Source organism: Chroicocephalus ridibundus, unplaced genomic scaffold (genome assembly GCF_963924245.1).
Source record: "Chroicocephalus ridibundus unplaced genomic scaffold, bChrRid1.1 SCAFFOLD_98, whole genome shotgun sequence".
NCBI classification, from domain to species: Eukaryota; Metazoa; Chordata; class Aves; order Charadriiformes; family Laridae; genus Chroicocephalus; species Chroicocephalus ridibundus.
The window spans coordinates 173,599-243,702 of record NW_026961319.1 but is presented as its reverse complement, the minus strand read 5'-3'; the positions used below and the strand labels follow the sequence as shown (position 1 = coordinate 243,702).

The following is a 70,104-nucleotide window of genomic DNA, read 5'->3' as shown; positions in this document are numbered from 1 at the left end:
ACGCATTGACCATGTCCCTCCGAGCCCGCCTGTACAGGTGGGTTTAGCTATCCAGTAGCCATCCATGCAGGCATTAGCCATCCTAGCTTGGGCATGAGAGTGTTCTGTGGGACAATGCTGGAAACCTTGCTGACTTCCAGGTCAAAGATAACTACGTCTCTCCTTGCACCTAACAGTCATGGCCTTTCTTCACATAAAGCAAGTCGGATGGCCAGGCAGAGTCTCCCCTGGCTAAATCCTGTCACCTTCTCTTTCGGCCATGAAAGAATTGTGACCTGAGGGGACCTGCTCTGGAGCACAGCCTTTCACTCCCCTGCTCATCCATGGGGCATTTCTGAAAGGTGCATGCAATATTTGGGTGCCGCCAGTCATCAGGGAGTGCCCCCACTTTCAAGGATGATGGAAGGGGCCTCTCTGTGACATCGGCCTGCTCTCTCAGCTCCCTGGGATGCCACCCATCCTGTCCTAGAGACTGGTGAGGATGGTGCTTGCTCAAGTGACTCCTGACTTGATGCCCATCCACCGCTGGTTGTTCTCCTCCAGGGTCCTGCCTCAAGTCACAGAGGCCTGGGAGACCTTGCAGGGAAAGATCGAGGCAAAGAGGACATAGACAATCGCAGATCTATCCACACCTGCTGCCATGAATCTCAGCAGTGGCCACATGCTATCTTTGTTTCTTCTTTAACTTTCAGCAATTACATCAGCAGGTTCCCCTGGAGCCCCAGGGACACCTGGAGGGAGCCCCGAGGGGGCAGAGAAAGGGCTGCCTTGGGCTGGTCCTCTGCTGCTGAGCTGGGCTGGGCTCCTGGCATGGAGGGAGCTGATGGCAAGCGGGCAGCGCTGCAGAGAGACAGCTCTGCCCAGGAGCAGCTCCTCTGCCAAGCGCAGCAGGGCTGAGGGCACTGCCTGCAGGCAGCGAGGGCAGAGGAGGGAGGCAGAGAGGGTGTAAAGGCAGTCTGGGGTGGGAGGAGAGAGGAGAGCTCAGCTGGAGAAAAATCTTCCCAGCCCTGAACAGGGTAAGTCTCTGGCTGCAGGGCAATGCAGCTGCGGTTCCTGGAATGATCTCCTGAAGCTGGCACATCCCACAGCCTCTGGGATCTATCAGGAGGTCTCTCAGAGGTTCTCCAACATAGAGAAAAAGGACTTGCTTTGGAGCAGGGCTTCCCCATGGCTCTGTCAAAGGGACAGGGCACATCAGCTGCCTTCACCCGGGGATGGCTGCAGAGTGTGAAGGTGGGTGTGCAGCCAGGGGTCTGTCCTTCAGAGCAGGGTCCCTGCACCCAAGGGTGCTTTGTGCTGTGGCAGGGACTTATCTCCTGTCAGGATGAGCCCTCGGTTTCCCTGAGGAGCTGCCAGCAGCAGTGCGGGGAGAAGGTGTGGGTGGAAGAGGCAGCTCCTGGCAGGAGAGTGTCCTGCTGTCAAGGGGGTGCTGCGTGGGTCAGGGCTGCTCTCAGCTGCACTTCACCCCCAGGACATTTCTGAGGGCACTTTTCAAGGGGAAGCTCAAGGCAGGAATTATGTTACAGATAAGGAGCTTTCCTGTATTTGCATTTTATTTTTGTTTCCTAGTGAGAGAGTGGGGAGGTACAAAAACTGATAAACATTTAGGGAGTTCTGAAGTTGGAAGAAGTCAGTGAGACTCCTGAGCTGTAGCTTTGAGTGGTCAGTAGGTCTGCCAGGAACCTCCTGGAGTGCCTTCAGCCACTCCTCTGCCCATGGGCAGCACCAGCATCAGCTCTGCTGGACCCATCGGGGTTGTTCTGACCTGCCCTTTTCCACCTGCAAACAGGAACATGAACCCAGGAAGTGCCCGGCAAACAGGCAGGTTTCTGTGGGGCCAAGGGGAGTGCACAGGGGTTGGGATGGGGTCTGTGAGAGCTGACAGGGAAAAGACATGGGACAGGGAAACACCTCCCAGGAGGAGAATCTCCCGGCAGCAGGGATATGATCAGGGAATGAGAGGAAAGAGAAACCAGAAATGCTGTGGGAGGAAGGATTCAGAAAACTCCGTATGATCCCCTCCAATGCAGACCCCTTCCCCGGAGCAAGCCCCCTCACCTCCTCTCCCACCCAGCAAAGCCTCAGCCCTCAGGGCTCTGTGGTTCAAGGCATGAAGCACCTGTGAAGCCAGAGCTCCAGCAGAGCCCTGGGGCAGCTCTCCAGACACATGCCCATTTCCCTCTGCAGAACACAGGGACTGAGAGCAGCTGACAGGCACAGTTGTTGTCTGGGATGTGGCGTGAACATCTGGGTGAGGGTAACGCTGTCCTGAGTGCCCGGCTGTCTCTGCCCTGGCCTCTCTCAGCCAGACCATCACTGCGTTTTCCCTTGTTTCTCCACCTGTTTGTGATATTGTGATTGTCGTCTTGTTCTCTCAGCCAGGCTCTCTGGGGATGGGAGTTGCAGCAGCCGAGTCAGGCACCGGTCTAGTGATTTCTCCCATGAAAGTGTTTCCCTGGGAATGAAGTGTCCAAGCTCTCCTCTAACGCGTGGGGCTGTGGGCAAAGTAGTCTATGTGGCTGGGGAATGAGCTGACTCTCCCTTTCTGACATACCATCACTAGGACACTTGGGTATCTCCTTGGGGTGTCCTTCCAAGCACTGAGCTGCCCTCCAGGATGCCAGTCTGTCCTGGAGCATCCTGCTGTTACCTGAATGCCCTGTGGAGAAGCGCAGAGACGCTACGACCAAGGAAACGCTGCTGGGTTTGTGAAAGGAGCCATGTGTGTCCTTGGCGAGAAGTGGGGTGCTGAGACCTTGAGAAAGGGTGAGACACTGAGCTCTCGGCAGTGGGTTTCTCTGCTCTCAGCAGTGCCTGGTGTCTTTCCATGTCAACACGCGAGTGCGATTCCCCTCTGTCTCAGAAAGGCACAAGCAGAGGGCAGCTGGGAACAAGACAGAGGGACAGACCAGCTCCCCTCTCTCTGCACTAACCCTCAGACAATCCCCTTGCCTGGCAGGACTCCCTTTGCTGTCCCTGAATGCAGCAGAAATGGTGAGGGTTTCTGAAATGCAAGAGAATCTCCAGCTGAGATGGGAGAGAGCTGTAGAAGAACCTCTCTCCAACACTCTTGCAACTGTGGTTTCATGGCAATGGGAGTGCAGAGACGGACAAGCCCTTTTTCCATGAGGAGAGGTTTATCTGACAAATTGGAACACCAGGACTGGCCACCCCATTCCCACGAATCTGCTGCTGCAGAGCAGGGCTGACTCCTGGGCAGCCAGCGGGCAGAGGTCCCGCTCCTCCTGGCACAGTCGGCCAGAAACAGTCTGAGCTCAGGCCACAGAGCTGAATGATCTCATGGAAATGGAAAAGTGGCAGAGAGTGTGAAGTATGAGAAATGGTGTTGATTTTGCTCAGAAAAGTTGCCCCTAAATTCTCACTGTTCTTTCCTCCTTGTTCAGTGCTCCACACCCAGAGGCAGCACATGTCCAACAGCAGCTCCATCAGCCAGTTCCTCCTCCTGGCATTCGCAGGCACACGGGAGCTGCAGCTCTTGCACTTCGGGCTCTTCCTGGGCATCTACCTGGCTGCCCTCCTGGCCAATGGCCTCATCATCACCACCATCGCCTGTGACCACCGCCTCCACACCCCCATGTACTTCTTCCTCCTCAGTCTCTCGGTTCTTGACCTGGGCTCCCTGTCCACCACTGTCCCCAAAGCCATGGCCAATTCCCTCTGGGACAACAGGGCCATCTCCTACTGGGGATGTGTAGCACAGGTCTTTTTTTTCTTTTTCTGTGCTGCAGCAGAGTTTTATCTTCTCACCGTCATGTCCTACGACCGCTACGTTGCCATCTGCAAACCCCTGCACTACGGGACCCTGATGGGCAGCAGAGCTTGTGTCCACATGGCAGCAGCTGCCTGGGGCAGTGGGTTTCTCACTACTCTCCTGCACACGGCCAGTACATTTTCCCTGCCCCTCTGCCAGGGCAATGCTGTGGACCAGTTCTTCTGTGAGATCCCCCAGATCCTCAAGCTCTCCTGCTCAGGCTCCTTCCTCAGGAAAGCTGGGCTTCTAATATTAAGTTGTTTTTTAGCTTTTAGTTGTTTTGTATTCATCATGCTGTCCTATGTGCAGATCTTCAGGGCCGTGCTGAGGATCCCCTCTCAGCAGGGACGGCACAAAGCCTTTTCCACGTGCCTCCCTCACCTGGCCGTGGTCTCCCTGTTTGTCAGCACTGGCATCTTTGCCTACCTGAAGCCCCCCTCCATCTCCTCCCCAGTTCTCGATCTGGTGGTGGCAGTGCTGTACTCAGTGGTGCCTCCAGCAGTGAACCCCCTCATCTACAGCATGAGGAACGAAGAGCTCAAGGGCGCCCTGAGGAAACTATTTGAATACAATCTTCTTTAGATTAATAAGGTGTCCACTGTCCCAATGGAGCTCCCACTGCATCTCAGGAAAAAGCAGGACTAATTTTCCTTCAAATGTTTCTTTACTTTCTCTTTGTGGGTTTATTTTGTTGTTATTGGGGTTTTTTTGTTCGTTTGATTGTTTTTATATGTTTTGGGTTTTTTTATTCTAGAACTTTGTTATAATTCTTGGCTTCCTACTTCTTTTTTCCTTGACCCAAAGCCCTCATTTAGATATGGATCCAGGCTCTCTTTTTAGATAAGCTCAATAAAGATATCTGGAAAAATTATTAGTCTCAGCTCCCATCTCTTCACTACCCTCTGGAGCTGGGTGAGCAGCCCCAGCATGCAGGAGGGGTTCAGGAGGCAAATGTCCATCTGCCCCATGGAGGATCAGCCCCAGAGACCCTTGGGGCTGCCCCTGGCTGCCTCGCTGGGCACTCTGTCTGTGCCGCCTGCGAGTCGGGGCTGCTGCTTCCCTGGAGCCATGGCCTGGAGCCATGTCCTCCAGGACACCCCCCACCACCACCCTCAAGGCTTGTGCGTGCCTCAGTTTCCCCTGAGGGCATGCTGGGCAGTCTATGGGTGCCCTGAGGCCCCCTCGCCCCCGCCAGTGTCACCTCAGCCACCCAGAATGCCCCCTAAACACCCCCCAATGTGCTCTCAGCCCCCCATACACCCTCACCAATGTCCCCTTAGCCCCCCATGTCCCCTTGAAATCACTCTGGGGCCCCTCAGTCCCCGCAAGGCCCCAAAATGTCTCCTCAGCTTCCCCATGCCCCTTCAGCCCCCGCCACTACCCACAGCACCCCCAGCCCCCCACGAACGCTCATGCAAACCCCCGTGCAAAGTCCCCTTGCGTGACATCTACCTCCACTCCCCCAGCCCCTAAACCCCACCTCAGCCCCCTCCCCACACCCCAATCTTCCACCCCCCACAAGCCCTCGTGCCAACGCTCACATACCATCACCCACCCCCTCCCACACCCCCCAAATTCCACCTCAAATCCCACCCCCAACCCCCCCCAACCCCTATAAGCCCTTGTGCCAGCACTCGTGTGAGCCCCCTCCCCTACCCCCCAACACCCCCAGCTCCCGCTGAACCCTGGTGCAAGGCCTCGTGCGAATCCTCCTGCAAAACCCCCTCACGGGCCACCGTCCATCCCACTCCCCCCACCCCCACGCCCTAAGTCCCCCCTCAACCCCCTCCCCAGCCCCTACAAACCCTCCTGCGAATCTTTGGGCGAGCCCCCGCGTGCCTCACCCCCAGCTCCCACACCCCTCCCCCACCCCCAAAGCCACCCCACCCCAATCCCCTCTAAACCCACCCTCCAACCCCCCAGGCAGAGACACAGGGGATGATGCGGGGCCAATGCCCAGGATAACCCATAGGAATCACTCCCAGGGGCATTCCCTGTGCTGGAAGCGCCTCTAGCCGAGGGAAACGTTGGCAAATGTTTTGAGGAGGGGAAGAAAACAAATGGAGAACGCGGGCCTGTTCCAAAGCTTTCCCTTTGCCCCTCTCTGAAGTCCTCACTCATTGGCATTTGGTCTTTCTCCCGGGCAGGGCATCCTGCTCCCAGGACTCGGGACCTCCGCTGTGGTCCAAGGGCGATTCCAGGGTGAACGGCGGTGCAGTCTCCCGGCGCCCAGGTCCTGCTGCAGGCTCCTTTTCAGAGGTGCTCTGGGAAACGTCCTCTGGTTTTCCGAGAGCGTCTCCTCCTTGGCAGGCCCTCGGCACCCCCCTGGCCCCTACCAACCCTTGTGTGAATCCTGTCCAGGTACGGGCAGCGATTGGCACCGCTGAGAGCAGCAGCCACCCTCCCTGCCGGGGCACCCGGGGTGGCAGGTCTCAGGGGGTGGGAGCAGGACTGAGACCCAGCTGCAGGGCAGGGCTTGTGCGAGCCCCCCTCACGCACACACCCTGCCCCGCCCTGCCCATCCCCATCCCCCGCCCCCTTCCAACCCACCAAACAAAAGGAACTCAAAGAAGTCTCCAGGTTAATGAGCAGGTTCTTATGGGGAACAGTAATTGCCCAGGCATTCACTGGCCAGGCAAAGAAACAAGATGCCGGCAGCCTGGAGGATCTTGACACACCTTCTTAGCAGAGCTGCCTGGTGGGCCAGGAAGGGTGATGCTCACCTAGACCTGGTCCTGGCCAACAAGGAAGGGCTGGTCAGGGATGTGATAACAAGTGTCAGCCTTGCTGGAGTGACCAGGAAATAGCAGGCTCCCAAATGCCAAAGAAGAGTGAGGAAGGCCAGCAGAGGAAGACGCATGGGTGGCTCCAGAGGAGACTTTTGATGTACTGGGGGGACTGATCCAAGCGGTGCCATGGCAAGCAGCTTTGAAGGGTGAAGGAGCTGGGGAAATCCTATAGGCGTTGCAGCACAGCCTCCTCCAAGCACAAGAATGATGTCTTGGAATGCCCATGAAGGGAAACACTCATCTCAGGAGGCTGCTGGTATAAAGTGACTGGGCGGCAGGGCACAAAGGCAGCACACAGGAGGTGCAAGAGGGGAAACTGCAGAGGAGGCGTTTGGAAACCTGTCCCCAGGATGGGGGGAGGATGGCAAAGCCAAAGCTCCCAGAGGCTTGAGAGTTGCAGGGATGGGGAGAGGAAGCAAAATGAGCTGGTAGAGGCTCAGAGGATCATGCGAAATGAGTCACACTCTGCCTGGAGGCCTGTAACAAGCGGACATTGCAGAGGTTTGCATCTTGACTGTGTGCCTCAGCCTAGGAGATGGGCATTCCCCCTGCTGGGGGTGGCTGTGCCAGCCCATCCACATGGGTCTAGAGGGTGCAGACTCTTTCTGAAGACATTCCTGTAATGCAAAAAACGTTTGGATTAATGCAGTACTGGCTCTTCAAAATCAGGAATTTAATTCACTTGACCTCCTTGCTTGGACATCCCAGGCTCTGTGGAGGGTGGGTGAGGAGGCAACGAGTTGCCGGAGCTTTAAGGACCCGGTGTCTTCTCATGGGGCTGAGAGGAAGAGACAGAAGCCATAGCTGAGCAGACAAGGGTCTCTGTTCTGCTGCGGTGTGAAAGCCCCACCAAGGCCCTTGGCCATCCCCACCACAGCTCCACTGTCCTGTGCCTGCTTCCTTGCTTCCAACACCAAGCTGGGGTTTTCTTAGGATTTGCCAGTGCCTCTGAGTCCCCCACAACCCATCCCATTTCATCCAAAGCCTGCTAATGCTCATTTATTACACAAGATTTCCAAGCCCTAGAGTTCCTGGAATCCTCTATGGAGCTCCACATCCCAGCACCAAACAGCACATCCTCCTCCTCCTTCTTCTGCCTCAGAATCAAAACTCAACTTAGCTCACTTTTGCATGACACCCCCTGGTATTTCCTTGCTTCTTTCTGCCTTGAAGTCCCTCACTGCTGCACCTACACTGCTCTCTCCCTGTGCAAGCAAGGTCAGCTCATTGGGCACAGCTACCCCAAGCCGTGGGCATTCCCCCTTGGCCAGGCTGAGGCATGCACACAAGCTGGAAACATCCCTTCTCTTCCCTGGTTTGCACAGGACGGGCCTTCCTCCCTGCCGCCTTCCTGGGACAATCCTCTTCCTCAACCTCCAACCACAGACATCAGCCCTTTTCCATTGCTGGTTTTAGACACGGTTTTAAGGATTCGCTAAAGCCATCGGCTATCCCCTCGTTTCTCACTGACATCCCCCAGTTCTCTCTCCCACACGGCCAATCACTGCTGCTCGGAGCCACTCAGTCTTCGGAAGAGGCCTTGAGCACTTTGGATCTTCTAGGTGCTTTTTTACGATGTTCCTCACATTCTCCAGCACTCGTGGTGAGCTTTCCGGGACATAACAGGGCCTTTTTGACCATCTCTTAGGGAATGGTTGTCTTTTTATGACCATCTGCGCAGAAAGAGGAGCAACAGAAAAGCACCAAGTATATCCAAACGGATGCCAAGTGAAGTGTCAGGAAGAACCAGGTGAGCTCCGCCCTGCCTGTGGCATCCTGGCGAGGAGTCTGTCCTGAGAAGGGGATCCAGCCTCTGCCACTCTCCAGAGAGGGCAGCAGTGTCCATGCCAGCTGGGGACACAAAGGATGACCTTTGCAAGACCAGCCTTCATCTGAAACACTTCAGATCCCTGTGGACTGGGTGTCATGCTCTATATTGCAAATTCTCATGCCACTGGCATTGCCCAGATGTGGACTGCTCCAGTGCAGACATTTCTGTTTTGGCAGAGGAATGCTTCTCTTGCTGTAGTGGTAACTGATATTGTTAGGGAACTCACACAAACACTTGAAGGACAATGGAAGGATTACCACCTTGGTGGCCCTCCCGTGGGCTAGTTCCTGTTGACCCTTGTCTCACTGTCACTGGGCAGGGTGTGGTGTAAAAGGTGCTGAGCAGAGCAGGATAATCACTTCTCCTGGCTGTGCTCCTGCTCATACAGCCCCAGACGCTGTTGGACGCCCTTGCCCCTGGCTTGTGTTTTGCCTAATGAAACTCAAGGAGCCCCAGGGCCATTTCCACAGAGCTGCTGCCCAGCCATGCAGCCCCTGGCCTCTGTCCCTGCAGCCTGTCATTGCCCCGCTCAGGCCTCAGCTCTTTTGAGAAGATATGTGAAAGTGTTGCTCTTTGCTTTCTCCAGTCATGATGGCCTTCCAAAACGGATCAGAGCAGCCCTGCTCTGACATCAGCCTGGTCTCTCAACATCCTTGGCTTCATCCCGTCAGGTCCAATGGACTACCAAGGTTTGACCAATCACTGCTGGATTTCACGTGGTGTTCTTCACCTTCTGGTGAAGACTGAGGCCAAGAGTACCTCACACCCAGCCAGGCCTACATTTAGCAGATTCAAGAGTGGCCACACAATATCTTTGTTTCTTCTTTAACTGTTCCTGAAGGAGGAACAGCTCATCCTTGTGCCCTTGAACTCCTTCGCACGTGTTCTAGCTCTGCGTGAGCTCTGCCTTTCTAAATCCAACTGTATTTCTGAATTCCTCCTTTTTATTTTAATCCCTCCATCCACCTCTTGCATGTTGCCTTTTTTCTAGGGAGCTTCCCCATCATTTTCCTGTTTCCCCATGTCCGGGCTGCAGCATCTCAGCTGTGGCACATCTGGGCTGAGATTAGATTTGTCAAAGGGAAACCTGCTTCCAAGGCCCCAAGACCTCAAGTGTGCAAAGGCTTTGCTTCAGAGCTGAGTGGATGGGAGATAGGCGTGCGAAGAAGAAAGGAGGTCCTCTCAAAGAAATCAAACCCTGCTTTCTGAAGGGCCAGAGATAAACAGAGCTGGGCTGTGCAGTGTGAGCAGGAGAGGGCTTTGCTGTCTGTTGTGTCTCTGCAGCCCTGAGGGCCTGTGCTGGAGGTGAAGCTGATCTCAGGAAGGAAGAGATGATGATAACAATGTCCTTGAGCGTGGACATCCTGTGATTCAGGCCCACCGTGAAATTCATTGGCCTGAGCCATGGCTGTATCATCAAGGGGATGGTTAAACCTATAGGGGAGAGAAGAACCAGCAGAGTCTGAGAGTGAAGGAACACGTGTGGAGACCCTGGTGTGATGTGCTGGGTTTTCATGCCCTGCCCGGCATCTACCGTAAAGAGAAGGGACAGCCCTTGCGTCAGTGCAGTGGTGGGATTCAGTCAGTGGCCCAAAGGCAGTGCCCCTGTCTGAGATGCCCTGGGGGATGCCTGTCCCACAGCTAGTCTGGATGGGGACGGGGTTCCTGTACAGGACCTGTGCTGTCCATGTCAGCTGCGTGCAGTTGTGCTGCAGAGCCCTGGCACCTCCCAGAGCACCACAGGCCTGAATGTGTCAGTTAAATGAAGATTCAGCTGCCCTGAGTTAGGTTAGGCAATGAGGGGATGCACATGAGACTGCTGCTAGAATGGGAGAGACTCAGCTGTCCCTGAGCCACATGACTCCATTTGGTGAGCTGAGTCCCTCTATGGGCTGTCCTGGACATAAGGAAGAGTTACAGGTTCCCATGTCCTACGTGTGGGCACCTTCTGTCATTGAGGTTGGCCACAGGAATTTCCCACTAGTCTCCAAGACGTCCCCAGATGCTGCTCTGTGTCTATGAACATTAGAGCTTGCAGTGACCAGCATGCATCTTGGTCACCTCATATGTCCCCAGGTGACTCTGTCTGAACATCTGACTCCTGTCATCCATCTGCACTCATTAGCAAGGGAGCTGAGACAAGGAGCTCACATGCAGGATCCTATTTTGGGCACATGTGAACTGATGCAAAAGGAATCCCACCTCCTGGGGGTTTGTGGTGTGCCTGGGATGGAGCTAAATCCTTTTTTAGCCCAAGGACTACAAGCCCAGGATGAGGGGCCTCCATTGACTCAGCTGAATCCCTTTTCTTCAGACAGGTGAAGAAGATTCCTCCCTGGCATTGTCTGGGTGTCCTGTGTAATTAAGAAGAAAAAAAAGGAAAAAAAAAGAAGAAGAGAAAAAAAGTTGTTCTTGGACCTCAATCTGTCTCTGATTGAGAAATGCATCAGCTGGAAAGAAGTGTCTGTCCCCAGCTGAGGGAGGGGACATCAGTGCTGACTTCATCCTGTTTCCCAGCAGGTTCCCCTGGAGCCCCAGGGACACCTGGAGGGAGCCCCGAGGGGGCAGAGAAAGGGCTGCCTCGGGCTGGTCCTCTGCTGCTGAGCTGGGCTGGGCTCCTGGCATGGAGGGAGCTGATGGCAAGCGGGCAGCGCTGCAGAGAGACAGCTCTGCCCAGGAGCAGCTCCTCTGCCAAGCGCAGCAGGGCTGAGGGCACTGCCTGCAGGCACCCGAGAGGAGAGGAGAGGAGGGAGGCAGAGAGAGATTAAAGGTAGACTGGAGGGGGAGGATGCTGAGAGTTAATGGGGGAGAAATCTTCACAAAGGAAAGCAGCTGCGGTTCCTGGAATGATCTCCTGAAGCTGGCACATCCCACAGCCTCTGGGATCTCTCAGGAGGATTCTCCCAACTTCTCTACTGTGGAGGAGGAGGACATTCTCCAGATCAGGGCTTCCTTGCTGCGCCATCAGAGGCACAGGGCATGACAGCTGCCTTCTCCCTGGAAAAGGTAAAGAGTGGTGAAAGTGGGTGTGCAGCCAGGGGTGCCCAGGGCTGTCCTTCAGAGCCGGGTCCCTGCACCCCAGGGGGCTTTGTGCCGGGGCAGGGACTCTGCCACCTGCCAGGGTCAGCTCTCAGCCTGCCCAGGAAGCTCTACATGGAGCTTCTGTGTGGAGAGGCTCTAGTTGGAAGGAACGATCACTGTCAGACCAGGGTCCTACTGCATTCAAGAGAGTGCCATATGGATCAGGGCGGCTGACAGCTCCAGATCACTCCCAGGACATCAGCAGAGGCAGCATTTCAACAGAAAGGTCAAAGCAAGGGCTACCTGAAAGATGAAGACCTTTCCAGGGTCTGTGCTCTCAGGTTGTTCTAGAGGAGAAAGGGAAAGCAGCTGTCAAGTTTCAGTAAGTCACTGAGACTGCAGAACCATTACACTGAGGGATCAGCAGATCTGCCAGAAAGCTCACAAAGCGCCTTCACCCCCTCCTCTCCCTACACACAGCACCAGCAGCACCTTTGCTTCCAGCATCAGGCTTTCTCTCATCTCCTCCTGAGGAGCCACAAAGAGGGAGATGGCCCTGGGCAGTGCCCTGCTGCCAGGAGGGGTCTGCAGGGCAGAGCTGAGCCCCCAGCGGGTGGGATGGGCTGTGGGAGCAGGGAGAGGGAGGAGACCTGGGCAGAGAGAAGCAGCTCCTGGCAGGGGCAGCTCCAGGCAGCAGAGAGCCACTCCACCCGGCTGCATCCCTCTCTGCTCGGCTGCACAGGGACAGAGAAACCAGACGGGAGAAACCGACTTTGAAAATGGACCCTCCCACACTCACAAAAGGCCATTTTCTTCTTAAAGGATGTTGTTCATAAGACCATTCTCCAATGGAGAAAAGGTAAGCAGAGGATGCCTGTGTGGTGACCAGCAGGTCACTCGTGTGGACAAAAGGGCAGAGTGCCCTTTTTTCCATTTTTATTTTTTTTTAGTGTTCAGGCTAAAGCCAATGAAAAGAGAAGGATGTCTGCCTCTCCAGCAGCACAAACCTGATCTCAGAAAAGGAGCTCAATTACAAAGGAAGAGAAGTCATTATGGGGGGATTTTTTGGGAAACAGCACAGGATAGGCTCAAAGAAGTCTGTCATGACTTCTCAATATCTTCTCTTTCAACAGTCTGTCATGCCTAGAGTGAACAAATGTCCAACAGCAGCTCCATCAGCCAGTTCCTCCTCCTGGCATTCGCAGACACACGGGAGCTGCAGCTCTTGCACTTCGGGCTCTTCCTGGGCATCTACCTGGCTGCCCTCCTGGCCAACGGCCTCATCATCACCACCATCGCCTGTGACCACCGCCTCCACACCCCCATGTACTTCTTCCTCCTCAACGTCTCGGTTCTTGACCTGGGCTCCATCTCCATCACTCTCCCCAAAGCCATGGTCAATTCCCTCTGGGACAACAGGGTCATCTCCTACTGGGGATGTGTAGCACAGGTCTTTTTTTTTATTTTTTTGTGCTACATCAGAGTTTTCTCTTCTCACTGTCATGTCCTATGACCGCTATGTGGTCATCTGCAAACCCCTGCACTACTGGACCCTGATGGGCAGCAGAGATTGTGTCCACATGGCAGCAGCTGCCTGGGGCAGTGGGTTTCTCAATGCTCTGCTGCACACTGTCTATACGTTTTCCCTACCCCTCTGCCAGGGCAATGCTGTGGACCAGTTCTTCTGTGAAATCCCCCAGATCCTCAAGCTCTCCTGCTCAGACTCAGACTACCTCAGAGAAGGTGGGCTTCTTGTGGTTAGTGTCTGTTTAGGCTTTGGTTGTTTTGTTTTCATGGTGCTGTCCTATGTGCAGATCTTCAGGGCCGTGCTGAGGATCCCCTCTGAGCAGGGACGGCACAAAGCCTTCTCCACGTGCCTCCCTCACCTGGCCGTGGTCTCCCTGCTTCTCAGCACTGCAGCATTTGCCTACCTGAAACCCCGCTCCATCTCTTCCCCAGTCCTAGATCTGGTGGTGGCAGTGCTGTACTCAGTGGTGCCTCCAGCAGTGAACCCCCTCATCTACAGCATGAGGAACAAGGAGCTCAAGGACGCCCTGTGGAAATTGACGACCAGAAGCAGTAAACTGTCCTGTTTTGGAAATCACTCCTAATGTCCCTCGTTACAGGGCAACCCCATCTTCTGTAATTTTTCTTGGGTTTTGTTTGAGTTTGTGATTGTGTCATTGTTTTTCTTTGTATAATGCTGTCCACAAAGAATTCTCATCATTTTTGCACTTGCTAATTATGCATCTGTCTTAATTTGTGAATCCCACAGACGTTGTAGAAGAGGACCTGTGCTCTCTGTGTATTTAAGCAAAATAAAGAACCTTCTAGTGACTTGTTTGCCCAAGATCCTTCCTCTGGAACTCACTCTGGAGCTGCAGGGCTATGCCTGTGAGCAGAGGTGGAGGGGAAAGTGTCTCAGCACAGCAGCACTGTCAGGGAGCACCAGCCGCCTTCTTTTCAGACTTATTCTCTGTTTCCACACTCTCCTGCTGAGCGCTGGCGCTGCTGTAAGGACCGAGTGCTCTGGCAGCTCATACTCCTGCTGTGTGCTGTCCCCTCAGGCAGGGACAGGCACCGGGTGCTTCTCTGGCAGAGCTGGCCTCCCCAACAGCTCCTCCCTCACACCATGGCATTGCCTCAGGGCAGTGCCTGAAGGCTCAGGCCTTCTTCCAAAGTTGCTGTCAAGAAAATGCCCAGGAAAGTGCCCTGCAAGGGAAAACACCTGTGTGCAGCTTAACTGTGTGAGTGTGCAGGCTGGGGACAAGCGGCAGCTTCCTCACTCAGCCAGGGCTCCTGGGAAAGACATGAAGGGCCAGCAGAGCAGGTTCTTCTCTGTCCCTGTGTGTGCTGGACACCAGGGGTAAGATGCCCCAGGGCAATCCTCACACACCTCTCCAGTAACAACCACCATTTCTAGCACTGGCCTCTCGTCCCAGCTTGGGGAGGTTGGTTGTCCCTCCAAAGTTGTTCATGTTTGTATCGTAGGAATGAGATGTAAGCATGCACATCATGTGCGTGTGGGGAGATGAACCTGAGAGAGCACAAACACCATCAGCTATTCCTGGGGGTTCCTTGAAGGCCTGTGGGACAGACACATCTGGAGGTCACTTCATTTGGAGAGTAACGTCCCCAGGGAAACCCCCTGAATGCAGCACTGGGATGGGCTTCCTTGACCCCAGGTCCCTGTGTCCATTCCTCACGCTGTGGGGCATCTCAGAGAGGTGCCGAGCAGGGAGACACAGCGCGGGGCTGAGGGGCTGCCAGCCTCTGGGAGTGGCAACAGGAGGCCAGGGAGTCTGCTGCAGGGCCTCTGCCCGTGCCAGGGAAGGACTCGTGTCTCTGAACAGCCCTGCCAGAGCCCTGACAGTGCTGGGTGTGCCTCCAGGAACAGCCTGTGTGCTACCTCACCCTCCCCTCTCTTCATGGCCTGTCCCTTTGATTACACGGTGTGACAGAAGCACCTCTGTGGGGCATCTCCCCTGTGCAGTCAGAAAGGGTTCTGCAGGCGTGAGCGGCATTGCCCTCCAGAAGATGGCATTTCTCACCTCTCACAAAGCACAGAGCACGTCTAGGCAGTAGGAATGCAGCCAGAGGCACACACCCCTCCACGTTTCACCTCTCTCAATGTCGATCACAATATTTTTTAAGCACCAGACAGAGAAACAAATGGTCTCACTCAGAGTTGTCCTCCCATCTCTTCCTCCTCTCTTCCTCACGACCTGCCCCGTGACTGTGGTTGGGAACACCCTCCTCATCATGGGCATGCTCCTGGAAAACTGTGAAACCTGCTCCAGCGGCACCACCCTGACTGTCCCCTGACTGGGGACAGCACAATCTCTGCTCGCAGCAATATTTGTGCTACTTCCCGCACCTTTGGCATGTACGGAGTGTTTCCTGCTGGTGGCCACATCCTACGATGAGTACTGGGCTGTATGCCACCCCCTGCTCTCGGCAAGGCTCGGGAACTGGAAGGGCTGTCTCCATAAGAGGGCTGCACCTTGGCTAGGGGGATTTCTGTCATCTACAGGTGTCATTTTGTTCTTTTTCCAGATACATTTTGTGTCCCTGATGTCCCGGACCACTTCTTCTGTTGTTTTGCCCCAATGCTGGAATGCCCCTGCAGTGAAAGCATGACACTCATGGCCTTTGATTTCATAACCTTCTTTTTAGACCCAGTCTTTTCCTTCCTATTAGTGCTGGCGTCCCATGTGTGCATCAGAAGTTCCACCCTGGGAAAGCTCTCCTGCCCAGGTGAAGACTTTCTCCAGCTGCTCCTCTCACCGTGCTTGGGTGGGAAGCGGTCTGAACAATAATGTTAAAATGTCATCTCTGGTACAAAGTCCTCCTGGCAGCCAATTACTAATGGCGTCCCTCATTGACTAACCCTTGACCACCACTGTGGAATGTTTGTATCATCTCTCTCTACAGTGCGAGAAATTCACTTTCAGCTCATTTGTGGATGATGCCAAGTTGTGGGGAGCCCTTGAGGAATCTCACCCAGTTAGCACTGTTGGTAGCAGGAGAGTTGGGAAGGATGACTGGTGGGTTATGCATGGCTGGCCATCAGGTGCCCACCAAGCCATGGGAGGTCCTCACTCCTCCTCCTCAGCATGAATAACTGAGAAAAGACAGTGAAAATACCCATGAGTAAAGATAAAGGTAACTTAACAGAGGGGGAGAGTGTTTGTGGAGAAAAGGATAAAAGAAAAATAAAGTGAAAAGCAAAGGCCACAGGCAGAAGCAAAGCAAAACCAGATGAGATTGTTTCCTCTAGTTCCTGTCAGCAGACAATATCAGCTACCTCCTGGGAGGCAACGATCCTATACATGTAGCAGTCTCTTTGGAAAACAAATGTCTTAATAATGAATGTCACCCCCTTCCCTCTCTTTTCTCTCAGTTTTTCTTGCTGAGCATGATGTCATATGGCAAGGAATATCCCTTTGGTCAGTTCAGGTAAGCTGTCCCATCTGTGGTCCATCCCAACCACTTGCCCACCCCGAGTGTACTACCTTTAGAGGGGGTTGGAGAGACAGCCTTCACGCGGTGCGAACACTGCTCAGCAATAGCCAAAACATTGGTGCGGAATCAACACTGTTCCAGGCACGAGTAGAATGCACAGCAGGGTATGGGCTGCTATGGGGAAAGTTCACTCCATCCCCGCCAGACCCAGTAGCTGTGGGTCTCTGTAGGACAACCTGCGGTGAAGATGGCAAAGGGCACTGGCAAGGCTGGAAGTCACCAAGAGAACGCAAGTCTTTGTCCCCTGGGGCACAGCAATGGTCTCTGCCACCAAGGCCTGTGGGGAGACTTGTTGTCCTAAGGCACTGGGGGGGCCTCCTCATGGCCTCCTTGCACACCCCCAGCAAGGCTGGGCACTGTCCCACAGGTGTCCTTCACTCAGCAACACACCCCCCACCTCCCACTGCCCCAGGAAGAGCCCTGAGCCATGCGGGAGGGACGGGATCTGCCTTGCCAGGGCATGGAAGAGGTGACAGCAGCATTCTCTGATTGATATGGATCCAGGGTCTCTCCTAAGGAGATCTGGGCTGGTGGCAGAAGCTGTCCCTTGAGGTCTGACACAGGATGGCCAACCTTGCTCCTCACCTCCCCAACCCCACCATGGCTCTCATCGGCCACCTGGGACTTGCATCCCTTTTCCTTCCATCACACTTCTCCACCGCAGTCTGCAGCTGGATGTTCCAGCTCCTTTGCACCAGCTCCCACCTGCTTTCCTCAGAGACCTGCTGCACACAGGCAAACAGGGAAGTTTTTATTTTTGAACCAACAAAATAAAACTGATAAGGTTCACCATTAAAATAAACCACTCCTCAAGTGTGTGCCAATTACAATCTGCCACCAATGAGGTTCACCTTCCACAAGCCATAACCATGCAAGAAATATTTTAGAGAGATGAAAAATTATCAAATCAGCAAAACTAAAGAATGTGCAGAATGAGACAGACTGTTGAGAGACAGGCAAGCTTTTAACTCCATGAATCCCAAAGTATCAACTGGACTGTTGAGAGGTGTCTGAATGATGAAAGAGGAAGGGGAAGGGAAATCTAGAGAGCTGTTGCAAGTGCTTCTGTGCAGATGCGCTGCTGGAAAGGTGACTGCAGACAGGGTCAGTTTAGTTGGGAGAGGTGGGAATACGTGAAAGATGAGGGAGATTAAATGCACAGCCTGATCCAGAGAGTACTGACACTGCAAACAGAGTGGAAGGTCAATAGCTCTCCTCTTGATATTCATGCACACCCTGAAAACTCATTTTGATCTTGTGGGAAAACACTGATAGTTTTTAAAGTTTTCAATGTTTTCAGCTGATGATGTCATGCTCATAATTTTTAACATTTGTTTCTCAGGTTTTCAAGCAGACCTCCACTGTCTGCCCATCAGTATCCGGTGGTACTTCCCGAGGATCCAGCGTCTCTCAGGTGCGTGCCTGGGACTGGCCTCTGCCAGCTTCAGCCCTGAAGTGGCCAGGCAGGTGGACTGAATGAACACTGAAGGCTCCTTCCAATTTAAATATTCTCCTTCCTCTCCTCTCCTCTCCTCTCCTCTCCTCTCCTCTCCTCTCCTCTCCTCTCTTTTCCCCAGTTGTCAGGGAGTTTCTTTGATCACTGGAGAGGGGTAGAGGTAGGAAAAGCTAACATGCTTGGGCTGTTTCTTGTGAGGTCACCTCATGACAGCAAGGTGATTGGTCAGGAGAAGGCAGACATCATGAGGTCATCAAGGACATCAGATGGGAAGGCTGCAGACAGATGACTGGGGCCCTGGTGAGGCCCTGCTCTGGGCTGAAGCCACCAGCACATGCCATGGGAACCTATGGGTTGTGGCATGAGAAATGTGACAGAGAACAGCGTGAGAAGGGACCAGCAGTATGGGCAGCTGCCTGTGTCCGTATCACAGGGTCCGTATCGCCTGGGTCTCACAGGCGGCTGCAGATGTGAGAAGTGGCCAAACTGCACAGAGGGGAAGCACTGGGGATCTCCTGGGCAGTCAAGTCTTGCAAGGGAAGTGCCTAGGGAGGCCATCAGTGATGCCGCTGAAGTCCCAGAGGACCTAGGCAATGGTATCCAAACTATCAAATTGTGTACAAATGGGTAAAACCTGAGACTATTAGGCAAAAAGTAATTGGTGTGGGTTACGAATTGGGGAGGAGACTGGGGCAGGGAAAGGGAGGGATCAAGGTCGATCGTGAAGAAGAAGCCTATGGAAGATGTGGAGGAGGGGGATTCAAGGTGCCAGCTGCCCATGGGGAGGTGGCTGGTCAGTGCTGGTCTGGCCAAACCCCACGCCTCATCACCGTGGTCAGTCCTGCAGTACTGGTTTCAGTTGGGGTAGAGTTAATTATCTGCCTAGTAACTTGTATGGGGCTGTGTTTTAGACTTGTGATGAAAACAGTGTTGGTAACACACCAATGTTTCAGTCATTGCTGAGCCGTGCTTGCACAGCACCAAGGCCTTTTCTGCTCCTCACCCCACCAGCGACTAGGCTGGGGGTGCACAAGGAGTTGAGAGGGGACACAGCCAGGGCAGCTGAGCCCAACTGACCAAAGGGATATTCCATACGACAGGGCATCGCGCTCAGCAAGAAAATCTGTGGGAAGAAGGAGGAAAGGAGTAGCGTTCGGAGTCATGGGATTTGTCTTCCCAAGTCATCGTTATGCGTGATGGAGCCCTGCTTTCCTGGAAAGTGCTAAATATCTGCCTGCCAATGGGAAACAGGGGATGAATTCCTTATTTTCCTTTGCTTGCACACACAGCATTTGCTTTCCCTGTCAAACTGTCTTTATCTCAACCCATGAGTTGTCTCACTTTTACCTTTCTGATCCTCTCCCTCATTGTACCGTGAGCGGGCGACTGTGTGGTGCTTAGCTGCTGACCGGGGTTAAACCACGACATTTACTCAACTCTGCTCCTGGCTATTTGCTGTGTGAGTGGGCTCACTCTTGTTTGTGTGGTTTTGGCATGAATGTATGTACATGCTTTGCTGGGGTGGGATGGGAAGGAGGAGAAGGAGGACACGGGGCAATGGAGAGACCCAGGGCCGGGAATGTAGGGACCACTCATGCAACCTTCACATCAGATCAGCCACAGAGTGGGAAAAGGATGGGGCCAGTTGTGTTGCTCATGGTCGTGTAAGTGCTGCTGTTGGTGGGTCGCTGTAAAGGTGCTGGTGCCCTTTGGAGTTGGTCTGTGTCGGGTTGCCTGTGTCCATCTTGTTTCCTTGCAGATACCTGGACTTAATGCTTTCCCTTTGGGTGACTCCACTTTGGGCGATGGCTCGCTTTGTGAGGCTCCAGTCACTGACCACCCCAGGTGCACACAGTCCGTGCCTATCTCGCAGGCTCTCCAGGCACCTCCAGATCCTTCTCCTGGAGTACGTCCTCTGCCCTGTCGCACGCTGGGACACTGCACTGTGACAGTATCTCAGTGACCATTCACCATCTCCACCGTCAATAGGCAACAACAGATGAGTCCTAAGTCCAACCCTTCTTCCCTAACACCTTCCAATATGACAACGAGCTTTTTACTCGGGCCCTTTTGGGGTGAAACATCGGGGCCTGTTCCTGATATCAGCTTTGGAAGAACAGCCAAAACTTGAGGAACTGCACAGGGAAGATGTCACACTATTAGAGAGACGTTACAGAACTGGCAGCTCTCAAATTGTGTTAGAAAAACATTTATACAGGTTTCAGGCGATAGAGAGAGATGGGTTCATGTCTCAGGAGAGTGAGCTAAATACAAACAATTATTTAAAAACGTAATAACCATAAACAACACTACAGGAAATGCTAGAAAGAAAAAACAATAAACAGAGTACAGGCCTGCACTGGGATACCGTAGATGTCATTTGTGGACAGTGATGGAAAATTTATCAATATTGACAAACATCGAATAAATGACTTTCCTAATGGACTCCTTGAGCTCCTGGTTCCTCATGCTGTAGATGAGGGGGTTCACTGCTGGAGGAACCACTGAGTACAGCACTGCCACCACCAGATCGAGAACTGGGGAGGAGATGGAGGGGGGCTTCAGGTGAGAAAATAAGCCAGTGCTGATAAAGATGGAGACCACGGCCAGGTGAGGGAGGCACATGGAGAAGGCTTTGTGCCGTCCCTGCTCAGAGGGGATCCTCAGCACGGCCCTGAAGATCTGCACATAGGACAGCACGATGAAAATAAAACATCCAAAAACTAACAAAGCACTTAATATAAGAAGGCCAAGTTCCCTCAGGTAGGAGTGTGAGCAGGAGAGCTTGAGGATCTGGGGGATCTCACAGAAGAACTGGTCCACAGCATTGCCCTGGCAGAGGGGCAGGGAAAATGTACTGGCCGTGTGCAGGAGAGCAGTGAGAAACCCACTGCCCCAGGCAGCTGCTGCCATGTGGACACAAGCTCTGCTGCCCATCAGGGTCCCGTAGTGCAGGGGTTTGCAGATGGCAACGTAGCGGTCATAGGACATGACAGTGAGAAGGGCACACTCTGCGGCAAGGAAGAAGACAAACAGAAAAAGCTGGGCAGCACATCCTGTGTAGGAGAGGGCCCTGTTGTCCCACAGGGAATTGGCCATGGCTTTGGGGACAGTGATGGAGATGAAGCCGAGGTCGAGGAAGGCGAGGTTGAGGAGGAAGAAGTACATGGGGGTGTGGAGGCGGTGGTCACAGGCGATGGCGGTGATGATGAGGCCGTTGGCCAGGAGGGCAGCCAGGTAGATGCCCAGGAAGAGCCCGAAGTGCAAGAGCTGCAGCTCCCGTGTGTCTGCGAATGCCAGGAGGAGGAACTGGCTGATGGAGCTGCCGTTGGACATTTGTTCCGCTCTGGGCATGGGGGACTGTTGAAAGAGGGAAAGACCTTGGCAAGTTAAGGCAGACTTCTTTGACCCCATCTCATTCTGTTTCCAAAAAGATCTCCGCAAAAGGACTTCTCTTCCTTTGGAATAATTTCATTCAGCTCCTTTTTGTGAGATCAAGTTTGTGCTGCTGAGGGCACTTTCTTTGCAGGGGCAGAAGTCCTTCTCTTTCCCATTGCCTTTAGCCTGAACACTGCTGAGCCCTGAGGGACAAAAGGACTCTCTGTGCCCCAGTGCAGAGTCAGGAGAGCTGCTCTGCACACCAGTGACCTGCTGGGCACCACCCAGCTGTCCTGTGCTTACACCTCTCTTTCTTGGACAATGGTCTCCCTGACAATGTACTTGAAGATGAAAATGGCCTTTTGTGGGTGTTAAAGTGTCCATTTTTAAAGTCGGTTTCTCCCATCTGCTTTCTCTTTCCCTGTGCAGCCGAGCAGAGAGGGATGCAGCCGGGTGGAGTGGCTCTCTGCTGCCTGGAGCTGCCCCTGCCAGGAGCTGCTGCTCTGTGCCCACGTCTCCTCCCTCTCCCTGCTCCCACAGCCCATCCCACCCGCTGGGGGCTCAGCTCTGCCCTGCAGACCCCTCCTGGCAGCAGGGCACTGCCCAGGGCCATCTCCCTCTTTGTGGCTCCTCAGGAGGAGATGAGAGAAAGCCTGATGCTGGAAGCAAAGGTGCTGCTGGTGCTGTGTGTAGGGAGAGGAGGGGGTGAAGGCGCTTTGTGAGCTTTCTGGCAGATCTGCTGATCCCTCAGTGTAATGGTTCTGCAGTCTCAGTGACTTACTGAAACTTGACAGCTGCTTTCCCTTTCTCCTCTAGAGTAACCTGAGAGCACAGACCCTGGAAAGGTCTTCATCTTTCAGGTAGCCCTTGCTTTGACCTTTCTGTTGAAATGCTGCCTCTGCTGATGTCCTGGGAGTGATCTGGAGCTGTCAGCCGCCCTGATCCATATGGCACTCTCTTGAACGCAGTAGGACCCTGGTCTGACAGTGATCGTTCCTTCCAACTAGAGCCTCTCCACACAGAAGCTCCATGTAGAGCTTCCTGGGCAGGCTGAGAGCTGACCCTGGCAGGTGGCAGAGTCCCTGCCCCGGCACAAAGGCCCCTGGAGTGCAGGGACCCGGCTCTGAAGTACAGCCCTGGGCACCCCTGCCTGCACAGCCACTTTCACGACTCTTTACCTTTTCCAGGGAGAAGGCAGCCGTCATGCCCTGTGCCTCTGATGGTGCAGCAAGGAAGCCCTGATCTGGAGAATGTCCTCCTCCTCCACAGTAGAGAAGTTGGGAGAGTCCTCCTGAGAGATCCCAGAGGCTGTGGGATGTGCCAGCTTCAGGAGATCATTCCAGGAACCGCAGCTGCTTTCCTTTGTGAAGATTTCTCCCCCCATTAACTCTCAGCACCCTCCCTCTCCAGTCTACCTTTAATCTCTCTCTGCCTCCCTCCTCTCCTCTCCTCTCGGGTGCCTGCAGGCAGTGCCCTCAGCCCTGCTGCGCTTGGCAGAGGAGCTCCTCCTGGGCAGAGCTGTCTCTCTGCAGCGCTGCCCGCTTGCCATCAGCTCCCTCCATGCCAGGAGCCCAGCCCAGCTCAGCAGCAGAGGACCAGCCCAAGGCAGCCCTTTCTCTGCCCCCTCGGGGCTCCCTCCAGGTGTCCCTGGGGCTCCAGGGGAACCTGCTGGGAAACAGGATGAAGTCAGCACTGATGTCCCCTCCCTCAGCTGGGGACAGACACTTCTTTTCAGCAGCTGCATTTCTCAATCAGAGGCAGACTGAGGTCCAAGAACAACTTTTTTTGTCTTTTTCTTTTCTTCCCTTTTTTTTTTTTTTCTTAATTAGACAGGACACCCAGACAATGCCAGGGAGGAATCTTCTTCACCTGTTCTGAAGAAAAGGGATTCAGCTGAGTCAATGGAGGCCCCTCATCCTGGGCTTGTAGTCCTTGGGCTAAAAAAGGATTTAGCTCCATCCCAGGCACACCACAAACCCCCAGGAGGTGGGATTCCTTTTGCATCAGTTCACATGTGCCCAAAATAGGATCCTGCATGTGAGCTCCTTGTCTCAGCTCCCTTGCTAATGAGTGCAGATGGATGACAGGAGTCAGATGTTCAGACAGAGTCACCTGGGGACATATGAGGTGACCAAGATGCATGCTGGTCACTGCAAGCTCTAATGTTCATAGACATAGAGCAGCATCTGGGGACGTCTTGGAGACTAGTGGGAAATTCCTGTGGCAACTTCAATGACAGAAGATGCGCACACGTAGGACATGGGAACCTGTAACTCTTCCTTATGTCCAGGACAGCCCATAGAGGGATTCAGCTGATCAAATGGAGTCATGTGGCACAGGGACAGCTGAGTCTTTCTGATCTCCATCAGCTGTATTTTCCACATGTCTCCCATACCCTTCATTGCCTAACCTAACTCAGGGCAGCTGAATCTTCATTTAACTGACACATTCAGGCCTGTGGTGCTCTGGGAGGTGCCAGGGCTCTCCAGCACAACTGCACGCAGCTGACATGGACAGCACAGGTCCTGTACAGGAACCCCGTCCCCATCCAGACTAGCTGTGGGACAGGCATCCCCCAGGGCATCTCAGACAGGGGCGCTGCCTTTGGGCCACTGACTGAATCCCACCACTGCAGTGACGCAAGGGCTGTCCCTTCTCTTTACGGTAGATGCCGGGCAGGGCATGAATACCAAGCACATCACACCAGGGTCTCCACACGTGTTCCTTCACTCTCAGACTCTGCTGGTTCTTCTCTCCCCTATAGGTTTAACCATCCCCTTGATGATACAGCCATGGCTCAGGCCAATGAATTTCACGGTGGGCCTGAATCACAGGATGTCCACGCTCAAGGACATTGTCAACATCATCTCTTCCTTCCTGAGATCAGCTTCACCTCCAGCACAGGCCCTCAGGGCTGCAGAGACACAACAGACAGCAAAGCCCTCTCCTGCTCACACTGCACAGCCCAGCTCTGTTTATCGCTGGCCCTTTGGAAAGCAGGGTTGAATTTTTCTTTGAGAGGACCTCATTTCTTCTTCACACGACTATCTGCCATCCACTCCAGCATGTCTCTGCTCTGAAGCAGAGCCTTTGCACAGCTGAGGTCTTGAGGTCTTGGAAGAAGGTTTTCCCCCTGCAATTTTGCTCTCAGCCCAAATGTGCCACAGCTGAGGTGCTGCAGCCCAGCCATGCCCCCCTGATGCCTTCAGCCTGGGGCCTAGAGAGGAGGAGCTGGAGCTGTGTGGGCAACCTCTTCCTTCCACTTGGAGGGAAAAACAGCTGAGGGGTGTTGGGACAGCTCACATGCCTGGGCTGCTGTCTTGGGTGGGTACAGGATGATCAGGAGTCCAGGAAGGTCAGGAGGGATGTGTCCTCTGTGTGAAGGAGCTGCTGAGATGTGTGGAGCTCCTCTATGGAATGAATTAGTCTGGTGAGCCCTGGTGAGGGAGTGTCGGACAAGAGACTGTAAAGGGTAACATTGTGGTGGGAGACAAAGAACCTATTAAAGTCCCCTTGTAGACTGTAATTGTCCTGGCATTCAGTGGAAAGGGACCACAGCAGCATGCAAACAGTCCTGGAGGGTCCTGGAAGGTCTTGGTCAAGGCACAGCTGCCAGGTTGGTCTGCAATGGTGATACCCATCTGCATCTTGTACTCTCAAAGAAGGAAGAGCTGGACATGGAGGTGAAAACCAGTGTCAACCTTGGCTGTCGTGACCATGAAATAGTGGGGTCTCACCTGGGAAACAGTGGAGTCTGCCTATAGGGAAACTCCATAGGAAAAGGAAGCATATGAGAGGCTGAGGAAGGATTAAAACAAAAGAGGAATTTAGAAATAAGGGAGGTTTTAGAAAAGCCAGAGCTCCCCTGGACTTCAAGGGCACAAGGACACGGAGTTCCTTCTTGAGGAACAGTTAAGGAGGTAAATGTAAATTATCGACCACCACAGAAGTGTGTCACCAGTGTTGAGTAGAGAGGAAGGATCACTTCCCACGACCTGCTGGCACCGCTCTTCCTAACGCAGCCCAGGAGGCTGTGGGCCTGCTTTGCTGCAAGGGCACACTGCTGGCTCTCGGTCAGCTGCTGCTCTACCAGAAGACCAAAGGTACTGCTCTGCCAAAGTGTTGAGAAGCTCTCACTCACTCAGCCCCCAACCTGTACTGGTGCAGGGGACTATTTCTCCCTGTGTCCAGGGCTTGCGTTTCCCTTTGCTGAACTTCGTGAGGCTTCTTCTCTGCCCAGTTTTGGGCATGCCAAGGATTTTCAGAGTCTGCCTGAATCACAGGGTGTCGACACCATGGACATTTTCAACTAGTGGAAATGTATTTTCTTCTGGAAACCAGTGCTAGCCTTGGGTGTCATGACCATGAAATAGTGGGGTCTCACCTCCCAATGGGAAGGGGAATAGAGGAATTCAGGTGACAGACCTCAGAGGAGCAGACTTTGGCCTAGTCTTGTGACTTTTTTGTGGGGAGCCCGTGTGAGCAGCACAGAAGGGCAGCAGAGGGTCTGCAGTACAGTGGTCTGCAAGGACAGTGTCTTTCACGTACCAGAGTGTGGTCATACCCATCCTCAGGACAACAAGCAGAGCTATCAGAAGAAGAGCTGGGGGAAACAAGACACTCATGGAGAAGCTCCATAGAAAAAAGGAAGCATGAAGAGGTGGCTGCAAGGATGAAAACAAAGGAGGAATTGAGAAACATGGTTGGTTTTAGAAAAGCCAAAGCTCCCGTAGAGTTGACACTTGCGAGGGACTTGAAGGGCACAACAATGAGCAGGTACTCCTTCACGAACTGTTAAACAGTAAACAAAGACAATGTGCGGTCACGGCTGAATTTGCAAAGAGTAGGTGTAGGTAGGTACGAGGTAGTCTTGCCCTGCATCTTCATCAGCAAGGTCTCCCAGTTCCATGTGCCTGAGAGGCAGAACCCCACACGAAATCCAGCAGTGGCTGCAGATCAAGTCAGGGTCTACATAGGTAAGGTCAACCTTTGGTAGTCCATTGGAGCAGACGGGATGAATCCAAGGATGTTGAGAGACCAGGCTGATGTCAGAGCAGGGCTGCTCTGATCCATTTTGGATCATTTTGCGTGGCTGGGCAGCAGCTCTGTGGAAATGGCCCTGGGGCTCCTTGAGTTTTATCAGGCCAAACAAGAGCCAGCAGCAAAGGCGGCCAACAGCATCTGAGGCCGTATGAGCAGGAGCACAGCCAGAAGAAGTGATTATCCTGCTCTGCTCAGCACCTTTTACACCACACCCTGCCCAGTGACAGTGAGACAAGGGCAAACAGGAACCAGCTCACTGGAGGGCCACCAAGGTGGTAACCCTGCCATTGTCCTTCAAGTGTTTGTGTGATTTCCCTAACAGCAGCAGCATGTACCACAACAAAGAAACACTAAAGCAACAACATCATTGATCGGCCTAAATATAAATACCTGCCCTGGAGCAGTCTACATCTGTGGTAGCCCCTCTGGGCAATGACAGTGGAATCAAAGAATCACAGCATCACAGAACAGTAGGGGTTGGAAGGTTTGAAGAGCTAAGACCTGTTCAGATGATGTTTAGACTTCTGTGACACTGACTGTGAACACATTCATGAGAGGCCTTTACGCTATTTACAACCAGTAACCTGAAGCCCTACGGCTACCTCTAAGTGAAGGTAGTCGGGTAGAAAACACTGAGGGAAATGAGCAAGACAAATTGTAGCAGGGCTGAGTAGAGAGGAAGGATCACCTCCATCGACCTGCTGGCAGTGCTCTTCCTACTGCAGCCCAGAAAGACATTGGCCACCTTTGATGCCAAGGTGAAAAGCCTGGAGAAGAGAAGGCTTTGGGGAGACCTAATATCAGCCTTCCCACATCTTCTTGGCTGTCGCCATGTAAATGCATCCAGGCTCTTCACTATTGTGGGTGATGGGAGGATGAGGGCCAATGGCATCAGCTGAAACAAATGGGCAAACCTTTCTCCCTGTCAAGACAGGCAAACACTGGAGAAGATTTCCCAGAGAGCTTGTGTCATCTCCACCGTTGGAGCTTTTCAAGCCCAAAATGGAGGAAGCCCTGAGCAACCTGGTCTGACCCGACAGCTGGCCCTGCTGTGAGCAGGAGAGTGGACTAGAGATCTCCTCACCTTCCTTCCCGCGCGTGAATGATTCTGAATTTCAATCCACCATCTTTCTTTCATGACGGGAGGGAAATCAGTCAGGTTCCTGGTGACCTCAGAAGTCAACCAGAAAATCCCGTCAGATGATCTCGGACTTTCTTGTCCCACTCCAGGCATAGTTACTCAGGTGCAGGGCTGCAAACAGCCCTGATCCTTTCCATTGCTTCACCATTTCTTTTTCCCTCTTTTCCCACTCACAAGTTCTTCCCCTTGACCATCCTTGTACCCTCCCATACAAAAAGCCCACCTCTATTTACCCTTTCCTCCATGGTCCTCGTTTGGCTTCCTTTGTACTTCCATTTGGCGTTTCTGAGCTTTTCACCATGGGAATTTGTACCTTGGTGAGCAATGGCATTGATCAAGTGCCTACCTTTTATATCACAGGACACAGTAGTGTCCTGCGATTCCTCATGCTGCTATCTTGTCAGAGGCACCACGTGTCAGGGAGAGCCATCTGCACGCACACATGAACGACTGGCCCAATGGAGCTTCATTCCTGAGGGACCCTGAAAAACTCTGGGATTCAGCAAATAGAAAGCTCACATAGTTTTACAAGGAGAAGTGGCCAGGCCTTTCCTGGGGGCAGGATTACCCCACAGATGAGGGCATGCTGTGACCTGACTGGCCGAGGACTGACCCCGAGGAGAAGGGCCTGGGCATTACGAGGGATGCAACTTTAGCCAGTGGCACATGCGGACCGTGAATTGGACTAGCTGCACACAGGGCTGCATTAGGGGGCACACGGCCACCCAGACAAGGCATTTATCAGCCCCCTTGACCCAGCACTGGTGTGGCCACGTCTGGACTCGTGTGTCTGTGTGTGGGGCTCTCTGTTCTGAAGGAAGGAGGAGGAAGTGGAGAAGCTCCAAAGGTCATTGGCCAGGGTGGGGTTTGGGGCCTGTGAGGAGAAGCTGAGGGAGCTGGGCTTCTGTACCTTTTGAAGTGGAGGCCCAGGGCTCTCTAGCAGTAGCCTGCACCTGCTTGAAGGGTGGCTTCAGAGATGGTGGAGCTTTTCCTGGTAGGGGAAAGAGAAGGAAACCTCAACAAAGTGCAGCTTGGAAGGTTCGGACTGCATGTGAGGAAAAAGAAATCTCACTCAAATGGTTGCACTGTGGTGCAAGAGGTCACCCAGGGGGAGTCTGGATCAGCCCATGGCTTTGTGTTTCAAGGAACAGCCGGTGAGAGTGGAGAGACATCAGTACAGATATGGAAATGCCGGGGTGAGAGCGATGTGGGAAAGCATCATGGGTGTCTGCAGCCTGCAAGGAAAGAGGTGCAGGCATGGGACAGTGATGGTCAGCCTGCAGCAGAGATGGCCCAGTGCTCTGGCAAGGCTAAAAAGCCCAACAGCACCAAGGTCTTTCTCCCCTTGGCTATGGCAGTTGCCTCTGCCACCGAGGCCCACCAGAAGAAACTTTATTTTGAGGCTCTGGACTTGGTTTCTTCTTCACCATCACATGGGGAGCCTTTAGGTGTTGCACAGTTTCCCTACACTTGGCCTTGCTCACCCTCACACCCCACTGCCCCCAGGAAGAGCCCTGAGCCACACCTGAGGGGCAGGATCTGCCTTCCCAGGGCCTGAGGGTCAGGTTTGGCCTTGCTGCTTCATCAAACAAAGGAACAGTTTTCTCTTCATTGCAGCCACCTGCGCTGTGCCTTTGCCTTCCTGCAATCACATCCTCCAGCTATCTCCTCTAACGAGTCCATGGGGAGACTTTGTCAGCAGTGGCTCTCAGTGGGGCCCATTAATGCTTCCATGTACTTTGAGTTTTGCTTCTGACTTCTTGAGCAGTTTTTCAATCTTCTCTCAGTATCTGAGGTTCAAGGACTCAGAGCTAAATCCACCACGGGGCTCATTAAAGTACAGAAAGCCCTAACGAGCTATTTCTCTTCCTTCAATTTCCTTCAAGTCTTCAATACTGCTACAACTAATTGGAGATTTTTTCATAGTGTAGTTAAGAAGGAAGATTTCAAAGTGAACCTAATAATTTTTTTATTACTATTACTATTTTAAATTTATTTTTCAGTTTAGAGAAGGGATGATGGAAGTCTTCTGCAATTGATATTGATCCAGAGGGTCTCCTCAGGAGGTCTGGATGGCTAGGAAAAGCAGTCCCTTGAGGTGACACTGTATGGACATCCTTGCTCCTCACCCCCACAACCCCACCATCTCTCTCATTGGCCAGCTGGGATTTACATCACTTGTCCTTCCATCAGACTTCTCCACTGATCTCTGCAGCTGGATGTTACAGCTCCATTGCACCAGCTCCCACCCGATCTCCCTAGAGACCCGGCTGCACCCAGGCACAGAAGGATTTTTCCTCTTTGCAAGCAAAGAAAAGTAAAGAATAATCATGTTTGATAAACACTAAAACAGCCTCTGCAGCCATATGCCAAGTACAGGCTGCCTCTAATGAGGTTGCTTTTCTACGAGGGATAATCTTATGAGAAACAGGTACAAACAGATAGGTATAAAGAGTTGGCCACAGGAGACAATTAGACTGAAGGACAAGGAAACTTTTAACTACGTGAAGCTCGAAGCAGCAGCTGGATGGGTGACAGGAACCTGAATGAACAAAGAGTAAGAGAAGGAGAAAACAGGAGTATAACTGAAAAGGCCTTTGTCTAGACAGTCTGCACCAGAAAAGATGACTTTAGAAGTGGTCATTGTATCAGGACAGGTGACAACGTATGAAAGATTAGAGAAATTAAGTACATCGTATGACAGGCAGAATAGTGGTAATGAAGTTACAGGGGAAGATTGAGATTTCTGTGGAATATCCTTTTTGACATGTCATGGGCTTGGTAGAGGTCTCTCGTGAGAGAGGACAAGCCAATGTTGCACCCAACTCTGAAAGAAACCAAAAGGGCAACCCCGGGAACTACAGGCTGTACCAGCTCAGTTTGGTGAGGAGCAAACCATCGATATCTCTTGGGTGATATTTCTGGGCACCTAAGAGAGAAGACCATGTCCAAAAGCAGCAAGCCTGGACTTTCAAGGAGCGAGTAACGTCGTTTGTGCATGAGGGGAGAAGAGTGGATGTCGTTCACTTCAACTTCAGCAAGATTTTTGACATGATCTCTGCCGCGATTGAGAGACGGGACGCTGCTTGATGCAAGCAAAATGTCAGTTTATTAGACGCATCGGAAAGCCTTTTATACAGCTACTTAACAGTTACATAAATTCTATCATTTCTGATTGGCTTAGCTCTAAATGTTTCATTACAATAATCCCTCCTACTTGCGGTTTCGCTACATGCTAGAAGCTACAGTTTTGCTATGTGCTAGAAGCTACAGTTATAACTTGTTGCTTACGCCCCACTTCCTCAAGGTTATTTGTCCCAGATCTGCAAGGCCAGCTGTTCCCTGACTCCTCAGAGTTATTTGTCTCAGGTCTGCAAGGTCGGCATGCCCGCGAGTTTCTTGCATACTTGTACTTTTCCGCTGGCAGACCCGACAGATCTCTCTTGTACTCAAGTGAGGACAGTACAGTCTGGAAGGGCAGACAAACGGATGGTAAAACACCAGTTGGATGATGAGGCTGGGAGAGCAATGGTGAAGGGCTCATACCCTACCTGGAGGCCACTGGGACATACTGGGGGACTATGGGGCAGCACAGGAAGCTCTCCTGGGCCCTGTTCAGTTTAGCACCTGTATCCATGACCCAAAGGAGGTAACTCCCACCATGTTAAACAAGAACAAAGGCTGCATTCTGCACCTGGGATGAAATAATGCTGGACACAATACAGACTGGCAGAGGAGTGGCTAGAAAGCAGCCCTGCAGAGAGGGATCTGGGGGCGCTGGTCGACAGCAGGCTCGATGGGAGTCAGCAGTGTGCCCTGGCAGCCACGGGGGCAAACTGCATCCTGGGGTGCGTCACACACGGTATAAGCAGCTGGTGGTTATCCCACTGTATTCAGCGCTGATGCGACCTCTACCTTGAGCTCTGTGTGCAGTTCTGGGCCCCACAATGTAAGAAGGCTGTGAAGGAACCCAAATGTGTCCAGAGGAGGGCAACAAAGCTGGGGAAAGGGCTGGAAGGCATGTCCTGTGAGGAGCGGCTGAGGACTCTGGGTTTGTTCAGTTTAGAGAAAAGAAGGCTGAGGGGCGACCTCATTGCTCTCTACAGGGTCCTGAGGAGGGGAAGTAGAGAGGGAGGTGCTGAGCTCTTCTTCCTCATACCCAGAGATAGGACACACGGGACGCTTTGCCAAGAGAGGTTTAGACTGGACAGAAGGCAGCAATTCTTTCCCAAAAGGGTGGTCAAACACTGGAACAGTCTTCCTAGAGAGGCGGTCGACGCCTTGTGTTTAAGAGGCCCATCGGTGTTTAAAAGGTGTTTGGAGAATGCCCTAAATAACATGATTTTTCTTTTGGTCAGCCCTGAAGTGCTCAGGTATTTGGACTAAATGATCATTGTAGGTCCCTTCCAACTGAACGATTCTATTCTATTTTATTCTATTCCATTCCATTCCATTCCATTCCATTCCATTCCATCATATATACACCTGTAGAGGGTGGATCCCTCTAGAATCTGGGCTCGGACACTCAGCCCCTGGATACCAGCCTACCCAGTTGCAGCCTCCTGGACATACGAGTCCCTGAGGCCACAGCTCCATTCCAGATGCTGGTACAGACCACCCCAGTCACACTCACACACACGCACATGAACTCTTAAGTCCAGTCACTCCAGTCTCTCCGGTTCTGGCACTAATGGCATACAGGCTGTCTGACCTCCTGGTCCTGCTCCGACTGCTGCACTCACATCACCGTGCTCACGCGTTCACACAGAAGATTCACTCACATGGAAAAGAGTTAGAAGTTTAATGAGAAGACAGGACAGATTGCACTGGTCGTGTCCTCCCCTAAACTTCCCATAATAAGTGGGACAAGGTGTTCATTCCTCAGGAGCCTGTAATTTGGGTTCCCATCTGCCACTGTGCCTTTGTGCTCTTCTTGGTTTCTGGAGATGTGTTCCAGGTGGTTCTCCTGTGATGGGTCTGGGAGCAGCTGGGGCAGGGTATTAACTGAGTTCCTCCTCCTGCCATTGTTAGTGCCTTCTTTGTGTGTGCAGATGAGCTAACCTAACACAATCCAACCAGAACATACATCTCATGAGGCATCTGTATTTGGAGATGACATACATATGCAATGGTATGGTTTAACATCTGATAGCAGATCATGGGAATTGCTCTCCAGAAATGCATCGTGATAAGGCGAAAAGCTTTATTGTTGCACGGGCAATGGCTTCATTCCGGGCCAGTATCAGGGTCTTGTTTCTAAGACTGTAGATGAACGGATTTAAGAATGGGTACAGGACAGTGTTTAGCAAAGCTACCATACCAGAGAGAGAAATAGCTGTAGCCTTTGATCCAGCCCTGAGAAACCCTCTAGGATGAACTCAGTAACTGCCGTTGCATTTTCTGGTCCCGTGATAAATTTCAGTTCAGCCAGCTGAGACAGGAACACGGCAAAAAACCCAAGTGTGGTAATACCACAGTCTGGATGAAAAGTTCTGTCCTTTTCTGCTTTTTCTCCTTTCCCTCAGTCTCCCTATATAACGCAGAGAGTACGGCTCACACCTTGGCTTCTGTGTTTCACATTTCTGTTAGAGGCCTCAGAGAAGTTGTTGTCTTCTTTCTACCTTTTTCAAACACTCACAAAGGATTCTTTCTCCAGAACAGAAGAGATTAAAGAGGCTGTTAGCTATTTCACCCCATTCCTGGGAAATTCCAACTTCACTCAGAGCTTTCGCAAACATCTGTCACGCCTATGTGCCAAACTCATCTCTTCTATTGCACAAGTGCTAAACCATCCAATCCAATCAAATCAAAGCTGCATGTTGAAAGCTATTCCTTCTACTTTTCAGTACTTGCCTTTTTGGACTAGGAATCCCTGAGAATCTGTTGATTTCAAAATAAGTAAAATCAAGTATCTCTCTTGTGATCCCCTGCTTTCTTCCACAGCTTATTGCTCTCTGTTGCTTCAGGAAAGAGCAAGGGGGTGGAATAGGGACCAAATATAACTTATCTTCTTATTCTTCTGCATAATGACTGAAATTTATTATGGTTCCACACAGTCTGTCACACGGTCTCATGTGACATCTGTCTGCACCGAAATGCAGTCGGTTCCAAACAGCTGCTCATTGCTATTACTATCAAATGGCCTGGCATAAATGCAGAGCAAGAGAAGAGTGGCTGGAAGAGATTTGTGACCTTTCTTTTGCATGCCATTATAGGTTAGGAGCACCCAGACTCCAGCATTTTCTCCCGTCTCCACTGACAACAGAGGGAGCCTTGGGAAAACAAGTTCTCACAGGCACCTGCAGCGAAGTAGATGAAACTCACAGTTCAAGTCCCAGATCTCTCATTTATTAAGTTACAATTTTTTAAACTAAAATACACACCTACCAGAAGGAAGCACAAGCAAAATACGTGTAATAAAGACTGATGTTTTTCCCTTCGTCTTTACATTTGTTCATAGACATAGAAAGGAGCAGAGCAGATGACTCCAAAGTAGGCTGATTCAAAATGCAAGGGGAGGAGAAGGAGGGGAGGATGTGGTGGGTTTGAAGCAGTGAAACAAAGCTTCTCCACAGACTGTGTTGTCCCCTCAGGCTCCGTCCCGGGGCAGAATGGACAGCACTCTCACAAGGAGTAAAACGGGAAGTGCAGTATAGGAGAGTGCTCCATGTTTGTGTGGACATTTGAGCTCGGGGGTCGGGCTGGTCTTAGATCCCAAATGTCTGGCTTGTTCTGTGCCTCTAGTCCGGCATGGGGGAATCTCTGCACTGGGTTCACCTGGAAAACTTTCTGAGTTTAAACCACTGGCTGTATTTGAGCAAAAAATCAAGCTCAGTCACCTGCAGCAGGATGAACATAGTGAATGAGAGGTGACAGTCTCAGTTTCCTTTTTCTGGGTCAGTTCAAACACTCAGTGGGTTTGTCTTCTTACTCTGTTGGGTGACACCTAAATTATCTGCAATTCTTCTTCTCCTGAAAGCACGTTCTTAAGGGAACCTGCAAATTTGCAGACAGCTTACAACAAAGCAGCTTCTCCTCAGGCCCTGCATCATCAAACACGCAGCTAGCGTATGCGTATCCCACCTAAAGGATTCTATGATTCTACGATCACTTTGGAAGCATCTCTTCTACAGACCCACAGAGCCACTGCAATGGTCTCCTTCCAATTTCCCTTTAAGCCTTCTCTTGACTAGGATGCCTACAGCACCGTAATGGGTATATTACTCGTAATACTGAAATTAAGGCACTCAGTTAAGTTCCTGGTGTTTGTAGTCGTGGAAAACTCCTCTTGAGTCTGAAGGAAAACAGAATCAGCAACAAAGTGGTTTGGCAACCAAACAGGAAAAGAGAGCAAAGGGGACAAAGGCACTGTGTACGTGTAAACAGGTTTCTAGTCAGCAGGCTGCTCTGATGGAGCCCTGCACGAGCCTGTGCCCTCTTCTCATTAGAGCCTATTTCCAGCTCCCTTCTGTGCGGGTGCATTCTCTGTCCATAGTGGACATGTGTGAATGGCAGTGAGCTTCAAGCTGGAACCACGGGTGAGTAGGTGGTCGGTGGCCAGCCCAGCCCACACCACAACAGTAGGCTACGGGGTCTGTGTTCAGCAACTGGAGCAGGGCTGCAAACATCCTGCACTCCCATGCCTGGGCACCTGCCATGGGGAGATCATGAGGATCACGGCCCAGGTGCTGCATAGAATTAGTGCCTAAGGCAGACCTGGGTCTCCTCCTAGAGAGACTGATGGGCTGCAGAAGGCTGACTGGCTCCCTCCCGCCCACTGGCAGCACAAGACTCACAGGGTCCTGCTGACCACAGGCCTCAATGCTGCAAGAGCTGAGGAACTCATGGAGGACCAGTGTGGGGCAACTGGGCAAAACAGGCTCTAAGTCCTTGTCAGGCCTGGCTCTCCAGACTGTACCTGCACAGGCTGATCAGGATATACTTCTTCAGCTGCTGCCACCATTGGGTGGGCACCAGTGAGAACCCACAGCTTCCTTCAGTCAGGGAAGCAGTCTCTGAAAGCAAGTGGTGCTGTAGAGGAAGAAGGTGGCCGAGGTTCCTGGGAGTCCCTTTCAGAACCCAAGTGTGAAAGGAAAAATGCTCTTGGTTTTGACAGAAAAGTCCATCTGGAGTCAAAGTGTGGCTCAGATCTTAACTAGAGCCAAGGGTGAGGGTGAATTGGAAGAGGATGATCTTTAAGGTCCCTTCCAACCCCAACCATTCTGTGATTCTGTGATTCCGTGATTAAAATAAACCACTCCTCAAGTGTGTGCCAAGTACAATCTGCCACCAGTGAGGTTCCCCTTCCACAAGGCACAACCATGCAAGAAATCTTTTGCACAGAAAGTAAATTAAAAAGTAACCACAATTAAAGAGTGTGCTATAGACAGAATTAGACACATTCCTGGAATACAGACAAGCTTTGAACTCCCTGAAGCTCAAAGCATCTTCTGGACTGTTGAGGTGTGTCTAAGTGATGAAAGAGGAAGGGCAGGGGAAATCTAGAGAGCAATCGCATGTGCTTCTGTTCAGATGTGCTGCTGGAAAGGTGACTGCAGACATGGTCTATTTATTAAAGAGATGTGGAAATACGTGAAAGATGAGGGAGATCAAATGCACAGCCTGATCGAGAGAGTACTGACGATGCAAACAGAGTGGAAGGTCAATAGCTCTCCTCTTCCTATTAATGCACACCCTGAAAACTCCTCATTTTGATCTCATGGGAAAACACTGACATGATATCTAAATTATTTAGGTTACTTTGTGTTAGTTGACGAGATTGCGCTCATAGACGCGCCAAAATTTCCCAGTTCTTTAGGCAGAGCTCCGCTGTCTGACCACCAGTGTCCAGCGGGGCCTACAGAGGACGCAGTGTCTCTGAAGCACATGCCTGGGACTGGCCGCTGTCACAGAGGACCTGCTGGAGAGCGGTGCCCCCAGGACGCTGCAGCTGCGGCCTGGGCAGAGGGTCCCAGGGCACCAACACTGGCACCACACGCCCGTGTCCCTCTAACTGCATCCCACCTCAATTTTATCATCAATTACCTTTGCAAACAAACACAGTACAAAATATCCCCCAGAGATCAGTATATTAGAACAAGGCAAATCCAAGCAAGGAGGATAACACCAACAAAAGTGTTTGAAGCTTCAAGTTGCAAGAGGACATCATCCAAAGGACAAACAGAGGCTGGGTGGAGAACGGATTGAGAGCAGCCAAGAAAAGAAGCGGTTGCCCAGAGAAGTTTTGGAGGCCCCATCCCTGGCGGTGTTCAAGACCAGGTTGGATGGGGCTTTGAGCAGATGAAGTGCAACACCTACAAACGCCCATTTCTCATGGAGGATGCTGCCGAGAGCACCACCGGTTATTATTTGGTCACTGTCCTGCCAGAACGGAGCCATCTCCTTCCCTCTAATGCTACCAGGGGGGAAGGCAGTCAAGAAGAGAAGGGAGAGAATCCAGAAGCCCAAAAAGCTGCTGCGAAAATGAGGAATTTTTGACCCCTAGTATCCCAGGGGTGACTGTGGAAGAAAAGTGTTCAGAGAAACCTTTGTCCTGTGTCTCTGGGTTCATCTCCATGTCTCCCCAGGGCTTCCACCCCAGAGATGCTCCTGCTTCCTCCTCGGCCAAACAGGATCTGTCCTGGAGGTTTGGGAGCTCTGCCTGAAAACAGCTGCCCATATTGAGGCGCCTGAAATCGTAAGGAAGAGGAGGTGAGGAAGGCAAGTTGGGAACAGATACAGCAAGATCAGCAGAGACTTAGGAAGAGGGGAGATGTGAGGAGCTGCACTAAATAAGTTACGTCTTTCCCAGCAAAGCATGACTAGCTCTCCTCTAACAACTTCCATGGTCCCTTCCCAGCACCACCGGCATCACCGTGCTGCCCCGAGAGTCCTTTTGTGCCCCATTGGGCAAGAAAGTTTGTCCTTCTTCTCTCAAAACCTGACCAAACTGGTGAGGTTCACTCCAGTGAGCTGCAAGATCTGTGGCCACCGAGCAAGAACTGCGTTGGAATGTTGTGTAGAACACGGGAGGCCGGCAACACTCTTTATGACGTAAGCACAGCCAGTGCTTCACTGGGCATTTTGTTGTGCTTCTGGCCAACACAGGTGTATCCTCTGGCCATAACAACCATGCTGTTGACTTCAGCAGAATTGGCCAAGCGATAGGGAGAAGGTAAATGTCAACTGCGAGGGCCTGCACAGCCCAGGTGCTGCACCAACCTCCTACTGACTCCCCAGCTGAGGTTCCCTCATCCTCCATTTTTCCCAGCGTTAGATCTTATTCTGACTGCTGGGCCACAACTCATGACTGAATGTGGATTTTAGTGCTATCCTTTATCAGACAAAACCCAAAGTCCCTGGCTGCTCTGCCTGAAAGACAGAAACAAACTGCTCAAGATAAAAGTCATTCCGCTGAGACAGTCCTTTAGCGTTCTTTGCCATCTCCATCCTTGCACAACCCCAACTATTGCCTTAGAATTTCCAGGCTCCCCAAAATCTCCCAGAGTTAGAGAATTTCTCCACGCATGAGGAATGCCCCATCCCGAGGGCTGATGGTCCCCTGGGCCTGACGCACGAGGCAGCAGCAACCCCTCAGGACAGGGCCCGGCCTGTGGGAAAGCACAACATCAATGAACCCCAAGCTTTGGAGATATTTAGTCCCCAAACCAGCTGCAGCACATTGCTCTGTGCGGCGAGCTGCCATGACTACCCTCAGTGAACATCTTTTGGCTGTGAGCTCCCCAGACCCATCTCTAACAGCGAGATGTTCGTTTGGATGGACTCTTAATCTCCCTTCCCTCCCACAGGCAACGAGACACCAATTATTTCCACTCGAGCGAGTGGTTCCTGTTCGGCAGCTTTGGATTATCCCTGACCTGTGCACAAGCCCTGATATCCATCATCAAATTGAAAGTTAACCATGGCTCGGTAGGTAATCAAGCTTTACGTACTGGCTCTGTTGCTAAGGATGATTGTAGATAGTCGCTGAGTAGTTGCTAAGGAGAGGATCAAGGGGAATTGTTTGAAGGAATATCTGCAGCCTCATTCTTTGGTCTACCTGGCACACTAAGACCTGAAATGAACATCTAATCAAGATGTTTCTACAAACAATGCCAATTTGGCAGTGAAAACCCAAGTCCAGGCATCCTTTGGGGATTCACAACCGTTGCAGAGCCGCAGGCTGGTGGCCCTGCTGTCCCTGTCACAGGACTCCAACTGACAGCAGTTACAAAGGCCCTTTGGGAAGACTGCGCTGGGTGTCACCTTCTCTGAAGAGGACCTGCTGCGTCCCTCTGGCTGGCATTAGCAGCAGAGCCCTCTGGTTCTCCAGCCCACACTTTGCCCCCTTGGACGCAGGAGGGACCGGCTTTCAGCTGCTGCTTTAACAGCTGCCTTTGCTGTGCTCCTTTTCTGTCTCCCTTCCTACCGCATCTGTCAGGATGTGCTTCTTCTCATTCCAGACTGAGCCCAAAGCCTCAGAGTACACTGCCACCCCCACGTACCCATCCTAGGATATGTTGAAGAAATAACAATTAGCAAATAGGAACTCTACCCATAGCGAGTATCTGGCCAGGCTATAAAGCTGTAAGAGCTCATCCTACCGTCCCGAAGGCATAGACCAGCTGATACTTTGATCCCATATCTACCTCCTGTATGATCTGTCCTGAAGGTCAAATCATCGTTACCTTTGGAAGAGGATGGAGGTTGAGGAGAAGTGGGCAGTAAACGATCAATGGTTGGGAAAAAGCAGCCAAGCAAGTGGCAAAGGAAGGAGCTGAGTTGTCCCAAGGCCAGCTCAGCCCAAGGAGCTTCAGGATGCCAAGCCCTGGCCAGGTGAGCTCACAAGCAGCAGGCGGGTGCTGCATCACTGCCCCTTTGTGATAGGGGCCACCCCCGCACGCATGGGGACGCACTGCGGCCCCGCAGCCGCCACAGCCCGGGCACCTCCTGGGGCCACCAGCCAGCAGCTGTTGGGCTGCCCCAGGCACTGCTGGCCAAGGGCTGGCCACAGGCTGACTCTGAACAAGCGCTACCAGAGAACCACCTTGAGCAACTGCACTGGGTGGACCTTGGGTGGCCGCCAGGCCCCCACCCAGCTGCTCTCCCACCCTGCAGCTCCAAAAAGCCTTTTCTGGGTGGCTTTTTAGCATCTGGTTTAACCCCTCAACCTGCCTGGACAGCAGTGACTGTTTCTTCTGCCCCAACGAGGCAGCTGGTTGCTATTCCTGCCCCCCTTGAGCTCCCCAGTTGGGCCCCTGCACTGCCTGGGTCCTCTAGTCTTCCCCACTCTTGCTCGGGGCAGTGAGTTCCTCCTGCTCAGCTCAGGGCAGGGAGTTTTCCTCCTGCTCCACTCAGGGAGGCTTTCTTCTTTATATCCTTCGCTTTGGGCTTCCAGTGTGGCCTCAGCCTTGCCGGGGTGACTTCTATTCATCGTGTCCCTCTCAGGACAGCTGTTTTTTCCCCTCTCTTGCCTGGGGAGGCTCCTTTTGCCCCTGCCCTATACCAGGTGCCTGGATTTACTCCTGCCCCACTCAAGGTGGCTCTTTGTGCCTCTGCCGAAATCGGTGTGACTCGCTTTGCTCCTGCCCCACTTGGGGCATTTAGTTTTTTCCCTCTCCTGCTCAGGGCATCTCCTTCTGCCCCTGGCCCTGCTCCACTCATTAGAAATTTTCTAACTCTGGGAGATTTTGGGGAGCCTGGAAATTGCAAGGGAATAGTTAGTGGTGTGCGATGATCAGTATGGCGAGGAAGGCTAAAGGATTGTCTCAGAGGAAGGATTTTTATCTTGAGCAGTTTGTTTCTGTCTTTCAGGCAGAACAGCCAGGGACTTTGGGTTTTGTCTGATGAAGGATAGCACTAAAATGTACATTCAGCCATTTAGCCGAGGAGGAAGTGGGAGCATCTCTGCTGTAGAAGATCTGGGGAGACATGGAGATGAACCCGTAGACACAGGACAAAGGTTTCTCTAACACTTTTCTTCCACAGTCACCCCTGGGATTCTAGGGATTGAAAATTTTTCATTTTCACAGCAGTGTTTTGGGTGTTCAGATTCTTTCCCTTCTTTTCTTGGCCGCCTTCCCCCCTGGTAGCATTAGAGGGAAGGAGATGGCTCAGTTCTGGCAGGACAGTGACCAAATAATAACCGGTGGTGTTCTCGGCAGCATCCTCCATGAGAAATGGGCATTTGTAGGTGTCGCACTTCATCTGCTCAAAGCCCCATCCAACCTGGTCTTGAACACATCCAGGAATGGGGCCTCCAAAACTTCTGTGGGGAACGTGTTCTTTTCTTGGCTGCTCTTGATCCACTCTCCACCCAACCTCGGTTTGTGCTTGGGATGATATCCTCTTGCAGCTTGAAGCTTCAAACATTTTCGGTGGTGTTATCCTCCTTGCTTGGATTTGCCTTGTTCTAATTTACTGATCTCTGGGGGATATTTTGTACTGCCTTCATGTTCAAAGGCAAGGGATGATAAAATTGGGGTGGTATGCAGTCCTATCATTCTACTGAATGAGAGAGACTCTCTCTCATTCTATCTTTAGCACAATCTTTAGGTGTGTTTATTTGATGTTTTTTTCACCTCTCTAAAATATTTCTTGCATGGTCATGCCTTGTGGAAGGTGAACCTCATTGGTGGCAGATTGTACTTGGCACACAGCTGAGGAGTGGTTTATTTTAATGGTGAATCTGATCATTTACTTTTGTTTGTTCACAAACAAGACAATCCCTCTTTGCCTGTGTGCAGCAGGTCTCTGAGGAAAGCAGGTGGGAGCTGGTGCAAAGGAGCTGGAACATCCAGCTGCAGACTGCGGTGGAGAAGTGTGATGGAAGGAAAAGGGATGCAAGTCCCAGGTGGCCGATGAGAGCCATGGTGGGGTTGGGGAGGTGAGGAGCAAGGGTGGCCATCCTGGGTCAGACCTCAAGGGACAGCTTCTGCCAGCAGCCCAGATCTCCTTAGGAGAGACCCTGGATCCATATCAGTCAGAGAATGCTGCTCTCACCTCTTCTCTAAACTGAAACACAATAAACTACACCCCTGAAAAATGAACAGTCTTTTTCATTAGAAGCTCTTTGAAATCTTTCTCCATAAGAACACTAGGAAACGTCTCTAATTGACTGTAAAAGAGTAGAAAAGGAAGAGACGTGGTCTGTTCAGGCTTTCTTTGTTGCAATGAGCCCCATGGTGCATTTGGTGCTGAGCCCTTGAGCCTCAGGTTGCACAAAGCTCTCAGGAAGTCAAAGTGAGAAGAAAGAAAGTACCTTGAAGTATGAATGAGTCCCTCTGAGGGCAAACCCTGAGAAAGCCTCCCCAGGGGCTCGTTAGAGCAGCTGAGAGGAGGCCATGATTGCAGGCAGGCAAAGGTGCTGTGCAGGCAGCTGAGCTGCTGAGAAAGCCCTGGCTTTGTTTGATGGAGCAGAAAGGCCAAGCCCTGAGCCCCAGGCCCTGGCAAGGCAGATCCCCTCCCTCCCGCATGGCTCAGGGCTCTTGCTGGGGCAGGGGCATCTGGGGGGTGTGATGGTGAGTGAAGGACACCGGTGGGACAGTGCCCAGCCTTGCTGGGGGTGTGCAAGGAGGCCAGGAGGCCCCCCCAGTGCCTTAGGACAACATGTCTCCTCACAGGCCTTCGTGGCAGAGACCACTGCTGTGCCCAAGGGGACAAAGACTTGCGTTCTCTTGGTGACTTCCAGCCTTGCCAGTCCCCTTTGCCATCTCCACCACAGCTTGTCCTACACTGTCCCACAGCTGCTTCTTTTTCCCTGCTGGCTGGAGGCACCCATCTCCCTTCCCCACCTTGCTCTCACCCTGGCATTTCCAGACACTCACTGAAGTCTGTCCACCCTCACACTCTGCTCCTTGACACACAAAGACATGGACTCACCTCAGACTCCTTCAGCATGTCTTCTGGAAATGGCTTCTGCTGCTGCAGGAAATACAATGGCTGCCATAGGATGGAGGATACCAGCTCGCCAGACAGTGATGGGCATCACACACTCGCCATGCCCACCCCTATCCAGGACTGGGGTCAGGGGCCCAGGCATCTTAGCTCTGTGGGAAATCCCTCCAGTGAGTCCAGAAATCCCAACTCAGGGAAGAGAAAGCCCAAGACACTTCACTGCTGGGAAGGCAAATGCTGGCTGAAGCCTTGGGACCATTAGTGTGGATGTCCCACCACCTATAGAATAGTCCAGGAAATTTTTCAGGAAGAAGAGACCTCACAGGCACCAAACACAGCCACAAGCCTCATCCTGGCCTAAAAAGGTATGCAGAAGGAAATGACTTCACAAACACAGACCCCAGTCATGAGCCTGCTGCTGGACAATCATGTGCCCAAGGAACCATAACCCCAGAAGCAACTTCTAGCTGCTGGCATGTTCCATACATGCTGGCATGGTCCATCCTGTGTGTTGCATTCATACCCATGCTGCTGGCATGTCCCGTACTTGGGACCTCACAGGAACCAAGCCTGGTCATCAACCCTCTGCTGGCCTAAGGGGTGCTCTGGAACACAGGCCTTCAAACACCTCTGAGCTTGCTCACGGGTTCTCAGGTCCTCAGGCAGCAGCACCCTAACAACTGGCATTCAGGCCATTCGCCTGCTGCGGGGCTATCAAGGACTCAGGCAGACGTGATCTCCCAAGCACCAAGGTCATCCATGAGGCTGGTGCTGGCCTATCAAGCACTCAGAACTTTGCGGTGACCTCCAAACCAGTATCGAAATGAACTGCCTGTTTCTGGCCTATCAGAGATTCTGGCAGCACTGACCTCCTAACCAACATCCACACCATGTGCCTGCTGCTGGCCTCTCAGGTACTCATGGAGAAAGGAGCTCGTAGGCACCGAACCCAGCCTTGAGCCTGGGGTTGGCCGGCCACCTGCAGAGACAGGGGTGACCCCAAAATGAGCATCCAAAGCAGATGCCCGCTGTTAGAGCAGCGGTGACCTCACAATCAACATGCCAGACCTTGGCCTGCTGCTGGCCTGTTGGGTTCTCAGGCAGAAGGCACCTCACAAGCATCTACCCGAGACATTGCTGCACTGCCATGTCCTCACAGAATCATGTAGATTGAAAGGGATCTTTGGAGATCGACTAGTTCAATCCCCCTGCCCTAGAGGGAGTCAGCCAGAGCAGGTCACTTAAGAAGATGTCCAGGCTGGTTTTTAGTATCTCCACGTCAGGACACTCCACAGTAATGCACCCTTGATGCCGAAACCTGTTTTCTTGAGTTCAGTTGGAATTTCTTGGTTTTGATGATTGGGGCATAGAGCACATTGCCTGTGTGGGGCCGGTGGGGAGATGGGTTCTTCAACCTGGTGAACCTCCTCCAGTGAGGGTCATCGTCCAAAAGGGATAACAGCACTACAAGCATGGGAGAGAGATGGTTGGGATATGATAGATATAAACACATGGAAGGATTTGGCTGAAGAGATTATCAGCCTGCTGAAAGACCAGGGCATTCTTCCAACTGCCCGAAGCTCAAAGAGCACCTGGGGAGTTTAGAGAGATGTGACTGAGCGAGGAGTAAGGGGACGGGGAAACTGGAGAGCAAGGGGAAGGCCGGCCCTGCTGCCCCATTAATGGTCCAATGGCCCCACTGTGCTGGAACCGCATGGGACAGGTGTCCTCAAGGGTGGGGAGACGTCCTCGCTGCAGGCACAGAAATGCTCCCTAGCTCTTCTCCAGAGACACCCCTCCTTCCAGGAGAGCCTTTCCCCAGGTGAGCGTGTCCAGGCTGGCCTGGCTGGACATTCCTGGTTCCCACCCCGTGCTTCCTGCAGGGCCCTGAGCTGGCGGTGCTGCTCTGCAGAGGGAGGGGCTGTGGTGCCCTGGGGCCATGCAGTGACCCTGCACTGGCCATGCTGGTCAGGGTGAGGAGAAGATCCCCTTTCCCTCTTCCCTCCTGGGTCATTCAGAAAGGACTGGGCTGGGCAGGACCAAGGGGTGTCTCCAGTGGCACAAAGGGCAGGGGAGGGCTGCACGAGATCCAGCCTATGGGGCTTTCCACGAGGGTGTCCTGAACCACTCTTCAGTCTTCTGTCCCTTTGCCTGCTGGCTCCTCACAGCCTCTCCTGGCAGCCCACACTTGTTTGTCCATTGGCTCCTGACGTTCCTCTTTTCCTCAGGGAGACATTCCCTTGGATGGTCACTCATTTGATGAGGTGCCCCTCACTGCCCACCCACCCTCACACACTGTCCCTGCAGATCCCCTGAGCTCTCTTGGCAGCTTCCAATTCTTTTCCAGGATGAAATCTGGCACCAGCCCTGCTGCAAGTGGGGCAGCACCAGGCCCATATGGCAAACACCTGTTGCTGCTTGAGTGGACTTGTTCAACCTTGAAGAGAGGTCTTCATTCAACTCTTGGTCCAAAAACTATTCCCATGGGAATCTGAGCCTGTTGCCCTGAAACCATCAAGAACCACAGAAGGGAAAAAGTCCTTTTGATGGAGTGGCTCCTTGGGTGCAACTCCTGAGAATGGCTTTGTGAGAGGCGTCCAGCGTTCTGGCCCTGGCCTGAGGAGCCATTTTATGGTGCAATTTTCACAGAGACCAGCTCTAATAAAGAGGTTCTTATCGCCCTCTGCTACCCACAGTCACAGGGATGCCACTGTAGAGACAACAGGACTGTCACAAGGTACATGAAGCCTCAGGGGGAACATAAAGGCAAGGGCACAGCAGGACAGTGGGGATGGGATGTGAGGAGAAACCAGCACTGAAAGGCCTCGTCCTGCTGCTGTCCTTGGCCATGGCTCCAGGGAAGCAGCAGCCCCAACTCGCAGGTGGCACAGACAGAGTGCCCAGTGAGGGCAGCCAGGGGCAGCCCCAAGGGCCCCAGGGGCAGATCCTCCATGGGGCAGTTGGACATTTGCCTCCAGAACCCCTCCTGCATACTGGGGTTGCTCACCCAGCTCCAGAGGGTAGTGAAGAGATGGGAGCTGAGACTAATAATTTTTTCCAGATATCTTTATTGAGCTTATCTGAAAAGAGAGCCAGGATCCATATGCAAATGAGGTCTTTGGGTCACGAAAAAAAGAAGTAGGAAGCCAAGAATTGTAATAACAAAGGTCTAGAACAGAAAAAACCAAAACACATAAAAACAATCAAATGAAGAAAAAAACCCAACATCAACAAAAAAATCCCACAAAGAGAAAGTAAAGAAACATATGAAGAAAAATTAGTCCTGCTTTTTCCTGAGATGCAGTGGGAGCGCCATTGGCACAGTGGACACCTTATGAATCTAGGGAAGATTCTACTCAAATAGTTTCCTCAGGGCGTCCTTGAGCTCTTTGTTCCTCACGCTGTAGATGAGGGGGTTCACTGCTGGAGGAACCAGTGAGTACAGCACTGCCACCACCAGATCGAGAACTGGGGAGGAGATGGAGGGGGGCTTCAGGTAGGCAAAGATGCCAGTGCTGACGAACAGGGAGACCACGGCCAGGTGAGGGAGGCACGTGGAAAAGGCTTTGTGCCGTCCCTGCTCAGAGGGGATCCTCAGCACGGCCCTGAAGATCTGCACATAGGACAGCACCATGAACACAAAACACACAAAAGCTAAAAAACAACTTAATATTAGAAGCCCAGCTTTCCTGAGGAAGGAGCCTGAGCAGGAGAGCTTGAGGATCTGGGGGATCTCACAGAAGAACTGGTCCACAGCATTGCCCTGGCAGAGGGGCAGGGAAAATGTACTGGCCGTGTGCAGCAGAGCATTGAGAAACCCACTGCCCCAGGCAGCTGCTGCCATGTGGACACAAGCTCTGCTGCCCATCAGGGTCCCGTAGTGCAGGGGTTTGCAGATGGCAACGTAGCGGTCATAGGACATGACAGTGAGAAGATAAAACTCTGCTGCAGCACAGAAAATTAAAAAAAAGACCTCTGCAACACATCCCCAGTAGGAGATGGCCCTCTTGTCCCAGAGGGAATTAGCCATGGATTTTGGGAGAGTGGTGGAGATGGATCCCAGGTCAAGAAAGGAAAGGTTGAGGAGGAAGAGGTACATGGGGGTGTGGAGGCGGTGGTCACAGGCGATGGCGGTGATGATGAGGCTGTTGGCCAGGAGGGCAGCCAGGTAGATGCCCAGGAAGAGCCCGAAGTGCAAGAGCTGCAGCTCCCGCGTGTCTGCGAATGCCAGGAGGAGGAACTCGGTGATGGAGCTGCTGTTGGACATGTGCTGCCTCTGGGTGTGGAGCACTGAACAAGGAGGAAAAGACAGTGAGAAGTTAAGGGAAACTTTTCTGAGCAAAATCAACACCATTTCTCAGACTTCACACTCTGCACTGCTTTTCCACTTCTATCAGATCTTCATTCAGCTCTGTGGCTGGAGCTCAGACTGTTTCTGGCCGAGTGTGCCAGGAGGAGCGGGACCTCTGCCCGCTGGCTGCCCAGGAGTCAGCCCTGCTCTGCAGCAGCAGATTCGTGGGAATGGGGTGGCCAGTCCTGGTGTTCCAATTTGTCAGATAAACCTCTCCTCATGGACAAAGGGCTTGTCAGTCTCTGCACTCCCATTGCCATGAAACCACAGTTGCAAGAGTGTTGGAGAGAGGTTCTTCTACAGCTCTCTCCCGTCTCAGCTGGAGATTCTCTTGCATTTCAGAAACCCTCACCATTTCTGCTGCATTCAGGGACAGCAAAGGGAGTCCTGCCAGGCAAGGGGATTGTCTGAGGGTTAGTGCAGAGAGAGGGGAGCTGGTCTGTCCCTCTGTCTTGTTCCCAGCTGCCCTCTGCTTGTGCCTTTCTGAGACAGAGGGGAATCGCACTCGCGTGTTGACATGGAAAGACACCAGGCACTGCTGAGAGCAGAGAAACCCACTGCCGAGAGCTCAGTGTCTCACCCTTTCTCAAGGTCTCAGCACCCCACTTCTCGCCAAGGACACACATGGCTCCTTTCACAAACCCAGCAGCGTTTCCTCAGTCATAGCGTCTCTGCGCTTCTCCACAGGGCATTCAGGTAACAGCAGGATGCTCCAGGACAGATTGGCATCCTGGAGGGCAGCTCAGTGCTTGGAAGGAGATACCCAGGTGTCCTAGTGATGGTATGTCAGAAAGGGAGAGTCAGCTCATTCCCCAGCCACATAGACTACTTTGCCCACAGCCCCACGCGTTAGAGGAGAGCTTGGACACTTCATTCCCAGGGAAACACTTTCATGGGAGAAATCACTAGACCGGTGCCTGACTCGGCTGCTGCAACTCCCATCCCCAGAGAGCCTGGCTGAGAGAACAAGACGACAATCACAATATCACAGACAAGTGGAGAAACAAGGGAAAACACAGTGAGGGTCTGGCTGAGAGAGGCCAGGGCAGAGACAGCCGGGCACTCAGGACAGCGTTACCCCTACCCTGCTGTGCCCGTCACCTCCCCAGCATGAACTTTGCTGGGCCAGTTCTCTCAGCCCCTGTGCTCTGGAGAGAAAAATGGACACACGGCACATGGTTAGAGAGCTGCAGCACGGCTCTGCTGGAGCTCTGGCTTCACAGGAGGGTCATGCCTTGAACCACAGAGCCCTGAGGGCTGAGGCTTTGCTGGGTGGGAGAGGAGGCGAGGGGGCTTGCTCAGGGGAAGGGGTCTGCATTGGAGGGGATCATACGGGGTTTCTGAATTCTTCCTCCCACAGCATTTCTGGTTTCTCTTTCCTCTCATTCCCTGATCATAGTTCTGCTGCCGGGAGATTCCCCTCCTAGGAGGTGTTTCCCTGTCCCATGTCTTTTCCCTGTCTGCTCCCACAGACCCCATCCCAACCCCTGTGCACTCCCCTTGGCCCCACAGAAACCTGCCTGTTTGCCGGGCACTGCCTGGGTTCATGTTCCTGTTTGCAGGTGGAAAAGGGCAGGTCAGAACAACCCCGATGGGTCCAGCAGAGCTGATGCTGGTGCTGCCCATGGGCAGAGGAGTGGCTGAAGGCACTCCAGGAGGTTCCTGGCAGACCTACTGACCACTCAAAGCTACAGCTCAGGAGTCTCACTGACTTCTTCCAACTTCAGAGCTCCCTATACATTTATCCCATTCTCTGCCTCCCCACCCTCTCACTAGGAAAATAAAAACACAAACGCAAGAAAGCTCCTTATCTGTAATGTAATTCCTGCCTTGAGCTTCCCCTTGAAAAGTGCCCTCAGAAATGTCCTGGGGGTGAACTGCAGCTGAGAGCAGCCCTGACCCACGCAGCACCCCCTTGACAGCAGGACACTCTCCTGCCAGGAGCTGCCTCTTCCACCCACACCTTCTCCCCGCACTGCTGCTGGCAGCTCCTCAGGGAAACCGAGGGCTCATCCTGACAGGAGATAAGTCCCTGCCACAGCACAAAGCACCCTTGGGTGCAGGGACCCTGCTCTGAAGGACAGACCCCTGGCTGCACACCCACCTTCACACTCTGCAGCCATCCCCGGGTGAAGGCAGCTGATGTGCCCTGTCCCTTTTGCAGAGCCATGGGGAAGCCCTGCTCCAAAGCAAGTCCTTTTTCTCTATGTTGGAGAAACTCTGAGAGACCTCCTGATAGATCCCAGAGGCTGTGGGATGTGCCAGCTTCAGGAGATCATTCCAGGAACCGCAGCTGCATTGCCCTGCAGCCAGAGACTTACCCTGTTCAGGGCTGGGAAGATTTTTCTCCAGCTGAGCTCTCCTCTCTCCTCCCACCCCAGACTGCCTTTACACCCTCTCTGCGCTTGGCAGAGGAGCTGCTCCTGGGCAGAGCTGTCTCTCTGCAGCGCTGCCCGCTTGCCATCAGCTCCCTCCATGCCAGGAGCCCAGCCCAGCTCAGCAGCAGAGGACCAGCCCAAGGCAGCCCTTTCTCTGCCCCCTCGGGGCTCCCTCCAGGTGTCCCTGGGGCTCCAGGGCAACCTGCTGATGTAATCGCTGATGTTCCCTCCCTCACCTGGAGATACACTTATGTCCTGTGGCATTTCTTGTATTAGAAAAGAGTTGGCAGGAGAATCACCTCTTCTTGTCCCAATAGTAGACACCAGAAGGGTGAAAGGGAAGGATCTCATTTTTCCAAGCTCGGGGGATGATTCCATTGAGTGAATTAGGACATTTCACCCTGGGTCTGTACTCCCAGGGCTGGCAAGACACTGAGTGCTCTTTTGTCAATCCCACATCTCTGCTCTGAAGCAAACTCTCTGCCCCCAGGGGGTCTTGGACACTTGGTACCGGGTTTCCTTAAGGCAAGTAGGAGCTTGCCTGGTGACACAGCTGGGGTGCTTCAGCCCAAATGTGCAGCAATCCCCTCAGCCAGGGGCACAGACAGGATGAGCTGGAGCCATTACTGATGAGTACAGAACTCTGGCCGGGATGGCATACACTGCCCAGGCATGGTGGCACAGCTCAGTACAGCTGGTGTCCAAGGACAGCATCCTCCAGGCACAGCAAGGATGGAAACTCAGGCTAAACTTGAGAGGAAATTCAAGGGCACCATGATGCGTGTTTGAAACATCCGGAACAGTTAAAGAAAAAACAAAGATAGTGTGTGGCCACCGCTGAGTTTCATGAGAGCAGGTGTGGATAGATCTGCGATTGTCTATGTCCTCTTTGCCTCGATCTTTCCCTGCAAGGTCTCCCAGGCCTCTGTGACTTGAGGCAGGACCCTGGAGGAGAACAACCAGCGGTGGATGGGCATCAAGTCAGGAGTCACTTGAGCAAGCACCATCCTCACCAGTCTCTAGGACAGGATGGGTGGCATCCCAGGGAGCTGAGAGAGCAGGCCGATGTCACAGAGAGGCCCCTTCCATCATCCTTGAAAGTGGGGGCACTCCCTGATGACTGGCGGCACCCAAATATTGCATGCACCTTTCAGAAATGCCCCATGGATGAGCAGGGGAGTGAAAGGCTGTGCTCCAGAGCAGGTCCCCTCAGCTCACAATTCTTTCATGGCCGAAAGAGAAGGTGACAGGATTTAGCCAGGGGAGACTCTGCCTGGCCATCCGACTTGCTTTATGTGAAGAAAGGCCATGACTGTTAGGTGCAAGGAGAGACGTAGTTATCTTTGACCTGGAAGTCAGCAAGGTTTCCAGCATTGTCCCACAGAACACTCTCATGCCCAAGCTAGGATGGCTAATGCCTGCATGGACGGCTAATGGATAGCTAAAACCACCTGTACAGGCGGGCTCGGAGGGACATGGTCAATGCGTGTTACACTGCCTGGAGGCCTGTAGATTGTAAGGTTCTGCAGGGGTCTAGCCTGCAACCTGCCCTGTTTAATGTGTTTGTAATGACCCAGAGGAGACGAGAGAGTGCTTTTTCATAACAGTTGTAGATGACAGCATATGGAGGAGAACAGACACGATGCTGGAGCTCAAGGCTTCCACCCAAAGGACAAAGACAGGCTGGAAGGCTGGGCCAAAAGGAAGCACACAGTATCCAATGATGACAAAGCCAAAGTCCTCCCCTTGAGGTGCACTCATCGTGTGCAATGGCAGAGGGCATGGGGCTGCATGGCTGGATAGCAGCTCTGCAGGAAAGACTGTGGTGGTCCTTGGGTTTCATTGGGACAACCATGAGCCGTCAGCAAGGGAGGCCAAAAGCATTCCGGGCTGTATGAGCAGGAGCACAGACAGTGGAAGTGACGATCCCCTTCTGCGCAGGACTTTTTACACCACATCCAGGTTACTTCTTTGGTTTATGACACCCCCCTTCCCCCGCAAGTACAGAGAGAAATTGCTAAAGTGGAGAAAGTTCCCTGGAGACCCACAAAGGTGGTCAGGGCTGGAGCATGTGTTTTGTGAGAAGAAGCCGAGAGAGCTGGGCTCATTCATTCCAAAGACTGAGTCAGGCTCACGTCCATGGTACAAGAAACGAGGACAAGAGGCAACGGGATGACAAAAGAGAGGGTCAGGGTAGATACAGGGAGAAACTTTTCCAGCATAAGGCTAGTCAAGTGCTGGAAGCTGTTTCCCAGGGAGTGTGCACTGGATCTCTTCTAGCAAGTGACCAGGATGTTTTTGGAGAAAGCCCTCAGTAACTGGTCTGGCCCTGCGGGAGGCTGCTCGAGACACCTCCCGACGTCCCATCCAGCCTAAATATGACTGTCCTTTCTTCCCCTTCATTTTTTCAAATTAGGGAAAGCTCTCAGGTTGTCTCTGACCACAGAAGCAATTCACATCAGGTGCCAGGGTGCTTCACAGGTGTCCCCAGACAGCCCTGACCACATCCTTTTCATTCCTTGAAACCACAATTGCTTCTCTCTTTTTGTCCAAATCCCCTCCAAAATGAACGGCTTCCTTATTCATCCACTCCCCCTTGGCCATGCTTTTCTTTTTTCTTACAACCTTGGGGTATATCAGAGGTGGTTGGTGTGCTGATTTTCAAACTCAGGTGCCAACTCCATTAGGCAAATCATGCTCTTTCATTACCTGTGGGATCCTGCAATTCCCCATATTCTTATCTGGTTTGAGGCACTGTCCACAAAACCTGCAATGTTGACCATTTGGACTTTGAGTCCAGAGGGACCTTGACACACCTGGGGCCTTGGCCAAATGAAACCTCCTGAAGTTTCATAAGGCAAAGGGGGCAAGGTGTGCACTGGGGGCAGAACAAAGCCGGTGCCCTGGGACAGGCTGTGACGCGACTGGCTGAGGAGTGTCCTGGGCAGAAGGGTGTGGGAGTTATGGTGGATGCCATAGATGGATCCCATTGTGAAAGGAGGACGGAGAAACTGGAGAAAGTCCAGAGGACGTCTGTCGGGATGGGGTTAGGATCCTAAAGCACATGAGCTGTGTGGAGAGGCTGAGACAACCGGTCCTCTTTAGTCTGCTGAAGGGGAGGCACAGGGCAGCCTAAGAGCAGGTGACATCTTCCTGGAGAGATGAAGGTGGAGGCAAACTCTTCTGCTGTGGCAGATGTTTGGCAGAGGCAACAGCGGCAAGCATCCTTCATGGAGCTTTATACCGAATATTAGGAAAAACGGAGTAGACAGACGTTGACCTGCAGCAGGACACCCATCGACTCTCTGTTATCTCCATCTTTGGAGGTTTTCAGCTCCCCAGAATGTCACCCAACCTGACCCTGGGATTGACAACCCTACCTTTGGGTGAGAGGCTGGACCAGAGGCTCCCCCTCCAACCCCTTTCCCAAAAGCCCTTCCATGAGCCTGTGCCTTGCAGTGTGCCCCAGGAGAAGAGAGTCAGGTACAGGTGAGGCTTTCTACAGTAGAGGCTCATGGGACAATTCAGGGTGGCATTGTCCTGTGCTCAGTAGGTATCTCGTCCTACCTTTGATTACTCTTTACATTTCCCGGCCAGGCTCCTTACCCATGCGGTGCTTTAGGCTGTGAAGAAGCTCAAAACCAACTCTTTGACTCGGTTACTTTCATTTGACGTGCTGAAACGCAGGGCAGACGAAGGCAGTTCAGAGCTTCTAGGATCTCTGCTGCACGGTTAGGACTCAGCAGACTGGAAATGCAGGTAGCGGTGTTGTGTCAGTGTACTCCAGGGGTCAGGAGCAGTGGGTACCGGTCACAACACCGCATGAAGAATTTGCCTTCCTTTGTGCCTTTCCAGAGATCTGGGATCTGTACCTTGGCCTCTACCAAGTACCCTATCCCCCCCTCCACCTCTTACTGGAACCAGGGAGAAAATACACGAAGCGGGCATGAATTCAGGGCAATTCTGTCTACAAGGTGTCAGCTTTAAATGATGACAAAGAGATAGCAGTGAGAGCAAAACCACTGTTCGAAGAACTTCATGCCAGAGGCTAACTACTGAAAATGACACCCACTCTGACAAGTAATAGTAACTGTCGGGAAGGAAATAAAAGAACTTTAGTTCATCATCATGAAGAATAAGAGTTCCCTTGCAGCACTGTCCTCTTTCTGTTCTTAGTGATAGTGCCATGAATTCCAAAACATGCTTGAGAGCTTCTCTCTTTTCCCTTGTCTCTGAAACTCAGCCTTCTCAGACCTGGAAAGGACTACTTCAAATCTCTGCCACCCAAACCTCTCCCATTGTTTCTCATGCTTTTACCCCAAGACCTTTCTTCCCAGCGCTTCAGCACGCTGTGGAGCCTCTTGTTTATCTGGGTGAAGTCAGGGTACTCTCTCACAAAGCCTGGCCTAAAAATCCTCTCTAGGTCATGATCCCGCTTGTATCACCTCATGTTACGTACAGCTCCAGCCCCCTTCTGCAGAGCTCCAGTGACTGGGCAGGTTTCCTTTTTTTCCTGCTTATTCACCTTTGCTACATTTTTTTACTATATTCATACCAATTATTGTCTGATGTAACGCATTTATCTCCTCACAACTTCACCCATTTCCAGTTGCAGTCTCAGACATCCCCCCTCTTGCAGCAGACATTGTGCAAAAACCTATGGAAACCCACTTTCCATGCTATGGAATGTCACTTCAGTGCTGCATGTTCATTTGGGTTAAACGAACAGAAACAAACACAGAAAAAAAACACACTGGGCTAGTTTTTTGGAGAGGCAGTTTCAAAGTGGCAAAGCAGTTCAATACATAAATATTGAGAGCCAAGTTCACATTTCCAGCAAGGGGAAAGGTCCCAATTTGCTAATTAAACTCTTTGGCCCATCCTGCCTGGAGTTGTACAGCAGTTGTGTCACACAGTAGCCAGTGTCAGAGGGAAGAGGGAGGCAGCGGGAACTGGAATGGTTTGGGCTCAAATGGAACTCAGACCCTGAGCTGGCAGGACAACACTGGCCGCAGTCGGACACAGCTTCCCTGAGACGACTGTGAGCTCAGACCATGGGCGTGGAGGATGCACAAACCTCTTGAAGTCCCATCTTGGCAGGGGAAGAGGAAGGGTTTGTGAGAGACATGGGCATGCAGGGAACGAGCAGTGTGTGCATAGCAATGAGCGTGTGAAAGGCCGGAGAAGGACCTGAAATAGCAAGGGGTGTCATGCTGAAATGTCCGAGGTTGAATTTTCACTCTGAGGCAGCAGAATGAGGAGGATACGCACTTCAGCGCTGGGTTGTGGAGCTAAAGGATTCTAGCATGTCTGGGGCTTGCAAATCTTGGGAAATAAATGAGCATTGACAAGGCTTTTGGAAGAAAGCAAATAGGTTGGGAGGGGACACCCACAGGAATTGGCAAATCCTCATAAATCCAGAGCTTTTTTTGGAGCTAATGAAGCCGGCACAGGCGTGGGACAGCATAGCTGCAGTGGGCATGGCTTTGGGCCTTGACACCCCAACAGACCTGAGTAGGCTTCTGCCTCTTCCACCGAGACCCATGAGAGGGCACTCGCTCCTTAAAGCTCCAGCACCTCGTTGCCTCCTCACCCACCCACCACAGAGCCTGCAAAGTGTCCTCCTGCTGACCAGTACCCGGCTTCACACACTCACACATTACACAGAGCCCTGAGCATTCCAAGAGGGAAAGGAGCTCCCTCCCCAAAGGATGGGGGTCAGGCCTTGGCCATCCTGCTTGGGGAAGCAAATCAAGGGCTTTCGCAATGACTTCCACGTTTAAATTTCTTCCTGTAGCAAGTGTCTCTCACATCCTTTCCTGCTTCACCAGCCCCCAGGGACAGGAACTTTGTCTGCTCATTCCCTCCTCGGTCTCTTCAGAGGCAGAGATCAGCAGGGCCTGCTAACACCCCCAGAAACCTGGAGGTTTGCTTCTGGCTTTTACTTCTCCGGGGGCTTGCTCAGTCTTTCAGGATCTGCAGTGCAGGAACTCGGCACCAGAGGGCTCATTAACATGCCAAACGCCCTAAGGAGCCAGCTCTGAGCCTAATTCTCCTTTAGTCTTCCATTCTTCTGGGGTTCATGAGAGAGGTGTCAGGAGTGGAGTCAAAGTGAAAAGATGCCAAAGCCAAGAGCCCAAGTGAATGAAATACTGGATTTTCAATAGCCAGTTCTGCATTAACACAGTGCTGCAGCTGGGTTACAGCACTGTCCTCTTTCTGATATTAGTGATAGCACCACAAATTCCAAAACACCCTTGAGAGCTGCTTTAGTTTTCCTCCTCTCCAAAGTTCAGCCTGCTCAGACCTTGTCAGGATGACTTCAAATCTCTGTAACTCAGATCTCTCCAACCTTCTGCCTTCCACCCTTCCTCTCTCACCCCAGAGCACTTCTCCCCAGCCCTTCAGCACATTACAAGGCCTCTGCTTTTTAGCTGCATGAAGTCAGGGTACTCCCTTGCAAAGTCACAGAATCACAGAATGATAAGGGTTGGAAGGGACCTCTGGAGATTGTCTAGTCCAACCCCCCTGCCAGAGCAGGGTCACCTAGAGCAGGTGAAAGTCTTCCCTACAGAAGTCTTCTCGAGGTGCTGATCCCAATGATATCACCTCATCTTATGTACGGCTCCATCCTCCTTCTGCAGAGCTTCATTGATGGGCAGTTTTCCTGTTTCTTTCATGGTGGTTAGCCTTCCCTGCCTTTTTGTATTGTATGCATATCAAATAGTGTCAGAAGCAACACATTTATCCTCCACACCTTCACCCATTTCTGGCTGCAGTCTGAGATATTTCCCCTCTTGGAGCAGACATTGTGCAAAGCTGCTCCATGGAGGGAAACCCACTTTAGTGCTGCGTATTCGTTTGGGTTAGAGAGAAGCACCAAAGACACGCTGAGCTAGTTTTTCAAACAGTTTCAAAGTGGCATAAAAGATTACATCCAGAAAAGCCAAGTTAAAAAAAGGGAGGAAAAATGGGCACATCTGTATATTCTGAACTGACAAATTTTCTGTCAGTGAAGAGAAAGTCCCACAGCCTATGGGAGGTTTTCATCAGTTGTCCCTGTGGGAAGCTGGGTTTCTTGGGCCTCTTGGCTTGACCCTGCTGCACTCCCATTTCCAGCAAGAGGAAAAGCTCCGGCTGAGGCATCAAACTGTTGCCCATCGTGCCTGGAGAGCCAGGACAGTTGTGTCACACAATACCCAGTGTCAAAGGCGAGAGGGAGGTAGTGCGAATTGAAATTGTTTGGGCTCAAATGTGGGAAATACTGTTTCCCACAATATTCTCCTGGAGAAACTGGCTGCTCATGGCTTGGACGGGGGAACGATTCACTGGGTAGGTGAACTGGCTGGAAGGTGGGCCCCAAAGAGTGGTGGTGAATGGAGTTCCATCCAGTTGGCAGCCGGTCACAAGTGGTGTTCCCCAGGGCTCGGTGCTGGGGCCCATTCTCTTTAATGTCTTTCTCAATTATCTGGATGAATGGAACGAGTGAACCCTCAGTAAGTTCGCAGACGCCACCAAGTTGGGAGGGAGTGTCGACCTGCTTGAGGGTAGGTTGGCTCTGCAGAGGGATCTGCACAGGCTTACGACCGATGGGTCGAGGCCAATGGTATGAGGTTCAACAAGGCCAAGCGCCAGGTCCTCTACTAAGGTCACAACAACGCCATGCAGCGCTACAGGCCTGGGGAGGAGTGGCTTGAAAACTGCCCGGCAAAAAAGGACCTGGGGGTGTTGGTCAACAGCCGGCTGACTACGAGCCAGCAGTGTGCCCAGGTGGCCAAGAAGGCCAACAGCATCCTGGCCTGTGTCAGGAACAGTGTGGTGAGTTGGACCATGGAAGTGATTGTCCCCCTGTGCTGGGCACTGGTTAGGCCCCACCTGGAGTGCTGTGTCCAGTTTTAGGCCCCTCACTACAGGAAAGACGTTGTGGGGCTGGAGCGGGTCCAGAGAAGGGCAAGGGAGCTGGCGAGGGGTCTGGAGCACAAATCTTGTGAGGAGTGTCTGAGGGAAATGGGGGTGTTCAGCGTGGAGAAAAGGAGGCTGAGGGGAGACCTTCTTGCTCTCTGCGACTCCCTGAAAGGAGGGTGTAGAGAGGTGGGGGTCGGTCTCTTCTCACAACTATCAAGTGATAGGACAAGAGGAAATGGCCTCAAGTTGCACCAGGGGAAGTTTAGTCTGGATATTATTTCCTGGATAATAGGAAAAAATTTTACACTGAAAGGGTTATCAAATATTGGAACAGGCTGCCCAGGGAAGTGGTGGAATCCCCATCCCTGGAGGTATTTCCAATTAGACGGGTCAACGTAGTGCTTAGCGACATGGTTCAGTGATGGTTTCTGTCAGTGTTAGGTTGATGGTTGGACTTGCTGATCTGAAAGGTCCCTTCCAACCTAGACAATTCTATGATACTGTGACGCCCCAGTTTCTCTAGGAGGTGGTCTGGGCTACCTTTTTCTTCCAGTACCCAAGTTGCAGATGTTGTGGTCCCTCTAGTGTCCAGTCCAGACTTAGGCCCTGAAAAATAACTTGCTCGCAGGCGTATTCTACTCTCTGGTCTCTCTGGTTTGGTGTTTGCTTGTGGTTAAACCACTGCATTACACACCAATGTTATATGCATATGCACCATTATCACCAGTTGCTGGCCCCCCAAAGTACAAAAGGTCTGATGACTTGTGGTTCTCCCTCCAGTGTCTGGCACTTGAAGGTCCATCTGTGCAGAGAGCAGAGAGCTCCCTCGCCCCACAAAGCTCTTGGAAATGGAGCTGTTAAGAAAACAGGACAGGCTGTGGTGATCAGTTGTAGGGCACAGCCAGGGAAGTGTCCTGACCAGCCACCTGTTTACACATGACCATCTCATTTCATCCTCTTTCCTCTCTCTTGTCCCATCTTGTTCCTCTAGAAACCTTTGGTCCTTTCCTAGAAATCCCACGGCAAGTCTTACACAGTCCTCAAATGCGCTTTCTGGCTTCCCAGCATGAGTCTCAGACACCCAAGACAAAACCCCCCTCCTCCATAGGCAAGGTCATCCTGGCACGCTCTCCCATTGGCCCACTTAACTAACTAAATTGACACAACTATGTCAGGACTTTCTTGGAATTATTGTCTTACCTTTTAGTTCTGAATTGCTCCTCTGAAAGCATGGCACCTCACGTCCTACAAATGGCAATCATTTCTTTTTTATGGAAGGGCTGGAGACAAGGTCAGATCAAAATGGCTACATGGTGTACGTAGGTATTTGCAGCCTTGTGCAGGAGGAGTGGGGGATATTAGAATCAAAGAATCGTGGAATGGTTTGGGTTGGAAGGGATCTAAAAGATCATCTAGTCCAACCCCCTTCCATGAGCAGGGACACCTCCCACTAGTTCAGGTTGCTCAAAGCTCCTGACCTTGGACACTTCCAGGGGTGGGGCATCCACCACTGCTCTGGGCAACCTGTTCCAGGGTCTCGCCACACTCATCATAAAGCATTTCTTCCTTATGTCCAATCTAAATCTACCCTCTTTCACTTTAAAGCCATTGCCCCCTGTTCTGCTGTTACCGGCCTTGGTAAAAAGTCTCCCTCCATCTTTCTTGGCCTATGACCACTATGTTTTCATCTGCAAACAGCGTGGAGAGAGCCCAGAGATCTCCCAAGATGGGGTTTGGAGGCCATCCTTTTCGACGCAAAGGAAGGTGAGAGCAAGGTGGGGCAGCCGGGTGGATGACTACAGCCTGCAGGGAAAGAGGCAGAGGTGATGGGACACCGTAGGACAGCCTGTGGTGGAGAAGACAGAGGGAAGTGGCAAAGCTGAAAGGCCCCTGACAGAGCCAAGCTCTTCATGTCTTGGGCTGTTGTCTCTGCCACTGATGCCTATGAGGAGACAACCAGTCCTTCCAGCACTGGGGTCTCATTGCCTCCTTGTCCATACTCAGGAGCCTCATGGCAAGCGGGCAGCGCTGCAGAGAGACGGCTCTGCCCAGGAGCAGCTCCTCTGCCAAGCGCAGCAGGGCTGAGGGCACTGCCTGCAGGCACCCGAGAGGAGCCAGGCACAGAGAGGACAAAGACAGTCGGGAGTGGGAGGAGAGTTCTGAGCTTGTTCTTGGGGAAATCTTCACCCCTGTTGACACAGTCAGTCTCTGGCTGTAGGGCAAGGCAGGGGAGTCTCCTGGAGGGATGTTCTAGGGCTGGCTGAGAGGAGCTGTCAGGATGGCTCTCCTGGCTTCTCTGGTGTGGAGAAGGAGGACGTGCTTCAGAGCAGGGCTGCCCTGCTGCACCATGGCAGCGACAATGAAGGAGGGCTGCCTTCTGCGAGGGACTGTGGCAGGGTTTTGAAGACAGGTGGGTGTGCAGGCAGGGGTGCCCAGGGCTGTCCTTGAGAGCAGGGTCCCTGCACCCCAGGGGTCTTTGTGCCGGGGCAGGGACTCTGCTGCTTGCCAGGGTCAGCTCTCAGCCTGCCCAAGGAGTTCCCCCGCGCCCGAGCTTCTGTGGGGAGAAGCTCTGGGGAAAAGGAGAGACTCCCCTCAGGGCAGGGTCCTTTGGCTCTTTTTCGAGTGTGTGCTGTGTGGGTCAGGGCTGCCCACAGCTGCAGATCAGCCCCAGAGCACTGGCAGAGGCAGCATTTACAGAGGAAAGACAAGGCAGGGGCTGCCTGGAAGATGAAGACATTGCAGGGTCTGTGCTCTCAGCTGTCTCCTGAGGGAAAGGAGCTGTCACTGTTCCTCTGAGGAACCAGCAGATCTGCCAGAAAGCTCACAAAGCGCCTTCACCCCCTCCTCTCCCTACACACAGCACCAGCAGCACCTTTGCTTCCAGCATCAGGCTTTCTCTCATCTCCTCCTGAGGAGCCACAAAGAGGGAGATGGCCCTGGGCAGTGCCCTGCTGCCAGGAGGGGTCTGCAGGGCAGAGCTGAGCCCCCAGCGGGTGGGATGGGCTGTGGGAGCAGGGAGAGGGAGGAGACCTGGGCACAGAGAAGCGGCTCCTGGCAGGGGCAGCTCCAGGCAGCAGAGACATGGGCAAGGGCTGGGGGAAACTGCCAACACACACTGGGGAGGGGGCGCTCAGGCAGCTCTCCTTTGGTCCTTCACTGGGGATGTCTTCTGGGCATTCTCTGCTGGGCAATGAGCTGACTCTCCCCTCAGAACATCCCATCCTAGGGACCCCAGACTCTCTGCTTTGCCTGTCCTCTTGGCTTGCCAGCTGCCCCCAGAAAGGCAGAGCTCTCCTGTGGGATCCTAGGGAGGGCTGAGCCTTTCCTCGGGGGTCGGCACTCTCCTCACAGAGTCCTTTGCTTCTCTCTGTGAGGGGTTGTGTCCTGCTCTCCCCATCACAGCTCTAACTCTGCTTTGGGAAAGAGAAGAATTTGTATATTTGTCCTTTCAAACAGTGCTCCGCTCTTCCCATATGAGTTCAGTTATGTGTTTGTTTTTGTTGGTTTTTTTTGAGCGGAATTTGTGTGTGAAGTCATGTTCAAGGCAGCTTAAGCAGAAGCACAGGGCAGATGGAAAAAAGATTGATGGACACTGCAGCTCTCCTGACTCTGCGATAAACCACAGAGATCAGAGCCCTGTTTCCTGTCCTGTCTCAAGACTCCAGAGTTTCAATCATAAAAATTAGAATTTCTTCCTCTCAAACGACCACTCACCAACTGTGATGGTAGAAAAATCAAAAAAAACCAATCACTGAAAAGCAGACTGTCTTTGCTATAAGGCGTCTGTCCTAATTTTGTCTTGTTTTTTCCCTCCTTTGGACAGAGCCCCCATGCCCAGAGGCAGCACATGTGCAACAGCAGCTCCATCAGCCAGTTCCTCCTCCTGGCATTCGCAGACACACGGGAGCTGCAGCTCTTGCACTTCGGGCTCTTCCTGGGCATCTACCTGGCTGCCCTCCTGGCCAACGGCCTCATCATCACCACCATCGCCCGTGACCACCGCCTCCACACCCCCATGTACTTCTTCCTCCTCAATCTCTCTTGTTCTTGACCTTGGCTCCATCTCCACCACTCTCCCCAAATCCATGGCCAATTCCCCCTGGGGCAACAGGGCCATCTCCTACACAGGATGTGTAGCACAGGTCTTTTTCTTTGTTTTCTGTGCTGCAACAGAGTTTTATCTTCTCACCGTCATGTCCTACGACCGCTACGTTGCCATCTGCAAACCCCTGCACTACGGGACCCTGATGGGCAGCAGAGCTTGTGTCCACATGGCAGCAGCTGCCTGGGGAAGTGGGTTTCTCTATTCTTGGCTGCACATGGGCAGTACATTTTCCCTGCCCCTCTGCCAGGGCAATGCTGTCGACCAGTTCTTCTGTGAAATCCCCAAAATCCTCAAGCTCTCCTGCTCAGACTCAGACTACCTCAGGGAAATTGGGCTTATTGTGTTGGTCAAAACCAACATGCCTTTGTTGGTTTTGCATGTTTTGTGTTCATGGTGCTGTCCTATGTGCAGATCTTCAGGGCTGTGCTGAGGATCCCCTCTGAGCAGGGACGGCACAAAGCCTTTTCCACATGCCTCCCTCACCTGGCCGTGGTCTCCCTGTTCGTCAGCACTACCATGTTTGCCTGCCCAAAGCCCCCCTCCATCTCCTTTCCATCCCTGGAGGTGGTGGTGGCAGTGCTGTACTCGCTCATTCCTCCAGCAGTGAACCCCCTCATCTACAGCATGAGGAACAAGGAGCTCAAGGATGCAGTTTTGAAACTATTTGAATGGTGTCCACTTCAGATTAATAAGGTGCCCATTATACCACTACGGCTCCCACTGTACATCAGGAAAACGCAGGACTAACTATTCTTCATATTTGTCTTTCTTATTTCTTTGTGGGTTTTAAATTATTTTTGTTGTTTTTATTTGTTTATTCATTTGTTTTATACCTGTGATGTTCTTCTTGGTCTCTTCTATGTTTTCCTCTTGACCCAAATACCTAAGGTATGTATGGATCTGGGCTCCCTGGTTAGATAAACTCAAGAAAGAAGCCAGCAGAAAATTATTAGTCGCAGCTGCCATCTCTTCACTTCTCCTCTGGAGCTGGGCGAGCAGCCCCAGCATGCAGGAGGGTTTTGGGAGGCAAATACCCATCTGCCCCATGGAGCATCAGCCCCAAGGGCCCTTGGGTTTGCCCCTGGCTGCCTCGCTGGCAGCTGCCTCTGTCTCTGCTGTCTGCGAGTTGGGGCTGCTGCTTCCCTGGAGCCATGGCCAAGGACAGCAGCAGGATGAGGCGTTTCAGTGCTGGTCTCTCCTCACATCCCACTGCCCTGCTGTGCCCTTACCTTTGTGTTCCCCCTAAGGCCTCATGTACCTTGTGACAGTCCTGTTGTCTCTACAGTGGCACCCCTGTGGCTGCAGGCAGGAACAGGCCATGTGAACCACTGTGTCAGAGGGGGCCTTCCCACTGGCACCACTGTCACTCATGGGACTCCTCAAGGCAGGGGCAGAGGCTGGATGACTCTTCCAAAGCTGGTATCAAGAACACACCCCAGGAACTGTTCCATGAAAAGTCCTCTTGGTGTCCTGGGGTTCTCCACAGACTCAGGGGGACACGGTCAGTGTTGCAGGGGAATCTGTTGGGGACCAAGGGCTGGACCTAGAGCTCCCTTCTTGGTGGCACATGTCCAAGCAGAGTGCAAATGGTTTTTGGTTGTCCTTCCTGGTACTGTCCCACTTGTGATGGGGCTGATGGCCAATGCTATCCTGGAGAGGAACTTGGAGTTGCCAGGAGAGCTCAGGGGATCTCCCAGAAAAGTACGTGAGTCTGGGTGAGCAGTGATTGGCACCTCATCAAATGAGTGCCCATCCAAGGCGGAGTGTCCTTGAAGGAAAGGTGAACCTGAAGAGACCAAGGACTAACAAGGCCCCTGCAATGCCAGGAGCCAGCAGGCCAAAGGGACAGAAGACTAGACAATGGTTCAGCCCACTGTCCTGAAAACCCTGTGGGATTGATCTAGGGCAGCCCTTCCCTACCCTTTGTGACACTGAAGACACCCGTGTCCTGCCAAGCCCTGTCCTTGGCTACTGAGCAATCAGGGGAGATGGAAGGGGGCTCAGCAGCAGCGATCCCTTTCTGGCTGGGTCTGTTCCCCATCCTGACCAGCATGGCCAGTGCAGGGTCACCCCATGGCCCCAGGGCACCACAGCCCCCTCCCTCTGCAGAGCAGCACCGCCAGATCAGGGCCCTGCAGGGAGCACGGGGTGGGAACCAGGAATGTCCACCCAGGCCAGCCTGGACACGCTCACCTGGGGAAAGGCTCTCCAGGAGAAGGGGTGTCCCTGGAGAAGAGCTAGGGAGCATTTCTGTGCCTGCAGGGAGGAATCCATGAGAAGGAGAAACCTCTTTCTGCAGGCCCCCACTCTGGGCAGGCTGCTCTGTGCCTGGAGCAGGACTCTTGTGCTGGCCTGGGGAGAGGGGCTGCCACTGAGGGGACACAGACCACCTGTGGCCCAGGCACTGCAGGAGGCCACCAAAAGAGGAGGGCTGAGGGGGACAGAGCCCTGAGGGCTGCCAGGGCACTTTGCCAGGGCCATGTCTCCCCACCCTTGAGCACACCTGTCCCATGCGCTTCCAGCATGGTGGGGCCTTTGGACCGTTAATGGGGCAGCAGGGCTGGCCTTCCCCTTGCTCTCCAGTTTCCCCGTCCCCTTACTCCTCGCTCAGGCACATCCCTCTAAACTCCCCAGGTGCTGCTTTGAGCTTCAGGCAGTTGGAAGAATGCCCTGGTCTTTCAGCAGGCTAAGAATCTCTTCAGCCAAATCCTTCCATGTGTTTACATCTATCATATGCCATCCACCTCTCTCCCATACTTGGAGTGAGGTTATCCCTTTTGGATGATGACCCTCACTGGAGGAGGTTGACGAGGATGAAGAAGCCCATCTCCCTCACCGGCCCCTCACAGGGCACATGGTTTAGGCCCCAATCCTCAAAAACATTAAAATTCCAACTGAACTCAAGAAAACAGGTTTTGGCATCAAGGGTGCATGACCCTGGCACAGGAGGCCCTGAGAGGCTGTGGAGTGTCCTGTTGTGGAGATACTAAAAACCAGCCTGGACATCTTCTTAAGTGACCTGCTCTGGCTGACTCCCTATAGGGCAGGGGGATTGAACTAGTCGATCTCCAAAGATCCCTTTCAATCTACATGATTCTGTGAGGACATGGCAGTCCAGCAATGTCTCAGGTAGATGCTTGTGAGGTGCCTTCTGCCTGAGAACCCAACAGGCCAGCAGCAGGCCAAGGTCTGGCATGTTATTGTGAGGTCACCGCTGCTCTAACAGCGGGCGTCTGCTTTGGATGCTATTTTGGGGTCACCCCTGTCTCTGCAGGTGGCAGGCCAACCCCCGGCTCAAGGCTGGGTTCGATGCCTACGAGGTTGTTCCTTCATGAGTACCTGACAGGCCAGCAGCAGGCACATGGTGTGGCTGCTGGTTAGGAGGTCAGTGCTGCCACAATCTCTGATAGGCCAGAAGCAGGCAGCTATTGATTTTGAGGTCACGTCTGCCTGAGTCCTTGATAGCCCCGCAGCAGGCGAATGGCCTGAATGCCAGGTGTGAGGGTGCTGCTGCCTGAGGACCTGAGAGCCCATGAGCAAGCTCAGAGGTGTTTGAAGGCCTGTGTTCCAGAGCACCCCTTAGGCCAGCAGAGGGTTGATGACCAGGCTTGGTTCCTGTGAGGTCCCAAGTACGGGACATGCCAGCAGCATGGGTATGAATGCAACACACAGGATGGACCATGCCAGCATGTATGGAACATGCCAGCAGCTAGAGGTTGCTTCTGAGGTTATGGTTCCTTGGGCACATGATTGTCCAGCAGCAGGCTCATGACTGGGGTCTCTGTTTGTGAGGTCATGTCCTTCTGCATACCTTTTTAGGCCAGGATGAGGCTTGTGGCTGTGTTTGGTGCCTGTGAGGTCTCTTCTTCCTGGAAACTTTCCTGGGCTCTTCCGTTGGTGGTGGGACGTCCACACTAAAGGTCCCAAGGCTTCAGCCAGCTTTTCCCTTCTCAGCAGTGAAGTGTCTCAGCATTTCTCTTCCCTGAGTTGGGATTTCTGGACTCACTGGAGGGATTTGCCGAGGAGATCAGCTCCAGTGCAGGTAAGTCTGTGCTGGGGAAGGAAATCGCGGCAAAGAAACAGCCAGGGGCTCGTTTTTGAGGCTTTTAAAGCCAGGAAAAGGGGCCAGCCTGAGCCGGTACCCGGCCCTTCTGGGAGGCGGGGGCAGCTGAGGAGCCGAGGGCGGAGCCACCACCCCCGGCGGCAGGTGTTAACGAGCAGAGGGTGGGACCACTCTCTCCCCTCATAAAAGAAACCCTTTGGGAGTGCAGCGACCTGGTCGCTGTGCACTGAGCAAACACTGAGCAAGCGAGCTGTAAGTGGGCGTTCCCTGGGTGTGACCCGAGGTATCACCCAGGTGCACCACAACGAGAGTGTACTTCCTGGGCTGGAGAAGGGGGCGCCCAAGCAGGGTGTGACACACCAGTCCAATCACAGCGGTCTGCACAGCAGGTCGTGCAGGATAGAGCTGAAAGACTGCTAACCCGGCTAGGTAGTGATGGTAACTACTCGCAAGATGACTGTGGCGTCCATGAGCTCCACAACCACCAGGTCTGATGCCGCCTCTCAGACGGAGCTCTTGTGGGAACATGCTACCACACAGACATCGGGCTGTAGGATATGCCCTGCTCTTACGCCAGTGTCGGATGGCAATGAAGGGCATAACTGTAGGAGATGTGCTCAGGTAGAGGATCTTCTCCAATTAGTCATGGAGCTCAGGGAGGAGGTAAGTAGGTTGAGGAGCATCAGGGAATGCGAGAGGGAGATAGATTCCTGGAGCAGAATCCTGCATCCCATGACAGAAACCCAGCAGGCAGATAGAACCCCTGCAACAGAGAGCTCCATAGCCTCTCTCACCTCAACTGAAGGCGGTAACCTGGAGGACAGGGGGCAATGGCAGGAAGTTCCTGCGCGGCGCAACAGGCGCTGCACTCGAGACTGCCCGATGACTACCCCATCTTCCCAGGTGCCATTACTTAACAGGTACAGTGCTCTACAGAGGAACCTGGATGATGACGAGCACAATACTTCTCCTATTTCTCCTACCCTGGAGCCGTCAGCAAGGTCTAGTCAGACCTCCCCCTGCATCAAAACCTCTGCGGTAAAGAAGAAAAGACGGGTCCTTGTCATAGGTGACTCATTACTGAAGGGAACAGAAGGCCCAATATGCAGGCCGGACCCGGTACATAGGGAGGTCTGCTGCTTCCCTGGGGCCCGGGTCAAGGACGTGAAGAGGATGCTTCCTTCCCTGGTACGGCCCTCAGACTACTATCCACTTTTGCTCTTTCAGGTAGGCAGCGACGAGGTAACAAGAAGAAGTCCAAGGGCAATGAAGAAAGATTTCAAGACCCTGGGACGCCTGGTCAAGGGATCAGGAGCACAAGTTGTGTTCTCGTCTGTTCCCCCAGTTGCGGGGAATGATGAGGGGCTAAATAGAAGGAGCCAGCAGATCAATGCCTGGCTTCGAGCTTGGTGCTGCCGGCAGGACTTTGGGTTCTTTGATCATGGCCTGATCTACAAAACGCCTGGCCTGCTGGTAACAGGCAGGAATACCTTGACCTCTAGGGGAAAAAGGGTTCTAGGACAAGAGTTATCGGGGCTCATTGAGAGGGCTTTAAACTAGATTTGAAGGGGGGTGGGGATGGTACTGGGCTTGCTGGTGAGGTGCCAGGGTGTAGTTGCTCAGCGCTCGTGGGCCAGTGTGCCAGTATTTCTGAAAGCCAGAAGGCACACCACATCTCAAGGGTCAAAACTACACACACAACTCCCTCTCTGAAATGCTTATACACCAATGCACGCAGCATGGGGAATAAGCAGGAAGAGCTGGAGGTCTGTGTGCGGTTGCGGGGCCATGATCTCATTGCAATTACTGAGACGTGGTGGGACAACTCGCATGACTGGAATGCTGTCATGGATGGCTATGTCCTTTTCAGGAAAGACAGACCAGCAAGGCGTGGTGGTGGAATTGCACTCTATGTGAGAGAGCATTTGGAATGCGTTGAGCTCTCATTAGGGGCGGATGAAGAGCGGGTCGAGAGCTTATGGGTGAGGATTAAGGGACAGGCAAATATGAGGGACACTGTTGTAGGTGTTTATTACAGGCCACCTGATCAGGATGGGGAAACTGATGAGGCTTTCTACGGACAACTGAAGGTAGCCTCGCAAGCGCAGGCCCTGGTTCTCATGGGGGACTTCAATCACCCCGATATCTGCTGGGAAGACCACACAGCCAGGCATGCACAGTCCAGGAGGCTCCTCCAGTGCATTGATGACAACTTTTTGACACAGGTGGTACAGGAGCCAACAAGGAGAGGAGCACTTCTAGACCTGGTACTGACAAACACAGAGGGATTGGTGGAGGACATTAAGGTTGGGGGCACCCTAGGTTGTAGTGATCATGAAATGATTGAGTTCAGGATCATGGGTACTATCCACAAAACAACAACAAGAAGTAAAATTACAACCTTGGATTTCAGGAGGGCTAACTTCGACCTCTTCAAGAAACTGCTTGGAGAGATCCCGTGGGCTAGGGCTCTGGAAGGCAAAGGGGCTCAAGAAAGCTGGTTGATATTCAAAGACCACTTCCTCCAAGCTCAGGATCGGTGCATCCCTAAGAGAAAGAAATCGGCCAAGGGACGCAGGAGACCTGCATGGTTGAGCAGGGAGCTTCAGAAAAAGCTCAAGTGGAAGAAGGAAGTTTATAATAAGTGGAAGAAGGGACTGACCCCTTGGGAGGATTACAAGAATGCCACCAGAGTGTGCAGGGATGAAACAAGGAAAGCCAAGGCCGCCTTGGAATTAGACCTGGCTAGGGACATCAAGCACAACAAAAAGAGCTTCTACAAGTATATTGGAAGCAAAAGGAAGACCAGAGACGTTGTAGGCCCACTGCTGAATGAGGCAGGAGTCATGGTGACAGAGGATGTGGAGAAGGCAGAGTTACTGAATGCCTTCTTTGCTTCGGTCTTTTCTGCTCGGCCCAGCCCTCAGGAGTCCCAGGCATTGAATAAAGTAACAGGGAAAGAAGACGACTTCCCTTGGGTTGAGGAGGAGCGAGTGAGGGACCAATTAGACCATCTAGATATTCACAAGTCCATGGGCCCTGATGGGATGCACCCGAGAGTGTTGAGGGAGCTGGCAGAAGTCATTGCTGGGCCGCTCTCCATCATCTTTGAAAAGTCCTGGAGAACAGGCGAGGTGCCTGGGGACTGGAGGAAAGCCAATGTCACTCCAGTCTTCAAGAAAGGCAAGAAGGAGGAGCCGGGGAACTACAGGCAGGTCAGCCTCACCTCCATCCCTGGAAAGATGATTGAACAGCTCGTTCTGGGTGTCATCTCAAGGCACGTGGAGGAAAGGAAAGCTATCAGAAGTACTCAGCATGGATTGACCAAGGGGAAATCATGTCTGACTAATCTGATAGCCTTCTACGATGGCATGACTAGATGGATAGATGAGGGGAGGGCGGTAGATGTGGTGTTCCCCAGGGGTCAGTACTGGCTCCAGTCCTGTTCAATATATTCATCAATGACCTGGATGAGGGGATAGAGTGCACCCTCAGCAAGTTTGCTGATGACACCAAGCTGGGTGGGGTGGCTGACACACCGGAAGGCTGTGCCACCATACAGAGAGACCTGGACAGGTTGGAGATCTGGGCAGAGAGAAACCTTATGAAGTTCAACAAGGGCAAGTGTAGGGTGCTGCACCTGGGGAGGAACAACCCCATGCACCAGTACAGGTTAGGGGCTGACCTGCTGGAGAGCAGCTCTGTGGAAAGAGACCTGGGAGTCCTGGTGGACCACAGGATGACCATGAGTCAGCAATGTGCCCTCGTGGCCAAGAAGGCCAATGGCATCCTGGGCTGCATCAAGAGGAGTGTGGCCAGCAGGTGGCGGGAGGTCATCCTCCCCCTCTACTCTGCCTTGGTGAGGCCACACCTGGAGTACTGTGTCCAGTTCTGGGCTCCCCGGTTCAAGAGGGACAGGGAACTGCTGGAAAGGGTGCAGCAGAGAGCTACAAAGATGATTAGGGGACTGGAACACCTCTCTTATGAAGAAAGGCTGAGGGATTTGGGTCTCTTCAGTCTGGAAAAAAGACGGCTGAGGGGGGGCCTTATCAACACTTATAAATAATTAAAGGGTGTGCGAAAGGAGGATGGGGCCAGGCTCTTTTCAGTGGTGCCCGGGAACAGGACAAGAGGTAATGGGCACAAACTTGAGCATAGGAAGTTCCAGCTAAACAAGAGGAGGAACTTCTTGACTTTGAGGGTGGCAGAGCCTGTGGACAGGCTGTCCAGAAAGGTGGTAAAGTCTCCAACTCTGGAGACATTCCAAACCCACCTGGATGCGTTCCTGTGCAACCTGCTCTGGGTGACCCTCCTCTGGCAGGCGGGTTGGACTAGATGATCTCCAGAGGTCCCTTCCAACCCTATGATTCTATGATTCTATGAAACCCACTTTCCATGCTATGCAATTTCATTTCAGTGCTGCATGTACATTTGGGTTAAAATGAACAAAAACAAACCTAGAAAAAACACGCTGGGCTAGTTTTTTGTAGAGGCAGTTTCAAAGTGGCAAAGCAGTTCAATACATAAATATTGAGAGCCAAGTTCACATTTCCAGCAAGGGGAAAGGTCCCAATTTGCTAATTAAACTCTTTGGCCCATCCTGCCTGGAGTTGTACAGCAGTTATGTCACACAGTAGCCAGTGTCAGAGGGAAGAGGGAGGCAGCGGGAACTGGAATGGTTTGGGCTCAAATGGAACTCAGACCCTGAGCTGGCAGGACAACACTGGCCGCAGTCGGACACAGCTTCCCTGAGACGACTGTGAGCTCAGACCATGGGCGTGGAGGATGCACAAACCTCTTGAAGTCCCATCTCGGCAGGGGAAGAGGAAGGGTTTGTGAGAGACATGGGCATGCAGGGAACGAGCAGTGTGTGCATAGCAATGAGCGTGTGAAAGGCCGGAGAAGGACCTGAAATAGCAAGGGGTGTCATGCTGAAATGTCAGAGGTTGAA

At 52.7% G+C, this 70,104-nt stretch overlaps 3 protein-coding genes across 3 annotated transcripts; 1 reads left to right on the top strand and 2 right to left on the bottom strand.

The window, feature by feature from the left end:
• The first annotated feature begins 3,424 nt into the window (after nt 1–3,424).
• Nucleotides 3,425–4,354, top strand: LOC134509339 (olfactory receptor 14J1-like). The gene has a single exon (XM_063321818.1). It carries the CDS (start codon nt 3,428–3,430, stop codon nt 4,352–4,354), a length of 927 nt encoding a protein of 308 aa, XP_063177888.1. The 5' UTR covers nt 3,425–3,427.
• Nucleotides 4,355–20,270: 15,916 nt separating this feature from the next.
• LOC134509315 (olfactory receptor 14A16-like) lies at nt 20,271–21,230 on the bottom strand. The gene has a single exon (XM_063321794.1). It carries the CDS (start codon nt 21,228–21,230, stop codon nt 20,271–20,273), a length of 960 nt encoding a protein of 319 aa, XP_063177864.1.
• Nucleotides 21,231–45,703: 24,473 nt separating this feature from the next.
• LOC134509314 (olfactory receptor 14A16-like) lies at nt 45,704–46,618 on the bottom strand. The gene has a single exon (XM_063321793.1). It carries the CDS (start codon nt 46,616–46,618, stop codon nt 45,704–45,706), a length of 915 nt encoding a protein of 304 aa, XP_063177863.1.
• Nucleotides 46,619–70,104: the final 23,486 nt, after the last annotated feature.

Excerpts from the sequence above, each read along its gene's own strand:
- LOC134509315 (XM_063321794.1), bottom strand. The coding sequence starts at position 21,230 with ATGTCCAACGGCAGCTCCATCAGCCAGTTCCTCCTCCTGGCATTCGCA.
- LOC134509339 (XM_063321818.1), top strand. The coding sequence starts at position 3,428 with ATGTCCAACAGCAGCTCCATCAGCCAGTTCCTCCTCCTGGCATTCGCA.
- LOC134509314 (XM_063321793.1), bottom strand. The coding sequence starts at position 46,618 with ATGTCCAACAGCAGCTCCATCACCGAGTTCCTCCTCCTGGCATTCGCA.